The 59,187-nt window shown below is 36.3% G+C and overlaps 1 protein-coding gene across 1 annotated transcript; it reads right to left on the bottom strand.

Moving 5' to 3' along the window:
- Window positions 1-2,428: 2,428 nt before the first annotated feature.
- On the bottom strand, window positions 2,429-54,389 carry ZDHHC14 (zinc finger, DHHC-type containing 14). Its single transcript, XM_009585974.1, has 8 exons — window positions 54,209-54,389; window positions 39,072-39,230; window positions 26,799-26,936; window positions 22,731-22,779; window positions 17,790-17,892; window positions 15,928-16,037; window positions 12,681-12,783; window positions 2,429-3,694 (listed from the first exon to the last, which is right to left on the bottom strand). The coding sequence occupies exons 1-8, from the start codon at window positions 54,309-54,311 to the stop codon at window positions 3,293-3,295; spliced, it is 1,167 nt and encodes a 388-aa protein (XP_009584269.1). The 5' UTR covers window positions 54,312-54,389; the 3' UTR covers window positions 2,429-3,292.
- Between the last annotated feature and the right edge of the window lie 4,798 nt (window positions 54,390-59,187).

Below are 59,187 nucleotides of genomic sequence, written 5' to 3'. Positions count from 1 at the left end.
GAACTGGGACTGTTTAGCCTGCAGAAAAGAAGGCTGAGGGCAGACCTCTCATCGCTCTCTACAACTACCTGAAAGGAGGTTGTAGCGAGGTGGGTGTCAGTCTCTTCTCCCAAATAACTCGCGATAGGACAAGAGGAAATGGCCTCAAGTTGTGCCAGGGGAGGTTTAGATTGGCTCTTAGGAAAAATTCTTCACCGAAAGGGTTGTCAAGCATTGGAACGGGCTGCCCAGGGAAGTGGTGGAGTCACCATCCCTGGAAGTATTTAAAAGACGTGTAGATGTGACGCTTAGGAACATGGTTCAGTGGTGGACTTGGCAGTGTTAGGTTAACAGTTGGCCTTCATGATCTTAAAGGTCCTTTCCAACCGAAATGATTCTATGATTCTATAAATCACTGCCTGCTGCCAATCAAAGACTGCAAGTACCACACCATATGGGTTAACAGACTTAGTTCCGAAATCTTCCAGCAGATGTCCTCACAAGGCAGTTGTCGTGTCAGGGAGGTTAGAGATGTCACCATTTAAAAAAGACCGAGATGGGAAGGAAAATAGACTGAAAATAATGGTAATATAAATATCTAGATAGACAAAGTATTTGAATCAAAGTGCCAAACTTAAACACATAAACAGCACATTAAAAAATAAGGCTGTGATCTTAAAAACAAACAAAAAAAAAACCAAAAACCCCAAAACCCCCACTAAACAGCACATCTGTTAAGTAGCACATCTGTTTCAATTTTGTTAGGTAATTCTTATACCTCAGTTATAAACAAAACAAGAGGTTAAAAAAACGATGGTGAAAAGCATGAGCACAAGTTTCGCATGGAGAACAGCATAAAGACTAATCCTGTCCTTTTCCCTTCCATTTCATGTTAAAACTGACACTAACTTTATCGTGTGCAGAGAGCTGATGTGCAGCTTTCTGCACTACTCCCTAGTGGCAATGACATACAAATGTTGTCACGAAGTTGGTATTCTTGGAACATAAAATCCCTCCGCTATTTCAGGGAGACTTAAAAAGAACAATTTCCTTAAAATAGTGATCCTCATCATTACTGCTCCAAGTTGAAAGTTTTGATACCACATTAAAAATATTTGACTTGTTCTATGTAGTGAGTAATGCATCCACAGTTACCTACTCACAGACACCTATGAGATAATGATTCAGTCAAGTACTGGTCTACAAACTCAAAGCTGGGATTCTTTACCCAAGCCCATGAGACAAGTATCTCCAGCCCTCAATCTGTTACCTGCTTTAATGCAGATGTTCATGGCTTCATACATGAGAAGCCACATCAGGGAAAGATGAAATCAAGATGATGAGCACCACTGACCTTCTTCAAGAGCGGACACAGAAATAAGTGCCAATACTTGGGGCTTATTGGGAGACCAGCCAACTGGGACATGTCAGTCACTACAGTTTGGCTGGTGGAAAGAACTCAAAACTGTCTCAGCTTCAGGAAGATGCTGGGAGGGTGGCTCCAATAGCTAGGACTTGTCTGTCAGATGTTCTTCGGTGGACCCATTACGGCACGTATAGACAGAAAGTGTTGCTATGTTCTACATGCTGAATTAGGTCAAAGCTAGCATCATCAATTATAGAAACAGATTGCTTATGAAATCTTACAGGAGTAGGGTACTTGTCAGTATCTTGCCTAAAGCTTCAATAGCATGGGTGACTGATTTTCTGCAGGCTGATTGTCTTCAATTTCAACAATGAAAGTAAAAACAAAAAGATTTTTAGCTTGATGTCAGTGAATGACAATGCTCAACAACACAGAACTGTTGCCTTTCTTAACCGGTGAACAATTTCATGCCACAGAAGCATCAGATAAAGCACGCTCTGCACTTAGTTTGTCCTGAGAAAAGAAGAATCCAGGTTCCACATCCTGAAAAGCATAGTAAATATGGTATTAAAGCTATTAAACTTTCTCAGCTTAACTAAGGTTCTCTTCAGCTATCACGAAAAAGAATTGTAAAAATCTCTTTAACCTTTTCGTTGTGCTTAAACAAAAAAAAAGCACAGAAGAATTCTATGAAACCAAGATTTCAATTTAAAATATTAAAGGACAAATACAAATTAAGAATGATGGCTGGGGCAGCCACAGTCTATTGTTAACCATTTAAGATTATTTCACTAAGCTGTCTGGTTTTGTCTTGAATCTTAAGCCCCTCACCCTTTAGCCATATGATAAGGAACATAGAATTACAGTCCAAGCAGAGGCTTGTTTCCAAATAAAGACTTCTTATGGGAACAAATACACATCTCAAACAAACCCATAAAAGAACCCATGAAGCAATCCTAATTGTAGCCAGCTCTTCCTCCATAGCTCTGGTTTCATTATGTAAACATATTCCAGTCAAATCTGTACAAACTATGTCAACAAATCATGATTTCCCCCTCTTTCCCCAGGAAAACTGTGCAAGGATAACTGTACACATGTCCAAGAAATAGAGGATGTCATTTTATTGGAGGTCCACAGGTAATTGTATCACATTAGGGAGTGGAAGAATCTCGTGGTATGGCACAACACAATACCTCACTCTAAACACTTAAACAGAAGGTTAAATGATATGCAACATGATCAAATCAGTAATTCTCCATCTTCTAGGCACCACTGATTAATTTAAAATAAACTTTAATAAATTGAAAAAATAATATAGTCCATTAATTTGTTTGTTGCACTGTCTTTAAATGAAACAGCACTTTGAAAGTCACAAATAAAAAAGCAGCACTTTCTCTTAATACCAACACCACTGTAACACATACTGTAGCGTGGCATGCAAATCCATATCTGCAGTCTTTTTTTTTTGTATTAACAAATGGAATGGTAATTTTCTATCTCAAATATTAGTAGCATAACATGTAAGTGCAGATCATTCTGGCCACAAGTGTGGTAAGCCTTAACAAGTGTGTATTACAAGAGCATAGAACACAGAGCATGACACTTACATCCAAGAATCTCTCTCTTTTGTACTGTACATGGTGTTTGTTACAGGCTGAATTCCAACTTGCTGTACCCAAGCTTCAGGAAACAAGATTATTGACCATTTCTGGTTTTGCTTAAAAATAAAATGCAGTCACCATCAAAGCACAACCATTAACAACCTGGTCAAAAAAATGCCATAGCTCCATTGAAAAAATAACTTGTCTTTTTAGTAGACTCCATTACGTGATAAAAGTTTCCATTATAGGCATGTTACGAAGTCTTACAGTGGTACTGCAGTGTCATTCCTGTTAAGCAGAGATTTGTAGAGACACCAAGAAAAGGTGCAATGTTCAAAAAAGCTGTTCAAACTGAGCTAAGCTTCACAAGACCACGTACTGAGTCTTCATGCAATGAATCCTGGCTGGCTAGACTCAGGACGTGCATTGTATGGCTGTGCGTAATAGGACTTCCACTTGGCAGCATCCCAGGGGGTGATGGAGCTTCCTCAGGAGTGAGAAACTGATGACCTTCATGTTCCTCTTTTAATGGTATCATGTCTGTCAAACCTGTATCTGATGTGAGATTTGGCATAGAAGATGGTGGTGTTGGTTGCCCTAGAGTTAGAGTTGCACAAGGCCCACTGATAGTAGTCTTTCCTGGTAAAGGTAGCTCTTCACTAGTTATGCTTGGCTCACTCTGTAGTAGGGGGGTGGCAGCTGCCTGCAAAACGAATTTAGTGCTCTGAATGCACTGATCTTGGTCACACTGTAGAATGGAGAGGTGTCAAAATCATATAAGGCAAACAAAACAGAGAAAAAAAAGGGAGAATATGGACAAAAAGGTATGGAAAAGAATGGGATGTGAAGAGAAAAAAGAAAGCCATTAGTATCATTCCACGGTTAGCCACCCAAAAATCCCATTGCATGCTGCCCGGGAAAAAAAAAAAGCATGCATAACTGAGCCAGTGCTTTGGATTACCATCAAAGTAAATTATGATAAACATTCACAGTGTTCATTTAAGGGTTTTGGTAACCTCTAAAATAGTATTTTGTGAGTACTGTAATTCAAATACTTTGCTTATTCTTGTTCAAAGCCATTTGGAAAGCCTAGCTGCACAGTCCATGCGTAACTAAATGCATCAGGCACCTCAAAACCTCCCTGATTCCAGGTGAGGTCCATCACTTCCACATTTTACCCTAGAGTAGCTAGCAGTTCGGAAAGAGGCCCAAAGGCATAATCCAAGCGTCTTTCCAAGTTCAAGAACACTAGCCAAGTGTCTTTTTTTAATTGGTCTTCACATGTCAGAATTAAGGTACTACAGAAGTTTTCCAGAAGAATTCCTTTGATGCAGGTGGTTTTATAAAGATATAGTTGGCAATACAGCCTCTATGAGCAAAACTTTCCCCCGACTCCCAATTTAATACATTATATATACCCTCTAGAGAATATACTACACTATACTCAATACTCTATAGGATGTGTAGAAATTAGGCAGCACTGCAGATGCATTAATTTGATATCAACTTTCAAGATTTTTAGGCTGTTTCTTGATTAATTTAACCTTGACAATGTGAAGAATCAAGGTACAAAACACAAATTTTCTGGCAAGCACTTTCACAATAATAAGCCAAATTCAGCATTATATAAATCCAATTAAGCTCAGTGAGTATTACCAGGAATGCTTTTGGCTCTACATCATTCCCAAGAACTGTTTATACAAAATTATCATTCATTCCTTGACATGACAAGACAGGTAGGTGTTTCAATAATGTCCAGCTAGCTAAGTGGGTAGTAGACCTACTGCCAAATTAAGTTTCTTTAACACAAACTGGCATGATTTTTGAGAGCTTCCAAGGACAATATTTAATTCATAGCCTGATCAGTTATAACATCTGCAGCTTTTCAAAATCCTGTTAGATTCATTTGCCATACTACCGTTCTGCTGTGCAAGAGAAACACTACAGTCAATGAATAAAACTGTAACTCCAATGCAGCAAAGAAAATTTGGAAGCAAGCAAGCAGAATAAAAAAATATATCCAGAGGTAAGACATGCCTATTCACTGTTGTTATTTCAAGGATTCTGTTAAAGCAGTATGTTCTGCTTTACAACTGACTTCTTTGATCTATATCAAATACTGAAAGACATTATAAATCCAACATCTGTTCAAGATATTCCCAATCATAACCATTGCTACTAACATTACAGCAATTCCCTAAAATGCCCATTTGAGTTTAATAAGCCACTGTGATACACGCTATGCAAATTCATGGAAAGACTTTTGCTTCCTTTACTGTATGATGAAAACCATCACTATGAATGCTTCCTCTGATATTTTCAGGCCCTCCAATTCCACCACTGAATAGCTTAATGATGGATGCACACGTATTACATTCAGAAAGTGTGCAAGCAGACTACTTGATCAGAGTAGATAGGTAGTGTTTTAAATGTGTCGAAGTGGTTTAGGACTCCCAGACCAACTACTTTTTGACAGGCAGAAGTCCGATCCTTACTCAGTTACGTATTTTCCAACACTTACGCTTTCAGAAAGATAAATGCACTGACTTCCTATTACATAAATCGAGTTCATATATGTTGCAGGCAATTTTTTCCCCCACAAAATGATGAACAGCCCCAGCCAATCAATTGAAGCAGTCCCATATAATTTCAGAGGGATTACTCACAGGCTGAAAGCCAAGACCTTGCATAAGTATCTTACTAAGAAGAAAACTGTCAGCATCTTTTAAAGTCAAGCTTTCAATTAGTAATTCAGTGTGAATAACTCATTCTTGATTAATATACTGTTATTCACGCCTGCTTATTTCAATTAAACTATAGCCCTTCAACAAACCTTACTATGCAGACCTTAAAGATCTGTTAACTGCATTTTTAAACTTCAAAAAGATCAACAAAATCCATCTTCTCTGAAAAGCAGTAGCCAAAGAGCATGTTAAATAACAAAGGAATGCCTATAACCACTGGGGTACATTGAAAACAAATAATGCTAGCAGCTGACTTACTGCTTTAGTGAAGCTTCAGCACTGATCTTCAAAAGGAAATCATTAATGTGTCCCAGGCAATACAAGTACACAGTTTTAAATTAGCTGAAGGTAATTTACTTGAACTCATTGTAGAGTCTGAATTCATTTTCTTCTTACCGAACTCTAGTGCATTTCAACTGAATCAGTATCAAAAAGATAAAGTAGCCTCATAAAGCTCCATTAAAAGAGCATTATAAAACTTTTTCAGGTGCTGTATATCTCTTCATTTTCCATGCACTTGTCACTTCCCTAAAGCCTCTCCTCTTATTCAGATACATTTCAGGTTTTCTTTTTTTTGTTCTATTTGACAGTGATCAACATGAAATTTCTTAGGAAAATACAGGCTGTAAACAGCTTTCAAAAGTGACTAGAGTGGGGTTTATACTAGAAAAGGTAGATGTGTTCAATGAAGTTCTCAAAAACATCTGATGAAAACAACATATACTATACAGGTAGACTATTCTTGAGTCTAAACAGCCAACACAAAACTAAGCAAGGAAATCAAATTTCTTTATAGGGCTGGCATGGTGGTTTTTCCTTGATTCCATATTTCACTCTTAACTAAATGATATTGAGGGCCAAAAGTCTTAACAGTTATTAATCACATGAATTATTCAACGCCAGCATTTCAAATAGAATAAAAAGCGCCTATGACTGCAACAAAAAGGAAGCCAAGCACTGAAATCTAAATAGCTAAAAATCTACTGCAGAAATTATTCCACCAGTACCTTCTTACGTCAGATCTACTGATTTTATTTTCCACTTACAATTTCCACTGTTTCAGAGGAACAGCAGATTCTGAAGGTAAGACAAGTTTATAAGTTCTACAAGTACAGAAGTTCAATTATATATGTGCATAGAAATTTTTAGCCGTCTCTGTATTTATTTTCACATCAAAAGGCACAAATTAAAGCAAATTAGACAAAACCTAAAATTCTGCATTTATTTCACAAATAATAAATACAAACAACTAAGGAAACAATATTTTTGATTTTTTTTTTCCTGAAGAAAATCTGTTTTTTTTCTAAGCTACACAAAACATACATGTTAACATAGTTGTTGTACATGGCAATATATTTTTCACATTTCTAATGCCAAAGCCAGAGATTATTTACTTTGAATTTAAAATTAACTTTGTTAAAGATTTTCTGAACACTGGTAACATCAAAGAATTGTTACGGTTCTCAGAAGATGGAGAAAAGAAGGCTGAATTATCTCAGCATCCCTGAATAAAGTACAGAAAACAAAAAGTTTGGAGGAGACTGACAGCACTGAAAGACAGTGCTATGCAGTAATAGAAAGGATGCTGAAATGCCATACTAGATGTATACAATAGATAGGTAAAGAGTGGAGGGATGGAGCTGTATAACTGTTCCCAACAGCTGTAGGATTCCACACCCAAAATCATGGTGTTGCAGATACTGTGCAACAACGGAGCCACAAAACCCACCAAGTCAACGGCTCCACTAGCGAGTAGTACAGTGCACCAGGAGATCTATGAAGACAAATGCTTCTGAAGCCAAAGGGGAAACTATACCTGTTCCAGGGATTTTACTTCAGACTAGCTACTGTTTGTTCTAACGGACTGAATGTTCGTGAATGGTTAGAGCATGCTGGGTGCATTCCGCAAAGAAATCTAGTTCATGTGTTCTGATACTGCTCTGCGATGTGAACAAAAATGCAGTAAATATGCACAATCAAAAGAATTGCCTCAATCCAAAGACAAACGCTGAAATTCTTTTACTGCATGTGCCCTTAACCCATTTTAACTGTGAAGTAAAATGCTTTAATGAAAACCCTCTATCACCCTTGACAATGTTGACTTGATAAGAGCCCTAAGTTCCATTTTGGGCAATGATAAATTATATTTGTGAAGTACAACAGCAAATATACAAGGAAACATACTCGTAAAACTCCCAGCAAAGTGGGAGTTGCTGATCCTTGTACTGTCATGGTAGAAATACTTACTCCTAATAATGAGACTACGAAAAGCAAAGGAGAAAGTACGCTAGGATGGTCAGAGTTAAAGTTCCCTGGATCAGCTGGATTCCTGTTTCCAGATCAGTGCTAGAAATACTGATGTGAACAATTGGGAGAGGACTTTGCTGCACGTCTCACTGGTAACGAATGACGCGCATGCACTATTACGGTTCCTATAATTTTCAGTGGTACGTATAAGTAAGAAAACAAACACTCTAACTAAAGACTTTGCATCCAGGAAAGGAAAGGGAGAACTGGAAATAAGGGAATTTGGCACACAAGGAACTACCTAAGCACTGAACAAGAGGTGCCTAGAATGCAGGAGTACAAGTGAATTTCTTAAAAACAATGAAATAAATCTGTCCTGACACAGAGGCAGATAGAAGTAAAATCTATCGCTTTACAAGGCATTAGAGAATTCCTAGAGACATCATAGTAAAAATAAAGCAAATGAATTCCTCTAAAAAAGTGCATGGAGTGAGATGGATTCTGTGTTTCTTCATAACGAATTACTAAAAAATAAAATACCTTGTATCAAAAGCCAAGAATCAGCTCAGGCTTTGAAGAGAAAGCTAAGTACTAAGCTAAGAAGTGCAGATCCAGGTAATGGTAGCTGACGGGTTTATGGTGAAATAAGAACTTTTTTCAGAATAGAAAGAAAATAAACTTTAAAATGAAAGAGAAAGAAAGAATAAAATACAGGGAAAATTATGATTTCATAATGGGTGAGATACTGTGTTTCATGCAAAAAAAAAATTCTTAAGAATGAGAAGAGAGATACTTGGGCAATCAAATTAATGAAGAGCTTGTAAAAATAATCAGCAATAAAACGCCATAGGGAAATATCAGATCTACAGATCATTAGCTCCAAGTGACCATGCTGTCACTTGGAGAAGGATATTAAGAAGCTGGCTAATGAATTTACCAGATTAATTTCGTATTATATTGGAAAAGAGATTAAAAACACTGGGAATGTACCAGGAAAAAAAAAATTATGGCTTTCAGCCTTCAAAAAAGTAAATAAAACTTCAGCTCTTAGTAAAATAAGGGAGATACTACAGAGAGAACAGGAGAAAAAGCTCTTTTATGAAGATCTAGGAAAAAAATCATAGTATGGGTCTATGAAGCACTGATTATAGCAACAACCCTGACTTTCTGAGATTGTGACAAACTGAGTCACTAGCATGAGTAGGGTAGCTCCTATATGAAATATTTAAAGTCTCAAAGGCAAAATTATCACAAAAGCTGTTAAATACAAAATAGCTCCCCGCAAATGGTATCCCAAATAAGAGTTAATATATTGCACTGAAAACAAGTGTCTGGCAAGTTTAAACTTAGCCTGATATTTATTTTGAGGTTAAATGCAAAAATGATGCTATGCTAAAAGATGTATTAAAATAAATGAAAGCAGAATATAATACTAAGCAACCCAGAGAGATTTAAAGAATGACTAGATGCTAGTTGCATGAGGCACAGGAATTCTGTTTAGAAAGACACAAGTCACTGAGTAAAAGATTTGAGGGAAGGGAAGGGAAGGAAAGGAAAGAGGGAGGGAAAGGAATAAGAGAAGACAAGTGTCAAAAATGCTCATTAAATTTTCCTTTAAATCAACGGGCAGGAGAGACATTTTAGCATACTATATGGATTAAGTAGTATAACATATAGACATTAACATTCAATGTAGAGATAAGATGATGTAATGCATTGTGGAATAAAAGCCAGGGAGACACACCATAAAGGTGTACTGGAACATACTTCAGATTTCTAATAAATTATTTCCTGTACTCAAAAAAGTTAAGCTTGTTAACATAGCGTAATTATCTCTGATGATGTATAAATGGCTAAACCTCTGACATTTACAAAGTATTTATGAACTAAGACTGTGATCTGCACATGCTCTTAAGTCATGGAATTTCACTTTGCCTGTCCTTATCTGAAACCATAATAATACAAGCTGCAGTACCAGATACATCCCCTTCAAACTAGCCAGTTCTTTGTGGCCCACCTGCCTCAGCTCCAAGAAAGCGTTTTTCATTTTATGCCTCTGCCTTTTTTTCCAAGAGTTATGCAACATTCTAGAAGGGAAGACTGAATCATATTCCATCTTTTGCCTGACCTTTGTCAGCGAGGACATGAGGTAAAAAGGAAACCTTTTCTTCTACACTTTCCCTCTACTGTTTTGCTTCCACTGGAGTCTTGGGCTTGAGCTAGTGTATTATTTAAACCGTTAATCACCAAAGGAAATTTTGATGTTTGTATCTGAACTTCTAGCAAGAGGGATTCTAGAGAGTCTTGCAGAGATTCCTCCTCTAAAAAAAAAAAAACAACCCAACAAAAAAAGCCAAAACAGAACCCAAAAAAACACTAGGATGCCACGCCTTGTTATGCTTCTGCCATAAAGTGTACTCCACTGCCTTTCACTAAAGAAGCTTCAGTCTTTTTCAGGGGAGAACAAATGAATGGCTGGTGTTCCCAGCGCTCCTGTTCCCGAACTTCTTCAGAAGAATCTAAGATTGTGTACTGGGAAGAAAGCTGAGAGAAACAGATACTGTAAAGTCTGGAAAAGTACTAGGGGTCACTTCATGGGAAAAAGGTTTAAACAGAATGAAGTTTTACTTGATTATTTCTGTCAAAATTTAAATCGGAACAGGAAATCTGGTAACTGAACAGAATGGCTGAAAACAACTAAGCTAGCAGTAAGGTGAATTAATTTTGGTAGAAAAAAAGAAAGTCTGTTATGTGGATCGGATTGAGATCTTAACTGTGAAATAGGGAAATCAGTTTTGTTGTTTGCTGCTTTACGAGACAGGAGAAATGGGAACCTGAGAGTAGGTAGAGTTTACTGAGAAGAGCAAAAACGTTGACCTTAGAACACAGAAAAAGGGAAATGTGAAACAAGAACAAATCAAAGAAAGTTATGTCCCTGTGCATTGTTGCCAGCAGGAAATGAATTTATAATTTCTTATTCCTTCAAGCAACTCAGGAAAGAATGCAAGATTTTAAACAGCGAAGAGAAAATAGTGCTAGACAGACTGGGAAACTAAGCAGGTCTTTAACAGTTTGCAACAAAACCCAAGGGAGAAATTTTAATGCTGATAGCCAGCTGCCACTAGAAGCCCATTGGTCTTGGATACAGACCAGGGATAATACCCTGAGAAAAATGGCATCACAGTCTTAAAGATATTCCTCCTTACCAAATACGACCTATTACATTTTTCAAGCTTTTTCTGAGTGATCATTTTCAGGAATGAAAGTTGCACATTTCCAAGTGACTCTGATAACTGTTAAAGAACCCAAGCCTTTCCCAGCTTGAGTAGTGTGATGTTCTAGGATGTAAGAAGTTCAAATCCTTGAATAATTTGCATATTTACAGGTATTACACTCTAAATTCATAAGAGCTACCTGTTTCACTTAAAGTAATACCATAACAGATTTCTCCATTTCTGGAGACAAATAAGTTAAAATAATTTAATGCCACAGACTTATTGTGGTTTAGTGATCCTCACAAATAAGAATTCTTGACAGAGTCAGAAAGTTTGGGTAATCCTTGAAGGACCTCAGGCTATTTCTAAGGTTTGCTTTCTTTTCCCCCCTTTTTTTTTTAAAAAAAAAAAAACCTTTTGTCTTTTCAGAGTTACATTTTTTTTTTGAGCAAAATTTGCATGGAGCATTACCTTGTTCTGCACAACTGCACCTCACGGAAGATTCAGAGTTAATACTGTGTCTTTAATACATTTTCTCATTAAGGAGACTAACAAAACTTCTATTTAATCCTCAAAATAATAAGTAAAAACAGTTTAGGAACTACAGCAAAATTTTTATACCAGTTTATCAGTGACACTAGAACTAATCTGTCTGGGAATAGTGAGTCTTTCCTTCTTTTGTTCAAAAGAAAGGCTGAATTATGTCAGAAGGCCTTGCGGCCTCCTGTTTTTTGGCAGAGGGAGGGTGTCCATAACTCATGGCTTCTTTGACAAAGTCTTAGAACCCACATAATATGAAGATATGTGGATAAAACAATTCAGAAATAGGCACATATGTAAAATGCTTGCCTTTGGAAAAAGATCTCTTTCCAGTTATTCTCTTCTTCTTGGCACTGGAAATCCTATCTTCCATTATGATAGCCAATGCTACCAGCAAAAAACAAAGTAAAAACTATTGGCACAGTTTCAAAGATGTTTAAAAGCTTTTGTTGTAACAATCCAGTTGCCATTTTTTGTTCATTGGAAGTTCAGTGTCCTCCTGCTCTTTCTTCAACATACTTCTCCCCTAGAAACTCCTCTTTGTTCATCCTTGCTTTTTAAAACACATTAGTCTATGCAAAACCGCAGTGTACAAGCAAAGAAGGAAATAGAGTATGAAGAAAGTGCCATACAAAATAACAATTAGCTGGAAAATGATGAACCAGAGCAAGTCCATGATATTTGAATATTCCAGTTCAAAACACAGCAGGTGTCAACAGTACAAGTCAAAATGCCAGTATATTCAATAAATCAACAGTGTAGAAAAGCCTCTCTTTTTTTAGAATCCATGAGCAATAACTATTACACTGTGTGAAATATACATCAAAAAGAGCCTTGAGGTTTTTTTTCTTTACAGTTAATAAACAAGTCATTCCACCCAGAGTGTCAGCTGTATCCAGTTAGTTATTACTTGATTAGTTCACATGAAAGTGGAGAAGGAAAACATTCACAGGAATCTTGATGAACAACACTATGGGATGATTCCTACCATGTTGCTCTGCGATTGTGTTGCCCCGTACATAGTAATGCCATTTGATGGTCCTGCTAATTGCGGTGTATCTGGTTGTATAAATCCTCTTCTGTCAATTAAGCTACAGAATAATCAAAATAAAGAAAAAGTGTTAGAGATATTTCTGGTCAATAACTACCTCCTCTCAATAAAAAGAAAGAGAAAAATTGTCTGTCATACAACAGACCTTAATACGTCACCAATACCTTCAAATGTCCCCTTTTATTCAACTGAAGTACAAGACTTCATTTCTACTCATCAGGAAGGTAATTGTTTCCTTGTAATACTACCCACCACATAGTCATATGTACTGCTACTTTCCTGGATTTTTATCACAGCCAAAAGATTTAGAAGCTTACTAGCAGATACCACAAAACCCAAGAATTTTAAATCACAGGTGTGAAAACAAATTACAAAACTCATAGTACACTTTGAATTAGTATGTATTCTGAAGGTTCTTTTGTTACCAGTTTCCACACCTTTACACTAAAGCTACTCAATCACAAAATTTAGAAAGAAAGAGGAATTTTTGTTCAGAGAACTTACTTTCCAGGTGTTTCATTACAGCTACTTAACACTGCTTATAGTGCTCCAGTATTCTTACCAAAGTGATGCACTCATAAAATTTCTTATTTCCATCTAAGAAAATGTTTGTGGAGAAATTAATAAAAATAAGTAAAAATCTATATAGGATTATAAAAAAATAAATGGAATAACCTGACCTAGCTAAAGATTTTGCTAAAATTCCACATACAATTTTACTCTCAATTTGAGAACCTCACTTAGGTTCTGCTAGTTAACACTCATAAAAAGCTGAATGTACAGACCGAAGTACTGTATTCTACATGTGTATTAGCTCATATCACTTCCATACAAAAAAAACTCAAAAACTTTTCAACTGCTTATGCTTCAATTCATTTGAAGTTGGTTTTGTTCTTTTTTTTTTTTTTAATTACATGTAGCTTTCAATTATAGTTCCATATATTTTTAACCATAGGTCAAAATGTTTTTTTCCTGTGACGTGAACAATGTTATTTCCCAACTAGAAAACTACAAATTTTACCACAGGATACCAAATTTTAACTGGAGGGTTTATAGCTCACTAAGACATTTTTTATGCCTTAAAACACCTGAGAGCTGAAGTCAGCACTGATTTTATTTGCTGATTTATGGGACCTCTAAATTCACTAAGGGTCAAGATGGCTTCAATTTTAAAAGATAAGAACAGGATGCACAGAAATATCTAAGGCGTTTCCCCTCTCAAAAGTCAATGAGGTTCCCACCACTTGGAGACCAGTTTAAGCTCTCCTTATGAAGGTCTGCAGGACAGGTTTTTTTGTACATTCAAAACACTTAGAAATCCACCTAAGATTACAATCTGCCATTTGGAAAGCACCCCTTCAAAAATCAGATGCTTAAAAAAGTTATACGATTTATTATATCATAACATTAGTTAGATCTATGGGACAGCTATGGATCAAATTAAGATTTGAGAGTTACTGTTGAGGACAGGTAAAATACATTCTGAATTTGCTTGCATAGGTTTAAAAATGAGAAACATGATCTTTAACAGAAGTGAGAAAAGTTTGGATTATTTACAGATCCTCTCTTAATCTGCATTCCATTCTCAAAGGCACTTGAACGTTTTGAATTTTAAGCTGTAACTGCTGCTAAACCACTTCACCAGAATTTAACGAAAAAAATTAATATTTAGTCACTTGGGACACAGCTGAGATTAAAAGTCAAAAAAGGCAATTACATTTTATAGTCAATAAATTTTTACCATTGGTCACAAAAATATCTCCCTTCAGAAACTCTACATATACTTCGGCATCTAAATAAGTTACGTTGCTACATGGAATTCAGGAAAAATGTACAAACTCTGTTAAAACACAGGAGCCAATGCCAGTCTGGTCTAAGTGTGTGCTGCTACTTGCATCAGCTTAAGATGCTATTTCAAATACTGAAAAACATTATGTAGTTTTAATAAAGATTTCCATCTGGAGTCAAACAAAAGAACTTGAAGCATGGCATTGAGGTTTTATGTCACATACTTTTATGAAAAGCAAAATGGCATAATTGAAGGGTTGGCTTCAGACACCATCCATATAGGCAGGAAGCACAGACAGGGTTACTCTTTCTCACCACAGGGATTACAGTGTTAACCCAGTGTGGAAATCTTAACTCTCCTCCTTAGGGACAGATGTCAGTCTCTCCTGTCGACCTTCAACTCTCCTGTCGACCTTCAACTGCTCATAGAAGAACCACCTCTGATATTCATAATATCAAAGACAGAAATCCCACTTCCAGTGAAACACTTTAGCCACTGGACTATAAAGTAATTCACTTTCTTTCTTCTTGATAGTTCAGATTCATAACTACATAATTCCAGACAAAGCAAAACAGCTTCAACCGACGAGTATGCCACAAAAATAATCTACAAGATGTCAGCCACTCTCTACAGAGGAACTGGGCCTCTATTGTACATGTTGTACATGAACTATTTAACCACTGAGCATTGGAATAAGAAGAGAATTAAGTCTTTCCAGATGCCAGTTTTATTTCTCTAGTCTCAGCTCTGTACTACATTTTGTTCAAGCTGAAAAACCATCTGCAACCTTGAATATACAAACTGAAAATGTATGCAGCAAAAACTAATCCATTAAGCTTTCTCTAGAATTGCTTTGGTGTAAGACCACCAAATTCAGCTTAATGTATATATGTTAACAGTAGTATAAAGAAAGAAGAATTACTGTCCATTTAAAGAAAACGGTTCAGAGTAAAAAGACAAAAATGAACAATTATCAAGCTAGTTGTAGAATTAAGGTTCCTAAACTCTCCTAAACTCATGTCACATTTGTTAGATATGTAAAAGTTGAATAAACTTTCAAATTGCCCATCATGCAACAGCTAACTATTACAAGTCTTTTACTGCTAGAAGTTATTAACTGCAGTGGCAAAAGTTCAAACAACGGATAAACAAGTTTATTTTCATTTCAGATGTCAACCTTAATTATATTTTACAGGATCTGATCACTAACTTAGTTTAACCACAATTTACCAATTTATCTCTTTACTACTGAAGAAAAACTTAATTAAAGCTTCTAATGGACAGTAAAACAAAACTTTATTTTTGTTGAGTAAACTCAACCAATCAGAAAGAATATTTTTTTCACCAATAATCATGTGGCTTCATTTATACTAACAATACTTTTGATACTCTTACCTTGGAGAGAGGGGCCCACAGAGTGCAGCACAGCAATTAGTAAAGATGTTGCCATAACTGTATGGATTATAGTTTTCTTTACCTCTTTTATTTGACCACGATCCTTTAATCTGAAGAGAGATGAACAAGATGCATCACATATAATACAATACAGAAAATGTCTGAGACAAATTAAGGGTTACCAAAGCAGCAACATGCTACTTACATAAGAGGCAGACCAGAGAAAACCCATGATCGCACTTTCCAAACAGCTTAGAGCTTTGGGCTGTTACGAAAGGCTGGACCCTAAAACCTTACAAGCAAGGACATGCTTTACTTCCATAGATTTAGACAACCCAAAATCTCAAAGGATCAATATACTCACAGTAGAAATTTCAGCATCTAAATGTAATGGTTTAAGCTTAATTTTACAAATATTATGGCATGTTCTACAGAAGAGGTTCAATCGCAACATACCATTAAAGCCAGCAATAGAGCTCTTCTTCTCCCTACTCTTAGGTAAGTTTTCAAGCTGTGCAATACCACACAACATTATCTTCCCTAAAGTTCACAAATGGCTCTAAAATATTATGAAGCAACTGCAGTCATTACTAGATTTTAAGCACATAATACGTTTTCTTTTAGCTAGTCTTGCTTTTCTGTTTTTGAGATGTTTGAGAGCCTGAGTAAAATGTCTTACTGTATACAACTGGAAATGTGTGCTTTAAATGAAATTACTGAACAGTTTACTTGAAATTCAGACATGTTACACTGCTGCAGTTCCCTGCTATCTGACTTTCAACAATCCAAAAGAGACATTTATTTGAGGGAAGGGGGGGTAGTGGAAGCACGCTGGGTCCATCTAGAGAGACAATGTTGGCCTAAGCCTAATAACTGAGGAATACCAGACTATCTCATCTGTCTTACTAATGAGGTAGATTTCTTCAAAGTCAGACTACTTGCTCGGATACTTCATTCTGAGCCTGCTCGGAAAGTTTTTTCTGGTTGAATGGTATTTATTGTAAAATTTATAATTTTAACTGTGACCTTAAACAATAACAAAACATGTGTTTGACAGTTCCAAAGATGCTATTTTTATATTTGCTAGATACCTATGAAAAAAGGTACAACAGAAAATTACAATAAAATAATTTTAAGCTTGCAGTAATTTGGTAGATTACTTGCTAAATTCCAATAAGCTTTCTATACCATTAGCTACCTAGCTTTTTTTATTTTCTCCTTTCATTCATTTTGTATTTCTCCTTTTAGTTAAGGGAGGACACATGAAATCTCCACACACAGCTAAACATAATTTCAAAACAATAGAAACCTATGTGCAAAATAGGACAACTGTAGAAATGAGAAAGTTGACCTTTAAATTAATTATATCCTCCTAGCCAGAGGTTTTAGACCTCAGACTGGCAAAGAAATTTCAAAGGAAAAATAAAACAAAGGATGAAATTTTTTGTTTTGAGAATTCAACACATTTTGCAATTTTTACGGTAAGCAATTTTTGAGTCAAAGCATATTTAGGACTCCCAGTGAACAAGAGATACTGAAAATTATTTAGTTATTTCCTACTGTATAAAATATACTTGTTTCTTTGCCTCCTCTCTTCTACATTTTCCTATTTCAGGATACAGGTCCTGTGGGTGTAAATCATAATGGACACACTATGTAACCAGCACATTTCAAGCCACAAAAAATGTAGTCCAAAAGATCTCTTCTGATATTTTGAATCAAGCATGACCAGGTTACTTCCTTTTTTCCTACTGAGGATTTACAAAATTATGCAGGCATGTATGACTTCTCTAAGAATAACAGAGAAAAACCTCCTCATTACTATTTAGAAACATATATGTAGAAATACGCCATGAACTTACATCTTCATTTGTTGTTTGATTGGAGCTGATCAAATACGTGTGAAAACCTGAGAGGCCAACAATGGACCATACTGAGAAAAAACACACGACAGCTTCCAGCACAGTAATTGAAAGTCAAGGAAATATATGCAAATGGAAAAAAAAAATATTATATCCAATAACAAGTAGTTACAATCATAAAATTCAAGGTAGTCAACTTATAGTCCACAAGTCCCTTGAGATCTCTGGGGTACTTCGAAGGGGTCAACAAAAATTAAACTCAGAAAAGCAAGCCTATTGTCAGTAGGCTTTAGTGTACAGGCCACTGAATAGCATCTACACCAGCAAATATTTAAGGCTCTGTAGATTGAAAAAGCCTAGAAATTACTGATGAGTGGTTCTGATCTTAATTGCTGAAATTCAAATTTTCATGTTCACCCTGTAAAAGTCATCACACTTGTATTAAGAAACAGTAACAGTTCTGATAGGGTGAGGGGAAGATCAAACACAGTCGAGGTAACCCAAGGCTAGCCGAATAGCAAAGAATGAACAGATAAGTTTGTACAAATATTAGTGCACAATGGGAGTCTTGAGCCAGGACTAAGGGTTCTAGATCTGTGCTCATACATGTAGCAACAATAACAACTGAGTAAACTTCATCTCAGTCGTATGTTCTAACTGCTAGACTCTCCTGTCTTTCTTCTGTTACTGAAGTTAAGATGCTGATAGGGATCCTAACACTAGCATCAAAGTGCACTATTCCAAGTAAAATACAAAGTCCACTTGCTCTCCCAAGTCCCTCTAATAACTGGATATGTTCTACATTACAACTGTGGCGGTGCCTGAATGGCCCAGCCTTGGCAAATGGCCTGGATAACAACTCCTGTTAAGTGAGTGTATATAGTTGGGGTGGGGTTGTATACTCAAAACTCAGCAGCTTTTGCCCAAAACTTATCAAGTTAAAGAGGAAGACTATCAACTCCCAGCTCACTGTGCTGCTATTAAACAGTAGCTGAGGAATTACAAAAAGACTTTTTGAAGGAGGCAACAGCCTTAATTGTAAGAAAATCACAAAAAATGGCAGAAGAGAACTTGAAGTGGGAACAGCAGCAGTCAAAACTTGGTTTGGTACAGCCACAAATCACTCTGCTGGCATCTGCCTAGCCCAGACAGAGCACCCTCCCTGTCAAACGCTGTTACTAGTCTGCATCCAGACAGCAGACTGCCAGTATGGGGTACAACCTATAGGGACTTGCACCTGAGGTACACGTATGTGAGCTCATGGGATACTTTCTCACCTGCGTGTTTGTAGGGAGCAGCACAGGTACACAAACAGCAAGAGCACCCACACCTCCAAGAGGGTAGCGAAGGTGTGCGCATGCATGTGTGGGTGCACTACTAGAACTTTTCAAACTACCTCTGTTTTCATTCCTTATAAACTGCATAACCCAAATGCCATAAAGAAATAACCAGGCTTTAAAAGTGAGATTGGTGTACTAGGAAAGTCAGTCAGCACTCAGTGTTGCATACTGACTACAGTTTATATCATTCCTTTAACTCTTTGAGTCATCATCTTAGCAATAAGACCATAAAGTTGCTTCTAAACTTTATATAATCAAGCATAAAGAGCAACCTTCTATAGAAAGCATCCTGCCATAGTTTTTTATTTATATATATTTTTATTTACACACAATAGCCATGAACTCAGAATATGTCTGCTTTAAGAACATTATTTTCTGCAACACTTCAATAGTAAATTTTTTTAGGGAATGTGAATCAACAGCAGAAAAGGCTTTGGTTCCTAGGAAAAGAGATATAATAAATCAGTAGGAACGAGACAATGGGAAAAGAATAGGATAAAAATAATCTGTATATTAACCATATGCGAACCTTTAGTGAAGTCAGTTTCCAAGACAACATCAACTCAAAATATTCCAGAACAAGGACACAGCCTTAAAACATACAAACCCATCCTTATCGCTGAACCTATCAACATAGGAGAAATATGACAGCTCCTCACCATTATGCAGAGATACAGACTGAAAATGCATGGATGGACATACGTATTTGCGATAAATGATCCTAATATTAGTTAATAGTGAAGAGTCTTGATTGCAGGTCTGCTCTCACCTAATGAATTGGGAAATACCTGAATTGTCTGTATAACTTCCTCTAGAACCTACTTCACTCAAAGTGGTTTAAAAGCCAGAGAAGAGCCATTTGCATTCTGAGCAAATCTGCTCCAAAAGCAGCAGGATGACCAAAGTGCATTGTTGAGCAGCATGTCCAGTACTCTCTCCCTCTCATCTCCTCTTCAAACTTTGTGGAGAGTCAAACCAACACAAGATAGGAACTCAGTCTCAGTTGACTGTGCAACAGCCACAGCTAAAGCAAGAAGAATGAGGGAGAATGGATAAGGAAGTAGACTGTTGTTAGCAGAGGGTTCAGAAAGGTGTAAAAGAAGGAAACAGCCCCAAAACATTATGCACAATACAAGTCCACCTAACTTTGAGAGGCTTTGAGAGGATAGAAATCGTAAGGAAGGCTGTAGATGAGCACTCTTGGGTAGAATCTACACACCAAGGAAGCATCTACACACTAAGAGGAAGCATCACCAGGTCAGAAAAGGGGAAACCGAGAGGGAGAAAGGGCTTCCTGCAACCCCATCAGATGACTGAGCACACCACTGACAGGATGTTCCTCGCCATGATCGCACTCAAGAGGGTCCTGAAATGCGAGTTTCTCCCTCCACACAGTAATTCCTACTGACAAAAGAGGGAATTCCCTTCAGTTCAAGACCTCTTTCAGTTCCCCACTGAAAGGGACTTCTTTCAGTTCCCCACACCAACATCAAAAGATCTCTAGAATAGCAGGGGTGGTTTACATTAGATTATCATGACTCCGTTAATTAAACATGAATCCATTAATTAAAATAAAATTTAAAAAGCAATATATTCCTAAAACTTACTAGCATAATATGGTGTAACACTCCCTTGGTATCTCACACAGGGTTGTTAGCAAGATAGAAATGGCAATGTACTCTGTGCCTGAATTGACTGGCTTGCCCCAAAGCAGCATTCCCAATACTATTTGGACAATTTAATTTTTACTGTTAGGGATTGTACCAAGCTATTAAATTGTCCAACATATCACTATCAAACCAGGCCATTTCTACAAGATGCGCTACTAAGCCTTTCAATTCAGCACATCTCTGAATACAAATTATGAATAAGCAGCCCATTGTTCCTGTACGAGGATCCTCAAATGTATAATCAATTACTTTTTGATTTAAGGACAATTGAAAGCTATTCTTAAGTTTGAAAATAGTTTGAAAGAATCATCTTTTGTAAGAAGTGATTGTAATTGTTTCAATTGGAAGCTATTGTTGTGCTATTTAAAACAGTTTGTTTGTGCTTTGTAAAATCATTTGTAAAAAAAAACAAACCCTGAACAGTGGCTTTGCTTAAAAAGGGAGTTTATAGCTCAATGACTCTACCTGATGAACTCATACACACACACAAAATCGTACCTGCAGAATTTGGAGAATTCGATACTTGGAAAAACTACCTGGAAAAAGAGGTCTGCCTTTATGCACAACTGCGAATGACAGAGTAAGAGGTTTTTCTTCCTGCTCTTCTATGGAAAAGAGCAAACTGTGTGAGGCACAATGGACAAAAGACTCTTCCTCAGCACAAGTATGAGAAAGAATTCTTTTTATAGTAGCTTTGTGAGAGGTGAAAACTGCTTATTCAGACAAACCATTCAAAACATATACATAAGGAGTGGGAAGCTTACAGCCTGTACAGAAACGTAAGGAAGAAACTAAATAGAGTTTATGTCAGCTTCCCATCTTTCCATCATGTTAGCTGCTTTCAGACAGGAAAAAGGAATATTTTCCATTCTCACTGAGTAGAAAACTTTCATTTCATGAAAATTAAATTAAATTGAAACATTTCATTTTCATTTCTTTTTGTCATTTCATGAAAGCTCCCATGAAATGACAAAAAGAATATGGAGTATTTACAGAACCGAATCACAGAATGGTTTGCGTTGGAAGAGACTTTTAAAGGTCATATAGTCCAACCTCCCTGTCATGGGCAGGGACATCTTTCACTAGATCAGGTTGCTCAAAGCCCCATCCAATCTGACCTGGAACACTTCCAGGGATGGGGCTTCTATCACCTCTCTGGACAACCAGTTCCAGTGTCTCTCCACCTTCATTGTAAAAACTTTCTTCGCTATAGCCAACCTAAATCTACCCTCTTTCAGTTTAAAACTGTTGCCCCTTGTCCTGTCACTACAGGCCCTAGTAAAAAGTCTCTCTGTCTTTTTTATAAGCCCCCTTCATATATCTAAAGACCACAATGAGGTCTCCCCAGAGCCTTCTCTTCTCCAGGCTGAACAACAACAGCAGTCCCTGTGTATGCATGTGTATATTTTTATGTAACTTAACAGAAGTTGATACTTGAAAATGACTTCTCTAAAAACAGTAAACAAACATAAGAATACTTTCAGGAATTGAACTCTTCAGGGACAGCTTATACTTTCAGTTGTTCCACAATCTACTTTTTCTACCCAAGAATCAGCCATTTTGGTTACTTTCTGTTGTAAAAGCAGAAGACTTATTTAATATTTTAAATGAAACCATGGCATGGGTATAGTGAGATATATATTTATGAATTCCATCACAAATACATGGAACATATTTCCATCACACATGGAAACTACAGACCTTTGTCAAGAGTACTACTCTGCAAAAGATGAAGAATAATAACCAATCCAGGCTATAGTCTCTTTCCTACCTCCAACGCGGTGAGAAATCCTGTTGTGCAGGAAGTGATGAAATCCTTAACTGATCAAGTCCCAAATGCACATATCCAACAACAGCAAGAAAACAAGCAAAAACACATCTCAGATGTTATTTTGCAACAAGATCTACAATTTGTTTTAGTGAAAGGATATCTTGCAGGACTGTCCTTCAGGGCATTGAGGAACCCTGTTTGTTGAGAACCTGTAGAAATAGAACCCAAAATTGCCAGCTCAGTAAGAAATTGGACTACAGGCTGTTTTCAACATAGTTAACAAAATTAATATTTGAAGATTAAATAACTGAATAATCATAGAACACATTTACTAATATAAATCTGAGATTATGTTGCTCAGCAGCAACAACAACAGAAAAAAAACCTTGGGTAAGTTATCAGGTCTAACATCTGCAGGATATTTTCTCAGTCATACCAAATTGATGCATGCGTGCTTTCACATGAACAAGATTTCTGATTATTCCTATTCTTTTCAGGTCTAATAAGGAAACAAAAAAATATAAGCTACTTTTTTAGTTTGAAATACTATTTTTCAAAGCAACTTTTTTACTTTGAAAAATTTATACTATAAGCCCAGATTCTCAACTTTCCCTCCTTTGTTCTGGAAGCAGCCCAAGTTCTCTAGACTATAATCCTGCTCCTACTGCACCTGCACAGAAGGTTTTTCTAATAGGTGCTTGTTGTCTCTGGGCAAATAAGAGAATTTCTACTAGCCGAAAAGAGCTCAAGAGCAGCATGCTCCAATGAACTAGAGATGCAGAAGCATCCACTTGGGTTCCACAACCATGAGATATTCAACAAAAAGGGCAATTTGACAACTTTCTGACAAATATGCAACAAGTGAATTAGGCTGTAGAAACTGACTCAATGCTGCATAAATTATAAGGCACACAGTTTGCATTTTACTTTATAATTTAAATAGTTTAAATGCATCAGGTTGAAAGTCTTTCCCACAACAAAAATTTTCCCCTTAACTAAACTCATCTGAAGATTTGTATGAAGAGAGAACTTTGCCTTTAAAACAAAAAAGAAAAAAATACATATATGTGTGTATATACACATATATATTCTCTAGACCTACCTGATCAATTTTACTGTTTGCCATTAAAAAGGCAAAGTTACTTACCTTGTATTTCTAAGCCTTTTCAGACTCTCATAACTGGCACAAGACTAGTGGAACTTTCCCCTACCTTCTTACTATTTTTAGGATCCTTAATGGCAAGGGCAGCAGGTACGTGTGATCTCTATTCCCTACTGCTGGTCACACTCTTCCAAGCAGTTCCAAATACATCAGAAGGGGAAGGTTCCTCACTGCAACATACAGTTGAAATACTGATGCCTCAAACAGAGCTGAGTAAGGCGAAGATAGGCACTATTATTGAAAATGCGTTAAGCTTGGGGAGATGGAATAAAATTTTGCAAGACAATACCTTTAAAGTATCTGATTTACAAAGTAATTTTATCATCTTCAATGTGCAAACATTCTTAATCCTGGAAAGGGCAAATTTCCAATGAATGCCTCAAAAGTAAGGCCACAAAACCCAAAAAGTTAAGATGTATCTCTCATATCTCGTCACCACTTATGCCCACTAAAAATTATAAAAATGCCAGCTTGCAAGATTTATTAAAAATCAAACAGATTTCAACAATTTTTCTAAATCAAGAGATATTAAACAAAAAAAAACCAAACAGCTTTCCTAGGTGATCAACAAGGTCAGAGAAAGAACTTCCCTATTAAGATGAACCATAAAGGATTTTTTCTTTTTTTTTTTTAAGGTCAATGCCTACAAATTGCTATAAATATCCCTCGGTCCCTTCCTAAAAGGATATTGTCAGAAGGCATTCGGTCTAACACAGGATATCTAGAATAAAGTGTTGCTGATGGGAAGGTAATCCTGCTAGGATCGTCTTCAGAAGAGCTAAGAACAGGATTTGATTAAGTCAGCAGGACTTCCTCTAGAATCAAGAATTTTGCCAGAACTTGTGGAAATACATATGGATGACTTTGAAACACTGCAGCAAGATCATAGTCCCAGTCTAAAAACTGAGACTTTATTCAGACACACTAACACAAAGCACTCTATGCCAATTGCAAAGGTTCAGATTAAGTAACTGAGAATCCTGCTTAATGGTTAGCATCAGCTGGAGAACTGCAGGGCTGCAAAACAGAATGAAAATGGCCGAGTGGTAACTATTAGAGAGGTAGACATGAGGACTTCTAGTAGTACGGTAGGCACAGAGAGAATGGAGTGATCAATATGACAAAGAAACCTTATTTGTAAAGAACTCCTTTTTTGGACACAGTCAAGATTATAGTAGATAAATTGGAAAGCTGGGCTTGAAGCTCAAATGTAGCAAACAAATATCGAGGAACGAATCACAATTCATACCTGCTCCCATTGCCTTTGAGGACCAAACAATCTTTAGAACTAGGGAGGTTTCTCCTGTCTCATCCAAGGTAGATAAACCTCCATAGTGAGAAGGTTTTATAGCTGATATACTTAAACAAGTCAGCATTTAACATTTACTATACATTATCTGTAAGACCTACACCGTGCTAAAGTGCTGCTCAACCACACAGAGGCACAATTAATTTCTCTGCTCTTTGAGAAATTCACACTTAGAATTAGGTATGGACACTACAAAGTTAAAATCCACTGGATAACTCCACTTGACATACAGAACATGAAATATTGGCATAATATTGGTAATTCATATGCTGGAAACTGCAAAAAAAAAAAGCACTGTACTGTTTATGAAATACAGGTAGGCTAGCTTCAAAAGTAGCTTTATATTGTCAGACTGGTGTTTTCAACTACTGAATTCTAGCAGATGACAGAAAAAACCCCATGCTTCCTTCTTAAATGTAAAAAGTGTGCATGTATATGCTCATATATGCCCAAATAAATTTCAAGGATTTGAATATTAATGGAAAGTGTTCTCTTTCCAATAATTACTTTTCCCTTTTTAAATAATATATACATCTTTTCTCTGCTCTTTCAACTGATATTAGAAATGCTGTATCTGGCAGTGAGAACAACTTGTTGATCCAGACTCCCCCAAAATTAAGTGCCCCTAGCTATATGCTAGATTTCTGAGCTAAAGGAGAGCCGCTCAGTGCTCTTATCCTTCTTTCATGAAGCACAAATAAGAGGAGGAGTTCTGTTTTTTAAAATACAAATTTTTGTCCTTGCACAGTGTAAGTAATTTAGGAAATTGAGCACAATCTGGCATATTTTTCAGTAAAGCATTCTCTAAATATTGCCATTATCAAGTTAGCTTTCTAAATGTGTTATAAACTGAAATTATTACTTCTATCAGGCTTCCACTGTAATATGGAATACAAAGGAATAAAAAGATCACATTTCCAAAATGATTAAAGAACCACTGTTCAAGGCAATAGCCTACATACTTAGTGAAAAGATAGAACACTCTTAAGCTTCCTAGTGATAGTGGGTTAAAAAACCCCCAAAACATACAAAAGGTCTTTCAAGACAAGTCATATAACCTATCACCATAAATTAGATCATCATCATCATCATCATATAGGAGCTAACAAAATTTGTTATGTGTGTGGAAAAAAAAGACGCTACCCAAAAGAGTCTTGAAAATACTCTCCTCAAACCCAATCCAGAATACAAATAAAAATCAAACTCATGAATATTCATTTTCCTATAGCTTATCTGATTCACTCCATTATACATTGGTTATTCTCAGAATGTCTATGCAAATGAAAGTAACTTGTGTTAAAAATAGGGTAGGGAAAAGATGTAAAACTAAACAGCAAACAACAAAAAGTGTAAAATAGCTCCAATCTATTTCCTAGCAATTTACCTGTTTGTTTGGATGGCAAGTGACCCATTCTTACAGTTAAAAAAGCACACAAAAGTTCTTTGGGAAAATGATACTATCTGTATACTTGGACATACAGTATGTGTGCTGCTTTTCCAATAAACTGTCCATAAAAGGACAAAAAAAATTAAGAAAATTAACACTGTATTAAGATAAAGCCAGCACTAGATCAATGACTACCATGACCAGGGTCTACTACAGACCAGAATGGGACTCACTGGGGATTGTGAAGCTTCAGAGAAAAGGCAAATAAATAAATAAATAAACAAACCCTGAATGATCAAAAGATTAACTTAAAAATAAAAAACTCAAGCAAATGGCTACATACGTAATCTGATTTCACCAGCATACTTACGAAGGATGACGTGGGTGATAACGAATGCAAATATAAAGACTGTCAGAAAGGACAGAGATAAAATAAACATATAAAAAAATCTGTAGTTTCTTTTCCCCACACAGTTGCCTACCCAGGGACAGTGGTGATCAAACCGTTCTGAAATGAGAGGCAGAAGAAAAAAAAATGGAAAACAATTAATAAAATGCTGTTTATTTGAAAAAAGCTCTCTGAATACGATATTAAAACTCATGATTTAACTGGCATTTGCAAATTAGCCACACAGAAATTCTTATTTAGAAAGGAAAAAATAGAAAAGAAAAAGGGAGTATTTTAATGAAACCTTACAGCTTTTAAAGAAATCAAAACATGGCTGAGGTGAGCTTCTGTTAAACTAACAGCATTATTGTGATAAATTGTGCAGTCAGACCAATAAGCATGTATTTATCCACTGTCACATGCAGCGGTACCAACTCAATTCGATTTTATTTTTTCAAAATAAGGATTTTTTTTCTTCCAGTGACTCTTCTACTAAAAATTGGAGTTTTTTATGTTGTTTTATTTATATCTGTCATAATCACACCTCTGACTTTTATGTCTACTATCATCTCATCTATCCATTATAGTATATGAAATATTTACACCCTCCCACTTCCTTTTATTGTTTCACTCAAAATATTCTCCATTCCAGACCACCTATTTTTCCACTTAGAGTTGACACTGCCATACAAAACCATTCAAAATAGCAAAACCATTCACATAAGCCATTTTTCAATGGCTTAAGATTCAGACAGTCTTGTAAAATTTGCTTATACATTTTTTTGGTTTGGGGTTGGTTTGTTTTTTTTTTAATAATCTCTTCAATCTTGCAGAAATTTTCTGTAAAGCACATGGTACAAAAATTGGTAGATGTCATCTGAATGCTCTGTTACCCTTCGCACTGTAGGCTCCCTCTTCTTTTTACTAAACCAAACCCTTTCCCTTTATTTCCCTGAGAGATTAACTTGTTCAATGAGACAGGAAAAGGCCAGGGTGGGTCAGAAACTAGTGTCCCCAACACAGGGGAAATGCCCCAGCACTGGAAAGCGGCAGAGGGAACAGTTTGCTTTGCTTCTCCCCAGGCAGCCTGGACCCCCCCTCTTCCCATCCCAGGATGCCGGGTAATGGAAACAGAGCAATTGTCAGGAAACAAAATGGCATTTCCTAACTTCGCTTTGGAGAGATTACACTGACAGAATTTTAAATTTTTTAATCAAATCCAAGATCATAACATAAGACAGATGCTCTCATGCTGACTCCCTCTCACTCTCTGATCCTTGTCCAAATCCTGTTTTGTTTTCTGTGACTTTTATGCCTCCATTGACGTACAGTATCAAACTATTTGTAATTCCACAGGAAAGGCGAGCTATAAATTTGAAGTCCTTAACCCCTATGTTAAAAATGCACATCTGCCCAAGCACACCAGTTTATTTTAGCTATGGCTTTATGTTCAAGACCTACATTAGAGGTTTTCCTTGAAGGACGTATTTAGGATTATCTTCATTTAAAAAAAAAAAAGTCAAAACAACATGCACAACAGATTTCTGAGTTCACCAGACTTTCAGGGCTTTTTTTAAATGGTTTTGTGTGACAGCTGTTTGGACCACATGTTTCTGCCATAAATCTGTTTCAAATTCCGATGGGGCTATTCAAGGTGAAGTTACTGAACTTTCTTAGAATAAGGCTTCACAAATACTTTGGTTTAATGAGTACTGCTAAGAATACCAAGAACTAAACACTCTGGTATCTAAAAGGATAGGCAATACTACCTTTATTCAGTGCAATACAGTTGTACTCCCAAAGTAAGTTGACAATGCATTGGAACAGTGCTTATTTTTACATTTGTGCTTCTGAATGAGTCCTTATGTTCTGATAAACACTTTACGTCATTTAATGGGCATCTAATACAACACATGAGCAAATAATAACACAAAGAAAAATACAGTTATAGAGCCTTTTAAAGAGCATAATCCTAGGGTACTTTTGTACCCTACTGCTTCAGGAAAGAAAAAAAAATCATGACACGTCTTTGGAAGACAAATTCCGTATATACACATTCATTCTCTTCTATGGAATCAACAAATTATATTGACATAAAGCTCAGTTTCTAGCCATGAAACAATATTTAGATATATGTAGACATAGACATCTATTTGATAGATTCAGATAAATGCAGACAAACATAAAAACACACACATACACACACACCCTTATCTATAAACACACATACATTTATATACGTACATATATATTCCTTAAAGACTGACTTGGTATTTTTAACCTACTTGTCACTCCTTCCCAATTTCTGTCTTCAAACTTTCTTGGTAAACTGAAAGGCTCTGCATTCTTGGTCAATACCTTACCAATCATTGTGAAGCTAAGTAACTACCTAAGATGTTTGTAAAGCACAAATGGACAGAAAAGGCTAATTGGATATGAAAAACACTGCTACAATGTTAAATCTGAATCAACTCTAATGAAAAAGGAGAAGTATTAAAGGGTTTACATGAGTGTTATGAATGAATAAACTGGGCCTCATTTTTCTCAGTCATAAAATAGAAAGGGATGTGACATTTATGCTATATGCCACAAAACAGTATATTAAAAAGCAAGGGATTATTCTACTCAGTGGAGCACAAATATGTAAACGCAAGTTAAAGATAATAGCCTTACAGCTTGTGAGCTGCTCTGGGTAGTTGTTAACGCAAGAGAAAAAAGCCAATCCCAGCAAAATGAACAGACACATACTAAGCAGAAACTTCTAATGCTGTTAAATATAAACTCTCTTAAATCTAGAGCTGTTTCTTCTTCCTTACAAAAAGACTTAATGGCTTAATAAGTATTAATGAAGAAATAACACAATGTTTTTAGGTTCACCTCTGGCACTTCAGATGCCTGCAAACTGAACAACCAATGATTTGGAAAAGGAAGCTCTGCCTGACATCTTTACTTGGCTTGGACAATGTTGGCAGCAAAATTAAGATTTACCTTCACTGAGAAATGAAAAACTACTGATGCTGAGAAAAATTGGGAATTCCGGTCCTTGTAAACTTAAAATGCAGAGCAAATACAAATGCAACTGATTGTTATGAAGAATAACAGACTGTTTAGAGGTGATGACTGCAGTTCTGGTTTAAATTTATAGGGCATAGTTCACATGCTGCTGTATTCAATCATACATTTGTGACAAGGGGAATGTAAAAATTTTTGAGGCAAATGAAGAGAATCAAAACACTGGTAATACAAACTCCTGTTAATAAAAACTGTATTGGAACTCTCAATAAGGGAGGAAGAAAGCTGCAAGGGCTGAAAAGTTTGTCTATGGAAGCATCCCATGGACAGAAAAGTTACAATAGATCATCCTCCTGCACTCAATTTTAAGCGAAAGCAGCAAGGTATTTGCCTTCAGAATGTGGTATGACGTTACAGTCATGTCTACCTAATCGAGAATACTGCTAAAACAGATGGCCCAGCTTCTCCCCTCTTAGCAGTCCTGTGAACAATCTCTTGCCTGTGTGTTTATGGCTTTCCATCCTTAGGCCAAGCCTGGTGTTCATTTTAGCCTGTGGGGAACTGGTTGACAGAGCCAGATGAACTTAAAACTATGGTTAATTTTCTATTGCCTAACTCCCCAGACCAGCTCATCACAGTATCAGACAAACACCAAAGCTGGCCCAAGTGAAGCAGTGAGAACACACTGCCAGAGAAGGGATGAAATGACCCTTTCAGAAGCAGCTAAGTGTTAATTCAGCTTAGCTGTAACACCAACCTTACTACAGGTTAACACTTATCAGGACTGCAGAAGAAATCCAGTTTCGATTAATTTTTCAGGGTCTGAGAACAAAAGCTGAAGCAAACAAAAAAGACTGAGAAAATGTGTGAACAGTTTATAAGGTGAAGTATCAATGAAAGGAGGAGATGGGTAAATGGAGACTAAAAATGCTGCTGTAAAGACCACAGAAAACCAAAGAGGTAGGAAACCTCAAGAGCTGTCAAGTAAACCTGCAACAGTGACTTTATTTTACTAGTCTTTCCCAAGTGATAATCAACTTCGAATTTGGATAGCCAGCACCCCCATAACCAAACCCTAAGGTGAGACTTCACAAGATAACCAAGCCAATCTAAAAGCTTAGCAGCAGTGAAAGAGATAGTCACATGCTGCCTTTCCTGCCACTTCATCCCGCTTCCTTCTTTCATTGTCTAAGCTGCTGCTGAGTCAGGTCAGTTCCCTGAACCTGCAGGAAAGAAAAAATTGAATTATTTTGTTCATTGCTTAGTCAGAAAAACTGACTTACCAATGGCTGTTACCAATGTGTTACTAAGGGCTGTGTGAACGGCACAAAGGAGAGAATCACACAAGTGGGGGAAGAAAAAAAAAAAGAGGATGAATTTCAGATACTGTCCCTTTGGAAGCAGCAAGCTGTCAGCATGACTCAGTGGTCTCATTAACACTCACCTAATAATATATGCTAACTGGATGACAGAAGAACATACAAGTTACATCACACTTTAGACATTTCTCTCAGTTTTTACCTTTCCTGAAATATGTACATTTGAAAACTTGCTTAAGAAACATTAACTGCTGGATATCTCAGATAGAAACAAAACTCAGAACATTTCCCATTTTATATAGATGGAGAGTGTTTCCTTCAGCAGGCACACCGAAGCATGTTCCTTGCTGCTCAAAACCAAAGACAAATCTCCACTTTTCCACAGCACAGCATGTAGACTCGTAAACCCTTAAATGTTCAGCTTCCATTTTTCAATCACTACACTCCAGGAAACCACGTACAAAATGACCCCAGTGCTTTCCTTCCTCTTTCAAAGCGTTTAATAAAAGCTTTATAATTTACAAGGAACAAAAAAGCATTTTTACATGGAACATTTGTAGGCCAGCTTGGCTCTTCAGTTTGCAGCTTTTCTTGTCTGTTCGCACTGTGATCTCAGAAACATTTATCATTATTTATGAACTGCTTCCTTTTTCCTTTGCTCGACTGGATCACTGCATGCCAACATACATTTTCTAAAGCTTAATGTGAAGGCAGATCTCAAAGACAAAAAGTCTACAGATGCAAAAATATCTAGGTCATATTACTAGAAGATTCCAAAGTTAGAATTCACCTGCTAATTCTTCCATCCCATTGAAGTAAAGCGTTGTAGGGCAAAGATACAAACCTAAGGCATTCACTGAATGTTACCATCTTTATTTAACACACGCAAACATGCAACCCAGGACTGGGAAGAGTCAACAGCCCGCTATTCAAATCTTGCGTCAATCAAAAAATCACATTACAACTCAACCAACTGGGCAAGCATTACTCAAAATTACTTTTGGTAGTAGCAGTACAACATAGGACTACAAAGTCCATTGTCGTGGACGCACACTGAACAATTATGTAGAGATACCAACACATCTGCACATATTTATAATGATGACAATTACAGCTTTTTGTAGGACTATGATGTCATGACATGACCACATCTATTCAGGCTTATTGACTTGATATTTTGTATGACAAATGGTACTTTCAGAATCTGGTTGCTCTTGAAATGTTTAGGAAAACAAATGAGGTTTTTAGAAGTCCGTATAAGGAATACTTATTACAAGTATTATTATTACAAGTATTTTTACAAGTATTTATTTTCTTCTAAGATACAGCAGTCCAATCCCAACAGCCTGCTGAGAGTCATGGATGCATGCACAAAAGCAAATATAACTGTGGCATTACATCCTTTATAGTCAAGAAAATAATTTATTTAATAATATTTAAAAAAACACTGATAGGACTTGCCATCAATTGGCAACAGCAATCAAATATATGGATCAATTTAACTTACACAACGTTCACCTGTGTCATTCCCCTGACAATGCCTTTGCTGTTACTTTTGTGGAATGAAATCAGAGTAGAAATTTATATGAAAAAAAGGGTGAATAACTAAAGGCTGATTGCAAGTTACATTTATATGTATGTTGACGTTATTTTAGAACATCTGTTATGGACAATGCACAATGGATCCTTTAAACCACCAAGCTTCAGTACTTTTGTACTCTGATCCCAAATCAAAACACCCCAAGAAAACCAAATGGAACAGAAAGAGCCTTCTAGCCTCAAGTTTACATTCAGGAAATACTCACCAAAGGTTTACTCCAGATTACATGCTGGACAATACACTAATCACAAGGTGATGCAAACTGAAACAGCAATGTAACACTGGGAAAGATGGGCTTCTATTAATGAAATAAATTATTAATGTGCATGGAGATCTACAACAAAAAGTCAATTAGAAACACAAACACAAGGGCTACTCAACAAATATTTCACTCTCACAATTGTTTAAATACTGTCCCAGACAGCTAAGCTATTTGGGTGGGTTTTTTTAAAAAAATCAGTTGCAATGTCAACTTTTTCCACGCTAATCAACTTCAATAGTGGCAGACTAATGTTATTCACAAAAAGAAAATAAACATGCTTAATTTTTTAAATAAAAATAGCAATTGATTTATTAGGAAAACATCCAGCCATTGCCCTAGGATAGCTCATAGTAATTAAACTATATTGTCACATACCTCACTTCACTGATACCTCCAATAATAAATGTTGACTAATTAACAACAAACCCCTTTGACTGCATGCACATTAATGGTGACATTTTCAAAGGCAGCAGTGGCAGTTTAGAATGACTGTTCTTTGATAGGTATGAAGAGTACACAGCAAAGGACCTCACTACTTAACCATCTCTCCTTACATACCTATTCTTGTCAATGCAATACCTTCACACATTGGGAACCAAACAAGTGCCAGCCACACACCCAACCGTGGAGGAAGAGAGTTAAAAGCCCAACTCATTCCTAGGGAACACATGGTATCCTTACCAGGTATCAGCATCCACAAAGTTCATGGCTTTCCTCCTCTCTTTTCTCCATGAAAGCACATTTTTTACACACTTCCGTTGCTGCCTTGTATCTGCCTTTGAATTCCTTAACCATCTTTCAAACTGTTATCACACCAAATGTAAATATTTGTTTATTTTCTTAGGTTCCTAGTATTTCTTTTTTTATTTTTTCCTGGTAATTTCTCTCTTTAATTTTTACTCTGACATGTGAGGCTTACAACTTCATTTACACAGTTGGGTATTATGATGTTCTCTGCTTTTTTTATATGCAGACCAATACGTAAGCTGCAACCTCTCTCTGAAGTAACCTATAATACTACTACCTTTTTTAAAGAGACTTTCTGCCATATTTCCCAGTGCTTTGGCTTAGACTTAAAAACTCTTTGACACACATGCCATACTCCCTGAATTTCTGAAGTACATCTAGTATATAGATGGCACAATCATAAACAAATAATATACACTTCTGTAAGTGCCGGTGCCCCAAAAAGGTAGCACTAACAAAAAGAGCCAAAGCCATTTCTCACATGTAAAAACTGGGAAAAAGAAAAGAAAAGGGGAAAAAAAAAACCCCTGACATAGCAGCCAACTTTGTAGTTTTAACTGTTCATCTAAAGAGTCACTTCAAGAGACCCGAAGCTAAGGTTTAACAGGTTCAAAAATCAGGCCCCAAAATGAAGTGAAAATTGTACTCTCTTCATTGCAGGAAATGTAAGAAAAGAAATAGGCAAAGGTCATGAAAAGGAACTGAAAGCAAGAAGGGAGATAATAAGGTAACGAAGGAAGAGTGCTACAGAATGGAATTAAAACCAAGCAAAAGAGAGTCCTGACATTCAAGTAAATACACACTGATTATAAAGGACCACGAAGTCCTGGGAAAATTACTCTCAGACACAGTGTCGGTGTTACAAAAACCAAACTGTTACAATGCCATCTCTCAGCCTGTTTTTGAAGTAATTTGTGTTCTCCAGGCTGGAAAATGGTGGTATCTGGAGTGGTACAGGGAAGAGCTTCTCCCAGAAGACACTGGTAATTTTCACTCTTTGTCTTACATTGCGTGTCATATGTTACGTGTGTTGTAATAATTAATTCCCCATTTTAAGAAAATACATTCACAACACCGGTGCCTAATCTGGGAAACTACTTTTAAAAACAATTATTTTATTCAAATTCTGCTGTTTAGCATACTGCTAGGTACATAACACCTTGTATTTTCAAAAAAATCAATTAATGTAGTCCGGTCAAAACCAAAAGACCATGCGTATAAATTGCCTGGGAGAAGTGCTTTACAGAAGCAATGCTTTAACCAGGAAGGGGGTGTCTATTGGCTTCTAATATAGCATATTTTGTGTCAAAACTTCTCTCAAAATCTTGACACTTGGTCTCATGTTTAGGATCTATAAAAAAGCAGTCAGACTTACAAGTGAGAGGAATCCTATCTCCTACAGAAAACAGAAACATCGGTAGAAAATGCCAGTATGGTACGTGCACCTTCAGCACTACTGGCATCCTGGTTCTCCATCCCAAAAAGTTTATATTAGGTACAAAGAAGGCCAATTAGGATCCATCAAGAGCTACTGAAAAGAAAGGGATAATGCCCCAGGGTTCAAGAAGGTCTGTGCTGAAAATTTCTGAGATGCAGGAAGCATCCCCGCATGCTTCTGCTGTTCTCCCCAGGGATCCACTCTGGCCATGGCAAGAAACAGGCTACTGCATGAACTGAAACTTTGGTCTAACTTAGTATGCCATTCTCATGTTCATCAGTGATCTCTGAAAAATCAAACTAAACGTTTCAAAGTTAAATTGTGACATCCAATTTCAAAAATGTGAGCTTTGAATCCTGTGTGGAAAAAAAATCATGTGTTGAAAGAAACACAGTGGAACTGGAGAAGAGAAGCTATCTTTATCCATCAGGCACACAAAAATTTATGATATACAGATTTTGAAACAAATAAAAAGGCCATATTCTCTTAGATTAATATAAACAGTGGATCCCTTCTTCCACCATACTGGATTTTTGCCTTAGTTGAAATCAGTTACTTCACTTGATAAGCAAAATTGTGGCATTTAGATTATTGGACTAAGTTGCTTTACTGCTTGCTAATCATTATTTGCTGTTTCTTGTTAGTCATTCGGTACTATATTTAAATAAATTGTTTGGAAATAGTCAACTGCGTCTTGTTCAGCTTTTATGACAGAAATCAAATTAAATAAGACAAACATTTATTAAAACAAAACAAAAATGGAAATTACACAGTTGATGTTAAAATCATCAAAAATAAATAAAAAAGGTCATTTGGTAATTTCAGAAGCAAGCCCAATCACTGGCTTCTTACTAGCATCACACTGTGCAATCAAAACCTCTTATCAAAACCCAGCAATAACTAGCTTGAATTTATGCTCAGATTTTATGTCTGCTGTGTTTATTTTTTTTTTTTTAGTCTTTATCTCTTGTGTTTATGTGTACATTATTTTAAATTCATTTATAATTTTTAAGCAACATAATGGTACACAGAAAACCTTTGAGGGACTAACTTCCAACTGCCATCCACAAAGGCAGTTAAAGAAACTAAGTCAGAAATACACCCAAGATATTTGCCTCAGGGCAACCAAATTTTTGAAGGCATTACATAAATGCAACAAACTGCATTTTTATGAAAATCCAAAGTTTTCTGGATGCTACGATGAAAATATCGTAAAGCTAAAGAAGTTTGAAGTATTACTATAGGTAGAACTCAAATTAATTTGTTTGGGTTTTTTTTTAAAGCTATTTCTTCGTATTTTTATCTAAATATACTGTGTATCCATTTATAAAAAATTTAGTGATGATACGAAAATCAGAAACAAGATCAAGTAACAGATATGCTTACTAGACAACTAGAAAGTTAGGATTAATTCAAAAGGGGGAAAACACAACGATGAATATATTTTTGTTTATACTTACATATTTAAAATGCTGCTAAGGATTCCTTACAGAATGAAAAACATCAATAGAAAATACAAAATGAAAGAACCTGTCTTTCACGCTGCATTCATTTGCCCAGTATCATAAAACACTTTTACGTAAAAGTAGTATACTGTTTTTTCTGAGCAGCGAGTGCTGGTTTGAAGAAAGACTCCATTCCTGCATCACATAGTCTCTGTAGTTACTTTATAACTATGCAGCAAAAGCTTCAGGAACTTTGTGGTAAAAAGGAATGCATAGTCATATTGGTAATGAGTTGCAACCATAAGTTACTTAAATATCTGTATGCATGTGAAGTAGGAATATTTTTGCATTGGTTTAGTTACATCAGTAAGGAACTATGATTTCCTTGCGCAAATGATAGTGGCGCAAGAACATTCATTGCTATTATAAGATTTATTCACAAACTAAAATTAAATAAAAGCATCATCATAAAGACAATCCTAACTTAAGGGTGGAGGTAAGCTGCATAACACATTCTGATTAAGCGTACACTCTTAGACTGTTAGTTTTCCACAAGTACATAAGCAATCCGATTTTCTTGAAATCTATTTTTCACAGAAAATTAGTTGCAGGTACTTGTAGATTTCACTTTTTGCATTCCATACAGCTGAATATTTGTATGACAAATACCTGTACCTAATCAGGAAACAAAAGTATTATGCAGTGTACCCTGAAAAAGTCATAGTTTATTGTAATTCCCATTATAAATGCTGAGGAGAAAAACCACAGCAAATTCATTCCAATAAATGGATGGAATTATTTTAAAACAAATAACTTCAAATTAAAAAATGTGCAAGAGGAAATTACAATGATCATACCTATTTTACGAGCAGAAAAGACTAATCTTCTCAGATACAGTTATCACTTAAATGAGTCATTTGCTCTTTTCTGATATACATTCATAATAATTCACATCTGTTGCTTCATCACAGACATAATCAAAAGACAAAGAATGTTTAAGTTGTTCCTCCCCCTCACTAATTGTATGTTTCACAAAGTAGATTTTCCAAATTGAGTATGAAAAGGACACAATCAGATTACAGAATAACCTGCAGAAAAATCCTTCATATCAGTTTATTAAGAAAGCTGAAACACTATTTTAAAATAAGCTTCAGGATGTGTGTGGGGGAGTTGCTGTTATTTATGTGCTCTCCCAGTAAAGACAACAGCCTTTAACTTTTATTTACTGCACTGGTCAACAACTGCATTTTCACATTATCAGGTTTGCTGAGCAATATCACAACACTGTAATGTGTCCAGGTTACACATTTGATACAATATTTTTCTGAAAACGTGTCAACTGCCGTTCATGAACATCCCTACTTGCCAAGTTCAATAGCTTTTACAACGCTTACAAAATTCTAACACACCAGAAAAACTTATTTACTGAAGGAACCATCTACAGATACCAATTGATTGTATAGGGCCAAAAGGCTAAACTTCTCACTCTGATGTAAGTGTACTGCCTAAATGAATATCTTCTAAACACGAAACTAATTCTTCCAATGACAGCTTTAAAGCTAAAAATATCACTGCTGAATGCTGCAATTACATTTCTCAGCTGGAGACATCTTTCTACATTATTTTCTTGAATGCATAAGATCCAGGCTCAACAGTGTGCTAATCAGCTACACTAAACTCTAAACGTGATCTAATTAACTAGAAATCTACTCAGATTTGATTGGTGGGGTTTTTTTGGTTTGCTTTTAAATCTAGCATACGTTAATCACCTTGTCTGCCCTCCAAAGAAAATAGTCATGAAAAAAGACAAGATGTTCAGAGTTAAAAAAACCCCCTACCATTAGAAAACGTCCTTAGATCCTGACATCATCTACTTACTCTTAAAATAGCATGCTTGCCCAGTAATTTCTTATGGATTCTGACTTTAAAATTTCTAGTCTTAAAACTTTTCAAAGGTAAGAATCACCTACAGTGTATATTCTGGTCACAGTGCAAGCCCTAAAGATTTGAACCGCGCCTTACAGTTAGTCTGAAATGAACTTGAGAAACAGCTCCTTGCCCTCAATTCAGTTTGGTGAAGGAAACAATTCTGAGACTCCCATAAAGCTTGGTTCTCTCCATACTAGAAAGTTCATCGCACATACTATGCAGCCCTATTTGAATTGGGCGTGTCTTTGTCTTGTGGAGCAGGTTAGGAAAGATGTATGCATCAGAAGATATTTTTCCTTCCTAGATTAGCAACAACTATCTGTTAGGCCAAATCTCCTCTTCTTCCTCCTCTAAAATTCTTAACATTTAACAGAGCTTGTAGGAAAGAAGGATGAACACAGTCGTCTGGTCACTAACTGATTCTTTTCTCTCTTATATCAAAAGTATTCATAACAATATATAAGTTATTAAATTGAACATATGCCATATCTTTTTTTACTCACCTACGCAGTTATCACAAAGGCTGCAATGTGAGGCACGAGGTGGGCGGAAAATCTTGCAAGTAAAACAGTATTTTAGTTTCACTGTCTGTCCATTGATGATCACTTCTTTTGTTCTGGGAGGGGGGCGGTATCCTCCTGAACTGGAGCCATTTGCAATATCTAAACATGGAAATACAATGCATTACATTTTTCACATGAGCTATAGTGTATGCACAAAAGTGTCCTTGATGACAATTTATAGCAAGCTTCAAATTTATATTAACACATTTAAAATAAACAACTTTTTTCCCTTCATGTTCCCCTAAAATAACACGTAGCAAAAAGATAATTAATTACAAATAGCATTCATAGCCAATCAATTTGAATTAAAAAACCCCACCCAAACCCAATTCTCAAATGCTGACAGTTGCCTTGATCCCAAAACTCTTAAACTCTCATATCCCCTAATAGTTCATAGAGAATACATTAAAGACAACTATGACTCTCTAAAAGTGCTGCAGAAATTCTACAATCTAATATCGAATCCGCACATTTACTTAAGCAAGAGCAGCTCTGTCATTAGAGCTTGTCACATGGTAGAAATAAGATCCATCATCATTTTGAGATGTCTTAAATACAACAGAGCACATTCAGAATAGTATTTCACAGCTCTTGCTGTTTCAAAGTTTGAAAATCTAACTCCCAGTGTTACTTTCACACATCTTAAAGTTTGTTTGTTACATAAAAATAGTTTCCAACTACCTCATTTGGTACAAGTGGTGGGGTTTTGGGTTTTGTTTGCTTGCTTTTGTTTTCTTTTAGGACATCAGCATTCATTTTTCCAGCAACTAAAGGACTGATTAGGCTAAATCATTAGAGTTCAATTTTGTCCTTTAAATGCTCCCAAGCTGAGCTATACTCTGAAAGTTGAACATGTAAAAGTGGTACCTTTTTCTCAGGTTATCTGTTCTTGTATAATCACAATCAAATCAAACCAGAGAAGTGAAAAAAACCCCTAAATTATTACTCTTGGACAGGCAGAACAGGAAGAACAATAGGAAAGTAAAATAAACTATTTTCCAATGTATGAATGAAACTACATTTCAAAGTCACAGTCACCTGCACAACTGTGTTTTAAGTTGTCCCCCTCACTTTCATGTCGGACAAGCATAGGGTTGGATGACAGGTTACTAAAAGATCCATGACTTGTATTTGAGCTCAAATTGTTAGAAATGTCACCCACAATTACAATTTCTGCAAGGTCTGCAGACATATTTACACAGCCTACAAACCACACATTTTCCAAGGGGGCAACTAGAAAGCCTCTTACCTAGCAAGGTATTCAAATTAGTGACAGCATAGCTGTACTAGCAAAGGTGTAATTATACAATATGCTAGATTTGGCAGCAAATCTAGCTTAAGAAGTGCTCACCTGTTCCATAAATATGCATCAATAAAAGCATTTGTGGGACACCACTGTAAACTTGACCATTGAAACAAATAGACTTCAGAAAACTCTCTTGGAGAAGGTGAAAGGAGGGGAGCAATAGCTGAGAATGATGGAATTGGGGTGTGAAGCTCCTAAGCATCCCTTACGAGAATGAAGTGGTGAATACTGAAGAAACAGCAGCTTAGAAGCGGCCTACGGATGAGGTACACACATTTGCTTGTATTGGATCTAAACCAACCCCTGCAATGTTCCTGGGATGCTGGCCCAGATCCTACGATCTGCACGTGGAAGTACCAATTACTGTGTGGCTCCCATAACAATCAATAACACTGATTTTGGCCTCAAGGCCAATATTACTTGACACGGTGTTTTTTATTTAATAAGTATTGCATCACAAGCTACTGGTGTATTTACATGCTGAAGCATAAATAGACAATAAAAGTTGTTTAATGTACAATATGGACATTATCTTAAGTTTCCTTTTTTTTTGTTTCTTACAGTTATGTTGTTTAAAAGAAACTCATTAATTAAATGATTGTGATTTTAAAGCACTCTAGCAGATACAAGAATTTGATGAGGTCAATAGAAATAATTTAATTTCTTCAGCTTAGAGTAAAAAACTTCTTTTTATTTGCTTGCATGACAGTTTATTTGTCCTCACGACACATAAGTTTTGATTTTTGCATTCTAATTCAGAACTAAGCTGAAAAGATATTCTTCTGAGGGCATAGCACAACTGTGCTTATACTATTTAAAGCTTTACAGAGATTGATGATTCCTAAATCCAGAAAACAGGGAAGAATTTCTTATAATTCAGAGATTACATTAAAAAAGCTTCCACATTTACAACGTTCTTTTCTGTAGAACAAGTTATCATAGGCTGCATGAAATGCTGAAATAAATAACTGGTAGTACTAGTACAGATCTACATAAGACAATACTTTTTAGGGGAGAAAAACACCATAGTAAGTTTTTGTTATTAAAAATCCCCTATAGCTGATTTTAGTTACTATCACTGAAAAAGATAAATATATTTTAATACACTGTACTTTTGGTGACATCATCACCAGCAGGCTTGTAATATTCTTAGTCCTTCTATAAATCCATGGGCCTTACAAAACACAGCATCATGCCCATTTCTGACCATAGTCTGGTCAATATAGACTTAAAACTGAACAAAAATGCAGGTCATTAGCCCTAATTAGCTTTTTATCCAATAAAGCATTTAACATGTGCATGCATAACATGTTCATTAATAAACCAATGATTCCCATTTGATAGTCATACTCAAATTTAGGTGCATAATTGTCAAAAATACTAATGAACCTGAATTTTACATAGGTGTAGCTTTCTATACTGCTAGAAATGCTGATGCATTGAATTTCCTAAAATAACACTAATATTTCAGATTTTCTTCTTTTACAAAATCTTATTATTCCTGTATATGTACATAATCATTGAAAGAAAATGACTTAAACCAGTCAAGGTGAATTGTTTAGAAGAAAAACGCTCTTTTTTCTAATGAAACATTTATGCATAAAAAATGCACATTGACTAAAACCAGTATTTCCCCACTTTTCAAGAAGTTCAAAAAGTGCACTGTAACTATTTTATTTTAAAATGGGCTCTGGCAGAATCTCAAAAGCAACTTCCCTTTTCTCTGGTGGAGAAGGGAGACTACTGGCCAGCCAATTATATTTACAATGCTGGTTTTCTAAGAGGATTTTCTTCCAAACCTTTGCAGGGAAGTTCAAGTTCACAGGAACAGCAAATCCCAGCTCTCTGAGGAAAATTAATCTCAAAATCCAAGGGTGAAAGCTGATGCAAATGAAATTAATGAAAACAGTTGCTGACTTTCCATGGATTCAGGATTTTACCCACAATCCTAAATTGCATAATCAAACCTGAAAGTCCCGGTCTTTCTGTTTATTAACAATTTTTTTCTGCAAACAAGCAACAGGGCAAGGTCAAATGTGCTTGGATTTAATCAGATTTATCTAACCTAAATGTGCTAAACATGTCCTGGTCTCACACTGATCTTTCAGACTTCAACTGGACTGCTCAAACTCGGGTTCTAACACAGTTAAATCTTTTAATATATTTATATCTTTTAATATATGCGGTCCCTTTAAGGCATAGTAAGATTAACCTTTATGGAATCACCTTCCCCAAATAAACCTCCGTTTGACCACTACTTTTTATGTTTTTCTCTTCCAATCTGTTACTGATGTAGTAATGCAAGTTATTTTACATAAAGGTTAAAATTTTCCCACTAATAGGATTGCCTTCCATCCTCTCTGCTTTGACACATTTTGTAACTTCTCTAGCAGTGTTAAATGTTCATGCACTAGATGGGGCTCCAGCATTTTTATTACCCTATTACAAAACCCCCAAACATACAATTCATATCCTTGCAGGACCAAGGTACCTGAACTGCTGCAAGAACTTCACTCCAAGTATTTAATGGAGATACGGCACAGTCTAGCAACCTTCTAACGTGACAAAAAACTCCACTTAGATCTCTCAAATTATTATGCTGAAAACAAATGGGAGGTGCTGTTTAGGTGAGACATAGAGGCTGGAATTTTGCATACATATCACCAGGATTCTCCTGCTCAATCAAGCATTTGCTTTTTTGGTCAATTTTCCTAAGATCCTAGGACAAACAGTCTCTAGAAGGTCTCTCCACGTTGTCTCTCCACAAACTTAACAACCATATTATGCAAGATTTGCCGTCAACTTTAAAGGGTCACAATTTCAATCTTCAAACAATATAATTAGAAAAGTTAGTAACTTCAAGTAGTTGTAATGTTTCCTTCTAAGAAAAACAGATAATGCAATTTAAAAAATCTTTATGTATTACCTGTAACATCTGAAGAACAACAACAAACCTGCAAAAATACAAACCTCCTCTAAGAAACATCTTCCTCTGTATTTAACCACTTAAATCGAAGCTACATGCTTAACAACAGTGGGCCACAAGAGGAGAGCATCATTTTTCTTTTTCAGGGAAAGTAACTTAATCAAATAACATTTTCTTGTTTCCAGACAGTAATCTCAGGGACAAACAATACTGGGAACCTGGCTTAGACTGAAACCAGCAGCTGCTAACTGGATTCTTCACAACAAGAGATACCAACCAAATATTGCTCCTGACTTTAGACAAAAGACTTACTGCCTCGATTTCAGAAAAACCTATGTGTTATTTTCTTAAGAGTAGAATTGCATCATCTTTTTGAAGTCTAAAACTCTATGTGGAAGGTATTCTTGGTCCCAGAAAGAAATGTAATCTTTAGTGATTTCCTGAGGGAGAGAAGCATAGAGAATAAGAGCTTTCTGAAAGACTTACCTGACGCACAAAGTAATTTCACTAAATTTATTTAAGAATGTTGTTTAAAGCATGCAATATCAGGTATGACTATTAGCCTATCAAGCCGGTACCCCACCTTTGGAGAGAAAGCAAAACATACCCACAAGCGGTATGTATTTGTTCAGGCTATTGTCAAATCTATGAAATGCCTATGCTGTGGCACAGATTTAATTTTATAAGGCTCTAAGGAAATCAAATTGTGCATTTCAAAACAAATGAAAGACAGGCATGGAACTATGGAGAAGTCTTAAATGTAATCTTGAGCATCAATGAAAATTAGAGCGCCAAGACAAAAACAACTTCCAGAAATGGTGTACTGGTGTAGCTAATATACTGAGTTCAGGGCTTTTGAAAAGGCAAAAGAAAGCAAGCAGAAACTGAACTGGCCTAAGCTAGTTGTACAGAATAAATTAGGAAGATATACATAAGTTAAGACAGTTAACCTAAAGAAAAATCCAAAGCATTTTCTTACTATAGATGGACCTTTTTAAGGCTGGAAGGATAAATTACCATCACCATCTTTTTATTTATCTGCATCACCTTTCCAATGCAAAAAAAATTGATATTGTGGAAGAACTGTTAATCTTGTATGCATCAAACGGACAAATGCTTTCCCATCTGTGAAACCCATTCTGCTGGGTTTGGTTATCCTTTTAAGCCTTCATATTTAGAAGTTTATTACCCTATAAACATTTTTCCACTTGAGGTGACTTCACACTAAACTAACTACAAGAGACGCATATCAGAACTGCAAAGAGGTTACAAAATAAGGCTGCTCCTAGTTTTCACATTCCCATAGAAACAGCAGTCCCTCTCAATACAGTATTTTGTGTGATCACAGAAAACATGCTTATATGCACCATGAAAAGGATGCAACTACCATTGGGGTTGCCCTAGAAAAAATGACTTTCCAATTTTCATGAAAGTTACAATCGAAGTAAAAATACTATATCAACAAGTTTAATCTCCCATTTAGAAAAAAAAACCAAAAAGAGGTCCTGCTGCATTTGACTGAGATTATAGCACTTTTATAGCAAATAACCCTACATCATCTTCAGTGATTTTGCATTATACAAGCCTCATGCATCTAGTTGCTTTTGTTCTATTATCTTATATGAAAAAATACTACAGTAGTTTAAGACCTATGCTCCTTCTCTCTCTTAGGCCAAACACATTTTTCTTATAGGTCATGTTTTCTAGACTTCTCTGTTTTGTTGCCTTCCTTTTGAGTTTCCACACATGGTACCAAAAACTGGAGAGTGAACTGAGCCCTCATTATCACTAGGTGTTGCAGAATGTCACTTCTCCTAGTTTGTGTAATGACTCTTTTTCTAATGAATGTCCCCTTTTTGTCATGATATCACGATGCTAACTTAATCTGTTTGTGGAAAATACTCAAGTCTCCTTTTACTATACCATTCACTACTGAGCCCCCTTTTTCTTAGTATTTGATTTCCATTTGTAATCATGCATTTTCTATTTGTTGCCTAAATTTGCTACGACTATTTAGAGTATATAAAAAAAACAACCAACCAAACAAACAAAAAACCAAAAACGAGCTGAGTGCTTGCAAATTCCCCCAACTCAGCATCAACTTCAGAGTTAAGCATATTCCCTTTTTCTTGAGCCCACAACCAGTCTCTGCAAGATCCTACTTGATCACTTACCATTTGCCAGTAGATTGTCTTTCCAGAAAGTTGCTCATTGACTTAGAGGTAGTTTCATCTAGACTTTATTTCCAAAATTATATAGCCAGAATCCTATGCAGAACAGTATCAAGAGCTCTATTACAGTCAAAATTTAGCACATCTGCTGCTTCTTTTCCACCAAGATAGTTACTTTTTCAAAGAAGGACATCAGTTTGGTTACACTTGATTTGCTCTTGAAATATTTTGTTGCTTGTTTTGAGTCTTAAATGGCCATAAATCCCACCCCCTCCCAGTGCCAATTCTTACAATTTCATCATTTAGCAGTTTGCTCCATGTCTTTCCAGACAGAGAATAGTTTCTAGTGATAGAATAGACAGATTTCTATTAAAGTAGAATATTAAATAGACAGATATAGATACAGTATAGTAGATTGACAGATTTTTCTTTTTCTTTTAACTACTACTTTCCCTCTTCCGACCTGCACTTCCTATCAGCTGGCAAGAAGCTTGCAAATTCTCTTCTGAGATCAAAGAAGAGTGTTGAATCCGTCAGATTGCCCTCTGTTATTTCTCATTTCCCTATTACGCAGCATGCTTTCAGCTTCTCTTTCTTCCTCTGACCTCTAACAGAACCTGTCCTGTTGTCTTCTACTGTTTCTTGCTGGTTGTAATGGACTTGATTGCCCTTTTGCCTTTCTGACACTTTCCCTATATGCTTGTTCCACCCCTTTATACTCACGTTCAGAAACTGTCTCCGCTTCTGATACAAGTATCTTTTTGACTGCAATCTTCATAAAACCACAAATACAGGCAGAACGGCCTCTTACTACACCTCCCAACCTTCCTCTGTATGAGGATAGCTTGATAATGTGCATTTAATATAATATTTTTCAATAACATAGGTCCCTTTAGCTTTGTGGACTTCTATTTTTTTGTTTGCAATTCTTTTCACTTTTTTTCTTTCGCTATGAACACGGATGGCTGGGCTACTACCACCTCACCAAATCCTCAAGAAACAACTGCTCTCCATTCCTGTACCCTGCTGGTGGCAACAGCAGCATCACAGCTCTGTTAGTCCTCCATCTTCACCTGGAAAAGGTGATAGCCTAGGGGGAAACATTTCACGCTGTCAGCATGACCACTCTGTTTCCAAAAAGTCAATTGAATGAATGGAGTACTGGCAGTTTCCTTAGAAGGTCTTATTTCAAGAACTGTTCTCCATAATCAGCTCGTCCTATTCTATGCTTTCTGACGTACAAAGAAAATTTAATAAGCTTTAAAAGAACTTCAAAATAGCATTCTTAAATCAGAATTCCTCCTTTTGGGACATAACAGTTTCTCACTGCATCTGTAATAATTTCTGTGAGGCTGCTTCCCAAAGAGACAGGTAGGGCAGAGTAAGTCTCAAGTATCTAAGAACAACTTGAGTAGAGTAAAAGCCACAGATTGGATATGTTCCATGCACAAATTTTAGAAAAGAAACAATTTGGTAAAGGCATTATTTTTAGGTGATTTATCTGAAGAATCTCTTGCCTAGAAGTATATTACTGTTAACCTTGCACCCCATCTCTAGAAGGCACCTTAAGTTCAAAGGCACAGCAAGTTCCAAGGCAATCAAACCAGAATGATAGTTTTGGAGCATGTAGAAGTTTTCTTTTGAACTGCACGAACCATCCAGCTTTTCCTGCTGCACAGATGACACTCCACTAGGATACATCTTTTCAAGGCACATTAAAAAATATATTTTAACAGTACAAAGATGTCTCTTTCCATTTCCATTGTTGATTCCAGAATCACAATTTTAGGGCAGAAGGATTTACTATAGCTACCTAGCTTGTTCCTCTCCATTAGACTTGCCATAAACCCTCACATTTGGGAACTTGAGCCCCAAACTACAGATTTGCTGGCAATATAGTTCCTCACTTCAAGACTCCATTGGCCCTTTTAGGAAGATTGCTGGTTTTGCTACTGCTGAAGAAAGGACAGTGGTTTTGACGAGCTCAGCAGTCTGAACCTGTGAAGCAAGTCTCATGCTACCATTTTTAAAAAAAATTTGGAAACACAAGTTCTGAAGCAGTCACACATGGAAACATTTTGACTCTCCTAACCAACTTTTTAATACAGTCTTTGTCTTTTTTTCAGTATCAAATTTATATTTTTCATTTTGCATTTAGCCAAAACTCTGTATCTGACAGACTCTTTCTTTAAGGAAAAAATGATTATTGTCAGCTGCTTATTTAAAACAATTTATTTCCTGACATAGATCAATGTTTCTTTGAAGACAGGGTAAAAAGTAATTCCTTGAACAGGAACCTGTGCCTGTATTTTGAACTAAAGTACCTTATTCTAGGTAAAGGATTTCTTGAAAGAGATCAATGAAACTAGACTGTAACACTGATTAGGAAAAGGTGCCAAATGAATGCTTCGTTATATTTTTCCATATTTTTATGCTTAAAAAAAAGTGTCTTGGTGAGTTTTTGTAGCCTAAGCTATACACCTTATTTCTGAGGTTTTCAGATGCTTAAGCAAGATGACTCAACCACTTCCGAAACTTGCATGAATAGCAAACATTTTAATACCTCTATCATATTAGAGAATTTGAAGAAAGGAGCTGAAACCTAGCATGTGCTGTAGCCTTTGGGCTTAGCATGCAACTTTTTCTGCACAAATTTTGGCAGAAGAAAAGTGGGGGGGCAGGGAAGGGAGGAGGTCACAGTTCAGACATCCTCAGCAGCAGCTTGTTAAGAGTTATAGAGTTAACTTCCAGATTTCTTTATTGCAGAGCATGTTAACTCTGTTTATGAACAGATTACGAACACTCCATCACTCCAGAGAACGTCATGTTCCAGCAGAACTGGGTTTATTGGAGACTGCTGCTGTCAAGCACTCAGGGCAAGGAACCTGACTCCCCCTCCTACCACCTCCACAAGAAAGAGGAGGCACGTGCCCAACTCAGAGAAAGGAAAAGCTTTGAGGAAATCCCACCACAGAAACACAAGGTGAGTAAAAAGCCGAGCGGAAGGAAGGATCAGAAAAAGAGGAGGGAGTGACAGACAACAAAAGATGCAACCAGGTAGGATCCAGATAAGAGCCATGAAGGCAGGGATGAACAGAAGTATAGGAAAGACAGGGCAGAACTCAGGGTGTATGTACCTAACAGATGCAATAAAAATAAGAGGCAGAAAAGAGACCCAGAGTGGACTTTAAACACCACAAAGCACAGAATTCTCCAGAAACAGGAGCCAAAACCCAAAGAACTTACTGGAACAAACTGCTGAACTTGTTTCTGTGTAAAGGCCCTAATATAAGAAATGCATTGTTATAGTGCTGCCTTCTGCCTTACCTGCCTAGGTTTTCATTACCCAAAGAACAACCTACTGCTCCTTTTCTTTTTTTTTTTTTTTGTCTTTATAACCACTGGATTACGAAAATAATGCATCCAAGACATTTTCTATGCCAATCAGCAAGCATTCAAAATACCTCATCCTTCAAATGGAGCCAAGAACATACTCAGTTAATATTTATAGCCTGTTTATAGGTCTGCCATTCTATAAGAATAGAGAATTAAACTGCACATCATAAAAACTCTAAAGTGACTATTACACCACGCCCATTTCAAAACCATAGATACAATTAAATATTGCATATATGGGTACTGGATTTAAAACCTGAGGAATTCATTTGCTGTGGTTAAATTGGGGAAAATCCTTTAATAAAAACATATTTAAAACATGACTTACAGAACGCTCAAGATTTCACCAACTAGCTGGATATAGTGGTGAAAAATATCTGTCATAGCAAGATAACTGAATCCTAATATCTACTCTTCAACAACTTACCTGCAATCTCATTTATAGCAGACCGTCATCATTATCTTTTTACGTAATTACTGAAAAGGTAAATTTCCATTAGAAAGCCCATCTGTTTTACATAAAAAGAATAGGTTATACAAGTTTTTGCTCTGAAAATTTTTTCCCCAACTGCACCTTCATTATTACTAGTAGATAATCAGCAAGTAAATTTCAGCAGCAGCTTCAATAATGGATTTTAATTTCGTTTTCTGCCTAAGGGATTCAAGAAATTCAAAGAAAGACACAGAAATGGAAAAGTACCTACAAAGATGACAGGGAACATAGGACAGTACCTAGATGGATAGTACTATTCTTTTCAGCATCTTACCCTCCTCTCTGTTCCTTTCTCAAATGCAGGTGTGAAGCCTCCCACTGTTTGGGAAGATTTTATTTCATTAATTTTCAAACAGTTTAAGGAATTAGAACTATGATTTTTCTACAGCGGAACTATCAGCCACCAGTACATGTGGCACAATTCAAAACACCATACCTGTCTTTCATTTCTAAACTGATGACCATTTGTTTTTAACTCGGCAAACTGTTCTCAGGAAGGGAAGCAACAACAAGTATACCCTTACTTTAACCAGAGTTAAGATACTTTCCCTCAAATACATTTTTCTTCATATACAGTTACGCTCCAGCTTTTCCTTACAATGATCTCGCATTACAGTAGGAATAAATTATTCTCTCAATCATCAATACTCGTCCCATTACAGAGAAAAAGAACCAAAACAGAACACCAGCAGGAAGAAGCCCAACAATATGTGTGCAAATCTTGCTTCTAACCAACTTTGAAATCTTATCCTTAGCCAAAAATGGGTTTAAAGAAATTTGTTAATATAAAAAGTGAAAGAAAGATGGTTGGGCAACAGGCTCAGACACAAACGTCTTCCCTTTTCCTAGTTCTGGTTTAAATACGCTTCACGAGTGCAGACTTCCATACAGTGTCCTCCTATGGTGCTCCAGCCTTTTCCTAATAAGAACCTCTTCTGATTAGGTGCAGCAGTGTCCCACACAATGCTGCTTTTCTGAGAAGGTAAAAGGGCAGCTAACAAAAATGGGTTGGTTGTATGCATATAAGTAAGATGGTATGTGTGTTTTTCAGTAGAAATAGGTGATAATTTAAAAACAAGTTTGGTAGTCAGCTAACAATTGTTAAGCCTTCATTTTTAAATTACCTTTAAATGCCAAATTTGATAAAGGTGAAATTTAACAGAAACATAAAACTTTTTTTTTTCTTAATTTAAACTTTTAAAAGTATCATTCATGTTTTATTTCCTTTAGAAAGCAGCACTGCTTCCTTTATTAAATGTCTTAAGTAACTCACATCAGGTATGATAAACATCTACTTTTATTCTTTGGAAACGGTTTAGATTCTGTTACTCATCATTAGGACAGCAGAGACCAGGATGATGACTGGCAAATTAAGACTACTTGTGCTTCACCACAAGGAGAGAAAAAATAGGAATGCTGGGATTGCTGGAGTGAAACAGATGGGAGAGGTCATGGTGGCAGACTTATGAAGTACAAAGGTTTAAAAGAAATCTAAGTTCTTCAAGTAAATCTTGAAGGTTATTCAACTAGAAAGATATTCTTATGATTTCAAATACCTAATAAATATATTTACCTTCCAATCATAAGACATTTTACTGGGAACTCCAGTACTGAAATAGGCAAAGAATGCCCACGGCTCCCCAAATACTGCACTAATAAAACTGAAGAAAACACCGTTTTAAAAAACACAGAATACTTGCGAGCTGTCACAATAATTACAGCAGTAATAAAACAGTTACACGGGAAGCTCTATTTCAAAATGGCTCTTTCTGGAAAACTCTAGATTTTAAAGAATTGTTTATATACAAATTATAACACAATTTTATGATATAAAGGGGCATTCCTTTTTGGCAAGACTAAGGAATATACCTGCCTGAATTCTGTCCTCTTCCCACAACTTATTCCTAGAGAGAGAATAACTTTTTTTGAGAAGAGGTGGGGGCAAAAAAGAGAAAGGAGGGGGAAATTATAATTTGCCCCACATTTCCCCAAATAGTTCTGACATGCTTTTTTTTCCTACTCTCCATCCTTTCCTTCCCAGGTATAAAAATAATGCTATTACCCATTATAGCCACTTACACACTTCTATGCAGCACGTTATATACTCAGTGTTTGTTTCTGAAAAATGTTTTTAGTGACAGCACTGGCAAAAGCTAAAAAATAAGCTCTAAAATCAGTCTTCCTAAGAAATCTGCTAGCTTTCCCAACAACACAAATTTGAACTTTGGCATCTGTTTTCCACATATCTGGATTCTGTGAATATTAGGAATTCTTCTACTATACAAGCAAGGACTGAAATTATTGTGTTTGAAGAGAATTCCAGTTCCTCAGTATAAACACATTCCATATCCATTTTTAACGTTTGTTTTGAGTGTAGTGAAAACATAGCTTTACAATGCTACTCCATTTCTGATTTAATTTCTTTAACGGCATGTAAGGAGCAGGTTGACTGAAGATTTTCTTTTTAAATAATCCAGAATGCCATATCGGAAAGTAAGCAAACAGAAGAAATTTATATGAATTTAAATTCATCCATCTGGAATTGAGCTATCTGGGTCATCTAGGATCTAACAGTTTTCTTCCCTGTATACTATGTACAGTATGGTCCTTGCCCAAAGCTAAGTCCTCACTGGCTAAGTGTAGCCTTCTTCCTGTCATGGCAATGACAGTTGGCTCCTGGCTCTGCACAATTAGTCCAAACAATGTATAAAAGCAATATAGGTTTTCTTCCTGAAATGTGAATGCCAGGAGAATACACTGTTTTTAGAAATCTACACCAGGTCTATAAAATTTGGTGAACTACACATCTCAGACTTCACACACCCATGGGAAAAGATTTCCTTCCCACAAAGTTCAATGGATATGTTACATGATCATACAGTTCCAAAAGCCTCAAACCTACGCAAAGAGTATACAGCATAAGTACAATTAGCTGCTGCACATAGCATGCTGCAAATGCGTTGATTCCACTTCAGAACTAAAATGCAAACACTTTGAAATACACAAAATGCTGTTTATTATACAGACACCTTTTTATCTTAACACACAACATGGTATAACAGCTGTGGTCAGGACCTTCCAGATGTGGTGAAAGAAAATTATCTCACTGTAGTGAAGATCAATGAACTCATCACTATATTTTGAAATCCTGCTTCTTCTGAAAATAATCCATACCAAAGATAATGTGCATGTTTCCAGAAAATAAAACCGTTCTTCCTCCTCCAACAGCAGTTTTCTGAAACTGAGCCCTTTGGACAAGATTTTTTTTAATCACAATGAAACCATTAGATTCAAACAACCATTGAAGTATGTATCTATTTAAAAACAAACCTGTTACCATTCCTCTGCTAAAGGCTCATAAAGGCCTAAATAGTGAATATAAATCAATATATTTTTTGTTTTACGTTAACAATATTTCCTTGTTCAACAGATCTCTTAAGTGGAAGATATAACTTCATGATGCACTTACTGTCTCTTAACAGCTAAGTAAGAGGAAACTAATGCCACATTGTTGTTTACATCTTGCTATTTTGACATAAATTCTCCTACCATTCCCACTTACCACATGGTTCATAGTGTGATTTTGGTGAGTACAAACTACACTTCCTTTCTGAGGAAACTAAACTACAACTTCTGCTCCATGTCTATACCAAACGAACTCTACCCCACAACGTGGCGTAAGAGTCTAAACCAATGACTTTGCCCCTCAAGACATTGTCACCAATGCTTCGTGGAGGACATATAGTCTATAAGAGAACCAGACAAAACCTAGTCTGAAGTAAGCCCCTCAAATTCTCACTGTATAGATGCAGAAGCGTCTGCAACAACAGCTTTAATGCACTCATTTGCTTCTACTGCATTAAATTATTTGTCATAGTAAACAAAGCCCAAGACTGTACTATAGTATTAAACATCAAGGACCCTGCAGGTATTTCTCCTGTGCTTGCATAAACCTATTATCTGTCTTTTCAATTATATGAGTAAGTGTTCCTCTGAAATTGCTTCAGAACGTGGGATTTCCATTGACTACCATATCAAAGCAGATAAAGTAGCCTTTAGTAAGCTTTAGTAGCTTACTAAAAAATAAGCAAACAAAACTACCGTTTACGAAGCAGCTCTGCAAACTCATCCTGTGTTTTCTTATCCAGGTAGCACATTTTAGCTATTCAGCATATTTGTAGCTTAAAAATTCCACAATGAGAATTTAGTTAACAATTCTCTTGACAAATGAGGCTGATTAAAATCTAGTTTACTCTCCTTTAATTGTGCTGGCTTTACACAGACAAAAAAATAGTAACATTTTATTACTGTTACTGAAAAAAAACCTTCCCAAGACTGCATCAACTTATGAGACTGTACAGTAACACAGAGACTTATCTCACTCTTTCACAACGTAAATAACAACGTAATTAAATTCAGTTAAAGTCTGAGGGTGCATTACTTTAAAAGATGCACAGTTGTAGAACCTTGATAATACCAGCTTTCTTGCCAAAACCACTTTAGAAAGTATTCTCTTGTGCACCACAGAGAGACTTGAACCATACTTGCTGAAAAGTATTTACAGTAATAACTATCACTCTCCAGGGCCAGGATTTTGTTTACTATCTTTCTCGGTGAAGAACTGATCAACCATCTTTCCACAGGAATCACTGCAATGTCATCAGACATTACAACTCCAGAACAATTACTGTGGCAATACAGGAGTAACTCCTCCCATGAGCAGAGCGGCACACTGCCTTCTCACAGTACATGCACCCTCAGGAGGAAAGTGAAGAGACAACAGACCTTCAGTGTTACCTATTTGTCTCTCTAGATCTGCTGCTTCATCTGGTGTTGCGCGTGGGAGGACACCAGGATCACTGAAACTAGTACGCAGCAGGGTCCCCATCACGAAAAAGAAAAGAATCCCACCAATTGCAGGTATAGCAGGTGTAATCTTCTCTGACAAATACGGACAACTGGAAAAAGAAAAAAGATCAAACATAATCAATAACACATAGTACAACTTGCTCTTAAAAACTGTTTACCATTATAAATGCATATGAAAAATTCACTTTCTTCTGTTGATACATTACTTGTCTTGGAACGTTTATTGAAGCTGAAATTTCTGTTTATGTGTTTGTGACACTTCTAAAATTTCTCATAATCTGCTTAATATAATAAAGGTCCAAATAGCATAATAATGACCTCACTAATATGCAATACTCATTTACATAAGAAAATATTTTTATTACAGGATATTATAAGCTCATGTATTTGTTCATCTACTGCCGAATTACATAAAATAAATGGGGGGAGGGGGGAGAGTGGGAAGGGGAAATAACCTGAAGATATTCACCAATAAAAAGCAAAGCACATAAAATGATGAAATAAGCCACACTGAAAAAATGTAATTAAGTCTATAAAATGAATTTATCATCCACCACAAAGATGGTGCTCAAGAACTTACACCTGTGACACATTCCTTTAATAGCCTTGGTATATATCAATATTATAATACCACCACTGATTCTCTTTCTTAATCCATTTCTTGTAACTTGGTAAGCTTGTTTACTCATTTACAAATTAAGACAAGTGCAAATGACAGTGCAACACACCTGGAAACAAATAATCCCGGGGGGTCTAGGGCAACATCAACAGCCCTTTACCAGCACAGAAAAAGGCTCTATGGTTACCAGATTTACAATATACGTGCAGGGCTTAAGATTGGATCACAGTTGTAGCAAATTTTCCTCTATGCTTACATGTAATAAAATTAAAATGGGCAGAAGCATTGGAATCTAAACAACACACAAATATAGGTATCTCATTACAGTTGTGCAAAAAGAGGAGGTACGAACACTTAGACATTACATAGTATACCACTCCCGTTAATCTGAGTCATACAATAAGCACTGCAGGATCATCTTAGAAAACACACAGGCTGAAGACTCTCTTCATAGCTCTTATATTAAGTAGAGGTGGGCAAAACACAGAGATGGCTTCATGCATTTCTGATGTCTGTGTGAGAAGTCATACAATAAGCCTAAAAACAACATACGCTGAAAACCAAGTTCTAGGCCTTAGGGCTTCATCTAAAGCTTTCAGGTATCAATCAAGTTTAATTAACGTTGTCTTCCCTGTTTCTGCTGACTGCGTTACACGATGATTCAGACACGTGAGCTTTTGCAATGCAAGTCAGTTAACCTCACTGGAATGTTAACCCTGAGCAAGAGATGACAATGTCAGCTTCACTGTCCATCACTTCTGCCGACAGGATGGAGAGAGAATGGAAACACTTTTCATACCAGCTACCAGGTACCATTTATCTCCCTGCATAATCCTGTTAAATGCACTTGGCTGTTTCATCGAACGCTGTGGGTTTCACACATGCAGTGAGTCCGAACATATTACATGGCGCATCATACCATCACGATGAGCGGAATTCATCTTTTGCCCTACATGAATGTAATATTACAGGCGTAACAAGTTACGAAAGATTAAAAAGACAACTGGGTATAAAAAAAAAGTGAGGGGCATGAGATACTGTAGTTTCATAAAATGAACAGTCTGTTTAAATACTAGGAAACGTACTTCAAATGCACACATTTAGAAAATCTGTGTCCGAGACCCAGATTTATGAAATCAGTGTTAACTAAAGGAAGCAGCAGCAAGATGGCTGGTAGATATCAGCCTTGCTCCCTTCATGTCAGAGAAGTCAGTCAGAACGAACAACAAAAGAGAAGCTTTCATACCACATAAACGTCCTACTGCTCAATTTATTTCTTGCCACAAAGGATTACTGAAATCAAAACTACTGTAATATGCTCAGACAAGAGTACAAATAGGTTGCAGGAATGTATTTTTAAAAGGATTAGAGGGAACATGTACATTAATGAACACTAAATATAGCACAGTGCTATTATTCCTCTATTGCATTATTCATTACACACACCAAAGAAATCGCAACTGTGATGAAGTCTGTTGACCAAACAAGAGCTGTATGTGTGCAAAAGGTACCACGAGGTAATCTCATGGCAACACAGTAGATGCAATACAATTTAGACAGGTGCCAATGCAAAACCAGTAATGGCGTCTACTTACACAACTTAAATCTCAAATTCTCAGTGATACTCAGTGAATGGAAACTGAAGGGCCATCATGACAGTGACATGTTTTAACAATAATTTCATAGGGAATTGGTAGAAAGAAAAAATTCCTGTGCTGAAATAAGAGCTGAGAAAGCCTTGCATTGCCAAAAAGTGATGACTTCATTACAGTAAAATGAATGTAATAGTAATCATGAAAATGTCTATCTCTGCCTTGCTGAACCAAGTCCATCTGCAGTGAAAAAAACCACTCTCAAAGCCCTGCATGCTCTTCACCACAGGGCAAGTGTAAGGTAACCTGCTCTGCCTAAAGGTGTTTTCAGGGTATAACACCCTGTATTTTATCAACTTTGACTTGGAATTACTCCAGTAATAATGTAGAAAAGACCAAAGATGTCATCTTTAGCAATAATAACCAACTAAAGCTCTACCAATTCAGAAATTATTTCAAACTGAGAAACCAGCCCTTACAGAGATTCAGACAGTAAGCCTAGCCAGGACCATTCAATCCAGTCTGATTCGCGTACCAACAGACCATATAATATTACATGGGCCTGCAGAGAGCTCAATGATTTTTCAAGTTCTTGTCAATTAAATTTAAAAAAAACAGATACCGTATAGACCATTTTTTTTCTTCATGTCTGTATTAAAAAAAAACAGAGGAAAAAATCTTAATATCTCCTGGATTATTAAAAAATCCACTAAAAGTGGCTTCAAATTAAAAACGTGGATTTTAGCTCAAAATTGTCAATACATCTATAGAAATACACTTGCATATTTATATAATTTATATTTGCATGCTTATATAACAAATGCATTTGTACTGCTATGTTAAGTCAATATTATTTTAAACAATTTGTTTTAGTGTTATTACTTTTAGAATTGTCAAATACTGTACACAGAAAAAGATTATTCCTAATATTTGTTCAAATTCCTTAATTTGTTTCAATTGAGTTTGTATCCCTTAGGCATCAGCTTTCCTCAGATATTACAAGAAATGTTTTTTCTGGATGGTATTTTCAGTGAGTTTTTAAAGTAAATATTAGCAGGTATTTCCTGACAGCAAATTTCAGAACGTTCAGGCAGAGGACTCCCCACGCAGAGGACCATCCGTCTGCAGTACCACTTAAGATAAAGCAGCACAGAGCTCCAGAACAAATCTGTCCTACACACATCTGCAGAGCAAGTAATGACAAACCTTTTTAAATCAGCACTTGGTAACTACTAGACGTGAACTGACATCCTCAGTTTACATCTTAGACACAGTAAAACAATTGTCCTTAATTGCTACCTGCAAGTACCAACTGGGTCCACCCCAGAAAACACATTTTTAGGAAGTATCACTTGACCATAGATCCTACTAGAAATTGTGATTGTGGAAATAGCTTCTTCAGAGAACAATGTTTGGATCTGCACATAGCAACCAGTAACATAACCTGAAGTTTTGATTTAATTAATAGAGGGGCTTTATACAAATCAGCCCTACTTTTTGCTTGGCTTCTCAGCTGCTTTTTTGAAGCATCATGTGAAAGTTTGCATGAGTGTAGGACGGAAATAAAATCTGCTGGAAGACTAGTCTGTCACAGCTAGATAAAAATAAAAACACACTGGCATTTAAGATATAATTATCAAGTATCATCCTTGTGAACGAAGGATGCAGGAGAATAACAAAAGTAATTCTTACCACCCAGCAGCCCTCTTAACTGTGTAACCATGCTCCCTGTGGCTACCGAGATCAGCAGAAAAACACATGTAGTAACTGTACTGAAGAGCGCACACAGTGAGAGTCCTACAACTTTCAAGCTCTTTCATTAGAAGAGGGGAGGAAAAAAAAAGAAGTCTCCTTAAGGCCTTTCCTGGAAATGAAGGCTTTCCTGACAGTTGTTGTTATTCACTGATGGGGAGATAGAGTAAATGACAAATCTATCCAGTAAGGATAATGGAGATTTGGAGAGAGTCTAACCTGGAGAGAGGATAACCCTGTAGTTTTTTTTAAAAAAAAAAAATTAATAACAAATACAGCTGCTTACTAAAGAGCACAAAAAAGACAGGGTTTTATACCTGTAAGAAATTGGAGATCTTGCTAAAAAAAAAAAAAAAAAAGGAAGACAAGCTTGGCTGGCGAGACTGATAATAGAATACTGTATGTCAAGCTCTTCACTGATATAAAACTCTTTGCAGCAGATATAAAAAAAAACGTACTCTAGGAAGACTGTAATATAAGTATAGTAGAACCAAGTAACATAAGGAAAAAAATTACTGTTCATTTTCCTACATCATCAATTTAATTTATGTTTCTGCAGGTATTGCCTATTTAATATACTGATAGCTATTGGTGTGCAGGTGGTGTCCAACGCTAAGAGAGAAGCCTTGCACTGTGAACCCTGGGTTCGGTTCTACATGTTACAAGTTAACATCTGAATGAGACTGTGCTGCTTTCCTCAAACTAACCTAAAGGGTTTGGTTTTTGTCCTTCCACTCTTATTTATGGCTCCTCTCAGCTTCCACTTCCTTTCAACTCCACTGCATCATTGCTCCAAGCCACTCGGTCCCAAACTGCTGACCTTACGCCAACAAAAATCTTTGTCAGGTTCTTTTGTGAGCCAAGTTAGTTTACTAAAATATATGAAAACAACACCATTTTGTTGACTTAGCGACCATGAAATGATAGAATTC

The sequence above is a fragment of the Fulmarus glacialis genome, unplaced genomic scaffold, assembly GCF_000690835.1.
Source record: "Fulmarus glacialis isolate BGI_N327 unplaced genomic scaffold, ASM69083v1 scaffold11279, whole genome shotgun sequence".
Lineage (NCBI taxonomy): Eukaryota > Metazoa > Chordata > Aves > Procellariiformes > Procellariidae > Fulmarus > Fulmarus glacialis.
This window is presented reverse-complemented; position numbering and strand designations above follow the sequence as displayed.

Bases quoted from the DNA above. Each gene is read 5' to 3' on its own strand.
- ZDHHC14 (XM_009585974.1), bottom strand. From the start codon at position 54,311: ATGGGGACCCTGCTGCGTACTAGTTTCAGTGATCCTGGTGTCCTCCCA. The intron at 39,231-54,208 runs GTCTGTTGTCTC...TTCCATGTTTAG, and splicing joins ACAAATAGGTAACACTGAAG to ATATTGCAAATGGCTCCAGT. The intron at 17,893-22,730 runs ATATCCTTTCAC...ACTTTCAATTAC, and splicing joins CTGAAGGACAGTCCTGCAAG to TGTGCTGGAAGCTGTCGTGT.